Below are 72,089 nucleotides of genomic sequence, written 5' to 3' on the forward strand. Positions count from 1 at the left end.
TCGGATGGATCTGAACCTCCTCCTTTTCATCATAAATTAAAGCAGGAGGTTTCTCGGTTATGGTGTGTACCTCGATCCGTGGAGCCTTTCGCGCGACGCTGGATTCGGCTCGGACCATTTCCACATAGCATTTCCGAGCGGCTAACTGATCTCCTCGTACTTCACTGATTTTGTCCTCGACCGGGAATTTGATCTTCTGATAGAACGTCGACACAGCAGCTTGGCCGGTCGCCCCAGTATCACGTTGTAGGATGAAGGGGAGTCGACCACCACAAAGTTTGTTGTCCTCGTTCTCCGGAGCGGTTCTTCCCCTAAGGAGATAGCCAGTCTTACCTGTCCGACCGGAAGAACCTCATTGCCTGTAAACCCGTAGAGGGGGGTTGTCATGGGTAGCAGCTCGGCTTGATCGATTTGTAGTTGATCAAAGGCCTTTCTGAAGATGATGTTGACCGAGCTGCCAGTGTCAATGAAGATACGGTGGATGGTGTAGTTGGCTATCACTGCTTTGATGATAAGGGCATCATCATGCGGCACTTCAACTCCCTCAAGATCCTTGGGCCCGAAACTGATCTCGGGTCCGCTCGCCTTTTCTTGGCTGCAACCCACCTCATGGATTCTGAGCTGTCGGGCGCTTGCCTTTCTCGCCCTGTGTGAATCTCCTCCGGTCGGCCCACCCGCAATAATATTGATTTCTCCCTGGGAGGTGTTGTTTCTATTCTCCTCTTCCCGAGCGGACTGCCTAGGTCACTCATTGGACCTTCGAGAGCGATCTTCATGCCTTGGAGGGAAACGCTGTTCGGGAGATCTTCTATATGTTCGCCGATCGGACTCTTGATGCCGCTGCCAGCGGTCGGGTGAAGGCGATCGACGAGGGCCACCCCGTCGTACGAGATGGGTGATTGAAGGCAGGCCCCGACAATCGCGGGTGTTGTTGGAGTCAGTATTATGGAAAGAGCAAAACATTGTGGTCCATACCCTCTTTTTCTTCATCTTTGACCGCTCGGCCGCTACCTCTTGGACCACCGGGGACTTCGCATGATGTGCCCGGGATGCCTCAACTCTTGGTCCTCTTGGTGGCTGATGGGCAGCGGGCTGCTTCCGTTCGGCTTGGGCCGGACGTTCGGCATGAGTTCCCTTCCGTCGGGCAGCCTCCGCCTCTTCCACATTTATATACTCATTCGCCCGGTGTAGCATGTGGTCGTAGTCTCTGGGCGGTTTGCGAATGAGCGCGCGAAAGAAGTCCCCTTCTGCGAGGCCTTGCGTGAAGGCGTTTACCATTGTCTCCGAGGTGGCTGTGGGGATGTCCATCGCTACCTGATTAAATCGCTGTATATACGCCTGGAGAGATTCTCTTGGTTCTTGTTTGATGGTGAATAGGCTGACGCTTGTCCTTTGATAACGTCGGCTGCTCGCAAAGTGATGAAGAAATGCCTTTCGAAACTCCTGGAAACTAGTGATAGAGCCGTCTGGCAGCCTCTGAAACCACCTATGTGCAGATTCCGATAGAGTGGTGAGAAATACCCGGCACTTTACGCCATCGGAGTACTGATGCAAGGTGGCGATGCTGTCGAACTTCCCCAAATGATCGTCGGGGTCGGTCGTCCCATTGTAAGCTCCGATCGGCGGTGGTGTATAGTATTTTGGTAACGGATCCCGATGTATGGCTTCAGAGAACTGTCGGTGAACCTGCTCGGGTGGTGCGTTCGCTCGGGGAGCTTTGCCCTTCCTATGATCCCGAACGGGAGGCTCATCGGATGAAGATCCTTGCTCCCCGTGAGCGGGCGCGATTTCTGGGGGAGTACGGAAGAGTGCCTGAGGGAACCCTCCTGTTGAAACATATTCCGGGTGGTCTGCTTGCGCCGCCCGGCCTGCTGAAGCCGAGGTTGTTTGCTGTTGCGCTCGCTCAGCCTGTGCTTTCTCCTTTTGCTGCGCCACTGTCTTGGCTGCCCTCGCCTCGACTATAGCGTCAAACTCTTCTTGTGAGAGTGCCACGGTATGTAGTCTTCCAGCCTCGTCCATTGCCTCTGCTCGGATGCAGGTGCGTTCCCACAGACGGCGCCAAATTGATCCTGTCCGAACCAGGAGTCAACGGACGCTGGGGATGTGGCGCTCCCTGCTGGATCCTCGAGTGCTCCGGCGAACCTGCAACAAAACCGAGCCGGGGGGGGGGGTGTCCCGGCGACGGCCCTCCGACGCTCAAGTTAGGCGAAGGAATAAGAAAGTGGCTTAGAAAATGTAGACTTGTGTACCTCTGCTTGAAGAAGTGGAGGCCTTATATAGACCTCTCGAAGGAGCCTGGGCACACCAATCGAAGCGATCACCTGCTTTCGACCATGCCTAGGTGTGGGCCTGTCAGAAGGGCATCCATAAGACCATACTGTTGATACAATCACCTGCTTTCGACCATGCCTAGGTGTGGGCCTGTCAGAAGGGCATCCATAAGACCATACTGCTACTGTATCAACCTTTACGTGACGTGATGGTGGGGCCTTTAATAGTGCCATCTTGCGTACAGTCTAATCATCATGTCTTTGCTGACATACCATATCCCGAGCAGAGCGAATAGGCCGCTCGGCTAACCACTGTTCCCTCGCCACGATTCCGGCCGAGCGGACACCTCCGCTCGGTCATTCTGCCCTCGGCCGAGCAGACACCTCCGCTCGGCCACTCGGTTCCGGTTCTCCTGCTTTGGCGTCGGAAACCCAAACCTTTGGCTGGGTAATCTCTAGTTCCGCTCGGACGGGACCCCATCTGTGGGTCCCCCATTCTTACCGCCGGATCAAATAAGATTATGCCCCTTCCGTTGGGGAAGATCACACGCTCTTAATTAACTTCCTATAGTCATCCAAAAATGGAAGTATGTTCTAGTGATCCACAAACAAGCTCATCCGTTATGGAGGAAGGCACTCAGAGCCAACGCGCAAGCTTGTTTGCATCACTTACAAACCAGTAATGGAGACCATAGGATTTTCTTAAAAATCTCTCTCCCACTTAGTTATTTATAAATGAGGAATTTTAACTATGCTAGCCTACTAAATATGTAAACTAACATGCACACATAGCACAATATAAAAGCAATAAATAGAAAATCTAATTTTCAACTATTATGGCTTTTATCTCTTGTTGTCCTCCGTGTGTTGTCAACCCTAGCTGCTGCCATCTTTGGCCACCGCCACAAGGTCTAGTTGTCGCATCCATCTTGCTCCTTGTTCCGCTGCGCCTCTGATCCTCAAAAGGTTCCACGCCTTGCAAGATTCGATCCGCGACATAAATAGAATTTTACATTTTTCGATCCTATATTCCTCGAAGGAATGTACATGTAAACTAGATCGAACATAAAATAAAATTTACATCCATCGATCCTATATTCCATAAAAGGAATGTACATGTAACTAGATCAAAAAATAAAATCCTAATAAAACTAAATACAGCTCCTGCTATATTTTATAATACAATCATGCACACATTATAAAATGCCCTTGACATGTCCAAGGGTCCAATCACACACATAATAACTATAAGCCATAATAGTTGGATCCTGCATCCACAAAGTTAGCACATCCTACTATTAACCTGCCTAAATTATGTATGACATGTGCACAATTAAACTAATACCAAATACACAGAGGCAAAACCCTAGCTCTGATACCAATTGTTGGTTGCTACTCGGAAAACCTAGAGGTTCCACTGTACAAAATTTTTGTACAAATGTCTGAACATTTTCCTAGCTACCATGTGTTCTTTTAAATTAAATTTTGGATCACCTGCGGAACTTAACACGTTTGATCCAAAACTTAATCTATTTGTTCTTTTAGGTTTTGACTTGGATCTCCTGCGGAACTTAACACGTTCGACCCAAGTCACCTTAAGTTATTAATTCCATTAAATATTAATTTCCATAATTGGTTCCCAGTGTTGGGATCGATGATTGCGGCTAGAGAGGGGGGTGTGAATAGCCTGTTGGTTGCTACTCGGAAAACCTAGAGCTTCCACTGTACAAAAATTTTGTACAAATGTCTGAACCTTTTCCTAGCTACCATGTGTTCTTTTAAATTAAATTTTGGATCGCCTGCGGAACTTAACACGTTTGATCCAAAACTTAATCTATTTGTTCTTTTAGGTTTTGACTTGGATCTCCTGCGGAACTTAACACGTTCGACCCAAATCACCTTAAGTTATTAATTCCATTAAATATTAATTTCCATAATTGGTTCCCAGTACTGACGTGGCGAGGCACACGGCCTTCTTGGATATGGGAGCAACCACCACCGACTAGACAAAACCTTTTATAGAAATCTAATATTTAATTTCCTAAAATAACTTTAGGTTAACCAAAAAGAACAATCAAATCACAAGGAAAAGAAAAAACAAAAGAACACAACATCGAAAAACATATTCGAAATTCTAGAACGTAAGCCTCTTGTATTTGGTATTATTTCCATAAATAACTAGCATGATGCGGAAAGAAAAATTACTAGTTATACCTTGTAGAAAAAACCTCTTGATCTTCTACGTATTCCTCTTCTAATCTCGGACATTGTGTGGGCAATGATCTTAGAGGCGAGAACCACCTAGCACCTTCTTCTTCTTCCTTCAAGTTTCGGCCAAGCAAAAACTTCCAAAGGATGAAGAACTTTTTCCACCAATCAAGCTCCAAGGGATGCAAACTTTCTCTCCTTCTTCTCCAAGCTAGAATCTGGCCACCAATTAAAACTCCAAGAGCATGAAGAGGTTCGGCCACAAGATGGAGAAGAAAAGAAAGGGAAGGGCCGGCCACACCTAGGAAGAAAAGAGAGAAAGAAAAAGAATAGAGTTGTTCCCTTGAAGGCACCTCTACCCCCTCTTTTATAATCCTTGGTCTCGGCAAATAAGGAAATTTAATTAAAAAATTTCCTTAATTCTTTTGCCATGTAAAGAAAAATTATTTTAATTAAAACAATTTTTCTTCTTTTAAAAACAATGGCCGGCCACTTTAAAAAACAAAACAAGGAGAGTTTTAATTAATTAAAACTTCCTAATTTGTCTCCAGAAATTTTATAAAAAAATTTCTCCAATAATTTTTATCCCTTTTATGATTGGTTTATAAAAGAAATTTCTATAATTTTAATTTTTCAATATGTGAATAATTTATAAAGAAGAGAAATAAAATATCCTTTCCAATCTACAAATAAGGAAAGAGATTTAATCTCTTTCTTTAATCTTTTGTAGAGACTTATAAAAGAGATAATTTAATTTTTAATCTCTTCAATAAATTATATCTTTCAGATAAGAAAATTTTAAAATTAAAATTCCTTTTAAATTAAATAGGGTCGGCCACCTAAGCTTGGGTTCAAGCTAGGGCCGGCCACCCATGAACCAATGGTTTGGCCGGCCCTAGCTTGATCCACAAGCTAGCTTGGCCGACCCCTATAACATGGGTATGAAGGTGGGTATAGGTGGGTATAGTACTCTATAAATAAGAGGCTACGATAGGGACCGAGAGGAGGAATTGGTTTTGGTCTCCCGATAAAATTAAGCATCCCGTGTTCGCCCCGAACACACAACTTAATTTTATCAATAATAATTCATTCCACTAGAGAACTATTATTGAACTACCGCACCAATCCCAAATTACATTTTGGGCTCCTTCTTATTATGAGTATGTTAGTCTCCCTGTGTTTAAGATATCAAATGTCCACTAATTAAGTAAGTCACTGACAACTCACTTAATTAATATCTAGCTCCAAGAGTAGTACCACTCAACTTCATCATCATGTCGGACTAAGTCCACCTGTAGGGTTTAACATGACAATCCTTATGAGTTCCTCTTGGGGACATTCTCAACCTAGATTACTAGGACACCGTTTCCTTCTATAATCAACAACACACACTATAAGTGATATCATTTCCCAACTTATCGGGCTTATTGATTTATCGAACTAAATCTCACCCATTGATAAATTAAATAAATAAATGTCAAATATATGTGCTTGTTATTATATTAGGATTAAGAGCACACACTTCCATAATAACTGAGGTCTTTGTTCCTTCATAACGTCAGTATAAAAGGAACGACCTCAAATGGTCCTACTCAATACACTCTAAGTGTACTAGTGTAATTATATAGTTAAGATAAACTAATACCTAATTACACTACGACCTTCCAATGGTTTGTTTCTTTCCATTATGGTCGTGAGTTACTGTTTATAATTTATAAGGTACTGATAACATGATCCTCTGTGTGTGACACCACACACCATGTTATCTACAATATAAATTAATTGAACAACTACATTTATCATAAATGTAGACATTTGACCAATGTGATTCTTATTTCTAGATAAATGTTTATACCAAAAGCTAGGCTTTTAGTATACACTCTAACATATCCGACCCCAAATCTTCGCGTTTCTTTCTACAAGTCGAGTTAGCGCAGCGGAAAATAAAACAAAGAAACAAAGACAAGAAGATCAAACCTCAACACGCAGCGATGTAACGAGGTTCGGAGATAAACTCCTACTCCTCGGCGTGTCCGTAAGGTGGACGAAGCCTATCAATCCGTCGGTGGATGAGTCCCCGGAAAATCGGCTAATAACAACTCCTTCTGGGTGGAGAAACCTTGCCACAATAACTTGCAACAACAAGATAGAAATACAGCAAGAACTACAAACAATATGAATGTAAAACACCTTGCTTGCCTTCGACTGGTTTCCGTTGTCGAAGCAGCAACTTCATGGAAGAACAGCAGCTGCTGACCAGCCGGGGAAGCTCACACGAAGCTTCACGAATCAGAGAGCTCAGCAAAGCTCAAGTGCAGCAAGAAGCAGGGGTAAGAAGGAAGAAGTAACTACTGGAACAGTAGCTCCTCAACACCTTTTATAACCTGCGAAGAAGACACAGAAGAAACTAGCCGTTGCTACGCAACGGCTAGGATGTGGACCGATCAGGCTTCATCCTGATCGGTCCACAAGGGTCCTGATCGGTCTTGGGGACCGATCAGGCTAAGCCTGGACCGATCAGGCTATGTCCTGATCGGTCCAGGAGGAGTTTGATCGGTCCCTGGACTTCTTCTTCTTCTGTTTGCTTTCTGATCGGTCTCCAGACCGATCAGATAACCCACAGAAGCATTCTGTTTGGTTATTGATCGGTCACCAGACCGATCAGCCGAGCTACCGAGCTACCGAGCTACCGAGCTACCGAGCTACCGAGCTGCCGAGCTACCGAGCTACCGGGCTACCGAGCTACCGAGCTGCCGAGCTGCCGAGCTGCCGAGCTACCGAGCTACCGAGCTACCGAGCTCTCTCCGACTTCGTCCGGAGAGTGAGCTAACGAGCCCTCTCTGACTCCATCCGGTCCAGAGAACGAGCTACTGAGCCCTTTCCGACTTCACATGCTAAGCTTCCATACTTGGACTTCTCCCGTGCCAAGCTCCCTGCTTGGACTTCTCCGTGCCAAGTCTCCATACCTGGACTTTTCCCGTGCCAAGCTCCCTGCTTGGACTTTTCCGTGCCAAGTCTCCATACTTGGACTTTTCTCGTGCCAAGCTCCCTGCTTGGACTTTTCACCAGATGTCTGGTCAACCTTGACCTATCTGGATTTCCCTTGCCTGGCTTCACTCACCAGGACTTTCCAACTGCCTGGCTTCACTTACCAGGACTTTCCAACTGCCTGGCTTCACTTACCAGGACTTCCAAACTGCCTAGCTTCACTCACTAGGTCTTTCCCCTGCCTGGCTTTACTCACCAGGACTTTCACTTTCACCTAGCTTCACTCACTAGAATTTTCACCTGGCTTTACTCACTAGGATTTCCCGACTGCCTGGCTTCACTCACCAGGACTTTCCGAACTGCCTAACATCCCAGTTAGGACTTCCCAGTCAAGTATCCGGTCAACCTTGACCTACTTGACTCTTCTTCATCCAACCTGATCAGACCCTGATCAGTATCTCTCCGCATGGACAACTGCACCTGCATTGTCCATGTCTACATGTCTTTCTGTATTGTCAAACATCGAAACCATGACCAAGGTTTACGCTTGGTCAACTAGGTCAACATTGACCTACTGGAAATTGCACCAACAATCTCCCCCTTTTTGATGTTTGACAATACCTTTAAGTTAGGCTAATCCAATAGCCTCAACTTTCTTCATGCCACTAGGTAATGAAACATAAGTTACAACCTTGCATTCTCCTTCTAAGAAGACAACCTCCTTCTTAGATAATGAAGGCCTAACTTAAACCCTTCATTCTCCCCCTATTGGCACACATCAACAAACTCTCCCCCTGAAGAGTAAGTTATCGTTGTTCACAACTTCACTCGTTGTGATCAACAAACTCTCCCACTAACTCCAATGTTCTTCCTTGAACATTCTCTAGACATTCTCCATTCTCCCCCTTTTTGACACACATCAAAAAGAGTGAATCAAGGTCAAGAGTTTCTTCCTAATGAAAGTCCCATACCTTTCATTGAAACCCTTAATTTCCCCCTTGATACTAATGTCAATAGTCAATTTAGTGATAATCCCATATCACTCATGACAACTCCCCCTAAAGGTCAACTCCCCCTTGACCATTGCACCAACAATGTCTTGGAGAGTTTCAAACCTTCAAAATACCAACTCCCATAGCTGAAATTTCAGTCAACAATCGAAAAATCAGCATTTGGCACGCTCTGATTGGTCACCAGACCGATCAGCCTTCACTGGATCGGTCCCTCATCCAGCATCCCCTGGATCGGTCCTAGTGACCGATCCACTCTTTCCTGGACCGATCAGAATCCTCTCTGATCGGTCCACAAGTCTGATATCAGAATTTCTGATTTTCCTCCCGAAATTCAGAAACTCCTAGAAAATTCCAGAAAATTCCAAAAATTGTAAAACTTTGAGGATACATTCCTCATAACATATACTATCATGGAAAAATAGTTTTCTACGAAAATAACGTCCATTTTCAAAACTTGATACAAAGTTCAAAAGTCTTTGAAATAGCTCAAAGTTAACTCATCTTTGTATCAACTTGTTCAATGATGAATGATATCACTAGAAAAGCTTCATCAAGGTTTTTCAAATCAATTTTAAAATGATTTTAAACCATTTAATTTAGGACCACAATCTTTGGGCTAAATGTACATGACTTGTACATAAGCTTTCCCTATGATCCCCAATTTTGAATTAGACTCATCTAGGTACAAGAACCATGCACTTTGATCCTAACTCATCATCCTAATATCTCACACACATCTAAGGTGTATCAAACACATTCAAGTCAATTTTGATGTGAGATATGAGTTTAAGTTATCTTATTCTAAGGTCTCATGCATTTTCTAAACATCAATTTGATCTCCATATCAAATTGTGTTTTTATCCTTAAATCAATTTCATTGATTATAAATGCAAGAGAAGAGATGATGACATGGCATATAATGATATCATACATAATAACATGTGCCAATGTCATGATGTCATGGCATAAAGTATGAAACTTAAATAAAGCATGACATATAAATAACCTAAGCATTATCATGACATTTCAAATGATCATAGATTAAATATGATGTCATGACATGGCATATGGCAAACAATATATGTCAAATAACATGTAAAGGTATAGAAAATACCTAATTCTAGCCTTAGTTGCCATTTTTGATAATTTCGACCATTTTGCCATAAATTCTATATTCCTAAGTGTATTAGACCTAAAATCATATCCTCAAGGCTTTTAGATCACTATGTGCCAACTAGATTGACTCTAGAAAATTCCTCAAATTTGATTGGCACATCCTAATCACCTTAGGAATAATTCTTAATTTCATTTTCAAGGCTTGATCACACCTTGAAAATTCCTAAAGTGCCACCTTTTGCCATGATTAGGTTAACTACCTAGCCAAGTAAGGTTGGCACACCCTAACTCATCTAGCGTGATGAAATCACGCTCCTAGGAACCCAATACCTATTTGAGCTCATTGGGTTCACTAAATATTCACTAGGGATGACTTCCCTAGCAACCCTTCTAATGACCCTCCTAGGCTTTAAAGCCTTGGTCATTTGGGACTCATCAAGATCAACTCTAGGGGTGACTCCCCTTGTGACCTTGGTGATGGTCTTCCTAGCCCTAGATTTTGTTCCATAATCGAATGGAACATTGTGATAAGTGGGCTTGACCACTTGGGACTTGGGTTTGTGACACAAACCTTTCTTGTCCTTGGACATTGGTTTTTGACCCTTAAACCCTAGAGATGACTTCTCCAAGTTCTTAAGAGCCTTTTCCAAAGTGTCAAGTCTTGACCTCAAGACTTGATTCTCCTTTTCTAATACCTCAAGTTTTAATTTGTCATTTGTCTTTGAGGTATTCCTAGGCATGTGTCTAGTTGATTTGGGATTCCTTCCTAGGTTATCCTTAACCTTAGATGAGTTGATCCTAGGGTTGACTTTCCTAGTGTTATCCTTATCTAGGCTCACATGTTTGGCACCTAAGTATGTGTATCGATTTCTAATGTTATCATGCTTACTATTATTAACAATAGCAATAAGGCTACTAGCATGTGTTCTATTTGAATTGCAAAAATGAGCCTTAGAGTTTACCTTAGGGTTTGCCTTAACTCCCCCTATCGATGTGCTCGTCTTCTTGTCCTTGTGAGGTTGCCTCCCCCTCGGACATTGGCTCCTATAATGTCCCCTTCGCTTGCATTGGAAACACACCACGTGCTCCTTGCTCTTGCGTTTCGGGACTCCGGCTTCCTTGACCTTTGGTGCCAGTGGAGTCTTCCTAATCCTCTTTGGACATTTACTCTTGTAATGTCCATATTCCCTACACTCAAAGCACATTATATGTAATTTACTTGAAAGCAAATTGCTTGAGTTACCTAGGGTTGAGGATGGTTGTATGCTTTCTTCTTCATCCCTTCCGGAAGTAGAGACTTCTTCTTCTTGCTCCAATCTTGAAGAAGAACTCTCCTCCTCTTCTTCCTTAGATGTTGAGTAGCCCTCAACTTCTAATTCCTTTCCTCCCTGATGTGAGCTACTTGGCTCACTTGACTCCTCTTCATGACTTGAAGTGGAGCTCTCCTCATGGAGCTTAGCCAAGTTGTTCCACAACTCCTTGGCATCGTTGTATCCACCTATCTTACGCAAGACATCACTAGGTAATGAAAATTCAAAGATCTTCGTTACCTCCTCGTTGATTGAGGATTGGTGGATTTGTTCTTTCGTCCACTTCTTTTTCTTGAGAAGTTCTCCCTTTCTATCCACCGGAGGAATAAAACCTACTTGTACACAATTCCAATTTGCTAGGTTAGTCATAAGAAAATACTTCATTCTTACCTTCCAATCCGCGAAGTCGTAGCACTCGTAGAAGGGTGGAATCGTGATGTCTTCTCCGAGTCGATCCATTCTCTAGCTTGTGCTCCCCTGGGTGTTAATCCGACGAAGAGCAACCTTGCTCTGATACCACTTGTTGGGATCGATGATCGCGGCTAGAGAGGGGGGTGTGAATAGCCGACCCCAAATCTTCGCGTTTCTTTCAACAAGTCGAGTTAGCGCAGCGGAAAATAAAACAAAGAAACAAAGACAAGAAGATCAAACCTCAACACGCAGCGATGTAACGAGGTTCGGAGATAAACTCCTACTTCTTGGCGTGTCCGTAAGGTGGACGAAGCCTATCAATCCGTCGGTGGATGAGTCCCCGGAAAACCGGCTAATAACAACTCCTTCTGGGTGGAGAAACCTCGCCACAATAACTTGCAACAACAAGATAGAAATACAGCAAGAACTACAAACAATATGAATGTAAAACACCTTGCTTGCCTTGGTGGTTTCGGTTGTCGGCGGCAACTTCACGGAAGAACGGTGGCGACCGGAAGCTCACGAAGCTTCACGAATCGAGAGCTCGGAAAGCTCAAGTGCGGCAAGCGGGGGCAGAAGGAAGAAGTAACTCTGGAGCGAGTGGCTCCTCAACACCTTTATAACTGCGAAGAAGACACGGAAGAAACTAGCCGTTGCTACGCAGGACCGATCAGGCTTCATCCTGATCGGTCCACAGATCTGATCGGTCATGGGGACCGATCAGGCTAAGCCCTCCTGGACTTAAGCTGTGGACCGATCAGGCCTTCTCCTTCTTCTTCTTCTATTTGCTTTATGACCGATCAGATAACCCACAGAAGCATTCTGTTTGGTTACTGATCGGTCACCAGACCGATCAGCCGAGCTACCAAGCTACCGAGCTACCGGGCTACCGAGCTACCGAGCTGCCGAGCTACCGAGCTACCGGGCTACCGAGCTACCGAGCTGCCGAGCTGCCGAGCTACCGAGCTACCGAGCTACCGAGCTCTCTCCGACTTCGTCCGGAGAGTGAGCTAACGAGCCCTCTCTGACTCCATCCGGTCCAGAGAATGAGCTACTGAGCCCTTTCCGACTTCACATGCTAAGCTTCCATACTTGGACTTCTCCCGTGCCAAGCTCCCTGCTTGGACTTCTCCGTGCCAAGTCTCCATACCTGGACTTTTCCCTTGCCAAGCTCCCTGCTTGGACTTTTCCGTGCCAAGTCTCCATACTTGGACTTTTCTCGTGCCAAGCTCCCTGCTTGGACTTTTCACCAGATGTCTGGTCAACCTTGACCTATCTGGATTTCCCTTGCCTGGCTTCACTCACCAGGACTTTCCAACTGCCTGGCTTCACTTACCAGGACTTTCCAACTGCCTGGCTTCACTCACCAGGACTTCCAAACTGCCTAGCTTCACTCACTAGGTCTTTCCCCTGCCTGGCTTTACTCACCAGGACTTTCACTTTCACCTAGCTTCACTCACTAGAATTTTCACCTGGCTTTACTCACCAGGATTTCCCGACTGCTTCACTCACCAGGACTTTCTGAACTGCCTAACATCCCAGTTAGGACTTCCCAGTAAAGTATCCGGTCAACCTTGACATACTTGACTCTTCTTCATCCAACCTGATCAGACCCTGATCAGTATCTCTCCGCATGGACAACTGCACCTGCATTGTCCATGTCTACATGTCTTTCTGTATTGTCAAACATCGAAACCATGACCAAGGTTTACGCTTGGTCAACTAGGTCAACCTTGACCTACTGGAAATTGCACCAACACCCAGTACTGACGTGGCGAGGCACATGACCTTCTTGGATATGGGAGCAACCACCACCGACTAGACAAAACCTTTTATGGAAAGCTAATATTTAATTTCCTAAAATAACTTTAGGTTAACCGAAAAGAAAAATCAAATCACAAGGAAAAGAAAAACAAAAGAACACTATATCGAAAACAAATTCGAAACTCTAGAATCATATGCCTCTTGTATTTAGTATTATTTCCAAAAATAACTAGTATGATGCGGAAAGAAAAAATACTAGTTATACCTTTTAGAAAAACCTCTTGATCTTCTACCGTATTCCTCTTCTAACCTCGGACGTTGTGTGGGCAACGATCTTCCGAGATGAGAAACCACCAATCACCTTCTTCTTCCTTGCAAGTTTCGGCCATCAAAACTTCTTCTAGGATGAAGAGGTTCGGCCACCACCACCATCCTCCAAGGGATGCTAGAAACTAGGCTTGCTTTCTCTCCTTCTTCTCCTTCCTTGATCCTGCCACTAACAAAAGCTCCACCAAGAGATAAGTTTCGGCCAACAAGAGGAGAGAAGAGAAATAGGGCCGGCCACCAAAACCAAAGAGGAGAGGAAGGAAAAGAATAGAGATTATTAACCATGAAGCCTTCTCTACCCCCTCTTTTATAATCCTTGGTCTTGGCAAATAAGGAAAATTTAATAAAAATTTCCTTAATTCTTTTTCCATTGAAAAGGAAAAATTATTTAATTAAAAATAATTTTCTTTTTCAAATACAATGGCCGGCCACCTCAAGCCCCAAATCAAGGAAAGTTTTAATTAAAACAAGAATTAAAACTTCCTAATTTATTTTCGGAAATTTATAAAATTTCTCCAATAATTTAATCCCTTCATGATTGGTTTATAAAAAGGAAATTTAATAAATTAAAATCTTTCTTTTAAACATGTGGATAAAAAGAAAGTTATCTCTAAAAATTAAAATCTCTTTTAATCTACGAATAAGGAAAGATATCAAATCTTTTCTTAATCTCTTGTAGAAACTTATAAAAGAGAATATTTAATTTTTAAACTTTCTTTTAAATCATGAACATGATTAAAAAGGAAAGTTTTCTTAAAATTTAAAATCCACCTTGTAATCAACAAATAAGGAAAGATTTCAAATTTTAAACTCTATTTTAAACATGTAAATGATTTACAAATAAGAAAAGTTTTAACCAAAAATTAAAACCATCCTTTTAATCTACAAATAAGGAAAGAGATTAATCTCTTCTCTTAATCTTTTGTAGAAAGCTATAAAAGGAAATTTTTAATTTTTAAACCATGATATCCACATAAGAAATAATTTTAATAAAAATCCTTTTTAATAGTCTAGTGGCCGGCCACCTAAGCTTGGGACCCAAGCTTTGGCCGGCCACCTACATGGCTCATCCACTTGGTCTTGGCCGGCCCTAGCTTGGGTTCCAAGCTAGCTTGGCCGGCCCCATTGGATGGGTAAGAAGGTGGGTATGCGGTGGGTATAAATCTCTATATACTAGAGGCTACGATAGGGACCGAGAGGAGGAATTAGTTTTGGTCTCCCGATGAAATTAAGCATCCCGTGTTCACCCCGAACACACAACTTAATTTCATCAATAATAATTTATTCCACTAAAGAACTATTATTGAACTACCGCACCAATCCCAAATTATATTTTGGGCTCCTTCTTATTATGAATGTGTTAGTCTCTCTGTGTTTAAGATAACAAATGTCCACTAATTAAGTAAGTTACTGACAACTCACTTAATTAATATCTAGCTCCAAGAGTAGTACCACTCAACTTCATCGTCATGTCGGACTAAGTCCACCTGCAGGGTTTAACATGACAATCCTTATGAGCTCCTCTTGGGGACATTCTCAACCTAGATCACTAGGACACAGTTTCCTTCTATAATCAACAACACACACTATAAGTGATATCATTTCCCAACTTATCGGGCTTATTGATTTATCGAACTAAATCTCACCCATTGATAAATTAAAGAAATAAATATCAAATATATGTGCTTGTTATTATATTGGGATTAAGAGCACACACTTCCATAATAACTGATGTATTTGTTCCTTTAAAAAGTCATTATAAAAGAAACGACCTCTAATGGTCCTACTCAATACACTCTAAGTGTACTAGTGTAATTATATAGTTAAGATAAACTAATACCTAATTACACTACGACCTTCTAATGGTTTGTTCCTTTCCATCTTGGTCGTGAGCTACTGTTTATAATTTATAAGGTACTGATAACATGATCTTCTGTGTGTGACACCACACACCATGTTATCTACAATATAAATTAATTGAACAACTATATTTATCATAAATGTAGACATTTGACCAATGTGATTCTTATTTCTAGATAAATATTTATACCAAAAGCTAGGCTTTTAGTATACATTCTAACACATCCGTCTTGGATTCTTCTGATGGTGGTTCGGTGTCCATCGAGGAGTTGGATTCGACTTCAAGTGGTTCTTCGTAGAGCTTCAAGAATTTTTCCCAAAGTTCTTTTGCGCTTTTGTATTTTTCGATTCTGTCGAGATCCTTGGCAGGTAGTACGCTTAAAAAACTAGACTCCGTCTTACTATTTGTTATGAATTCGTCGTGCTGCTCATCAGTCCATTGATGCTTCTCAAGTCCTTCTCCTTTTGCGTCCTTTGGAGCTTTATAACTAAATTCCATTATTAATAACATATTAAAATTAGTTTTAAAGTAAACCTGCATTCGTCGCTTCTAAAAACCAAACTCCCCCTCGAACGTTGGTGGGTAGATGTTCATTCCGGTCATCTCGTTGCTTCAGTCGGTGGTTAGTCCTTCTGAGGCGCCTTGACTCTGATACCACTTGTTGTACCGCGGTGGCCGGCTATAAGGGGGGTTGAATAGTCTGCAAAAATAAAAAACACAACCCTTCTCGAACTCTTAAATTAATACATGCATAAATTAGCTAAAAAGAAAGTAATCAGAAAAGACGAGGCACACCGGGATTGACTTGGTTACAACTGGGGAGGTTGTTAATCTAAGGAAGATGATCACACTAAAAACTCCTTCAGGCGGAGAAGCCTCGTACAACGATGAAGCACAAAAAGAAAGAAGCTAATCTAGAATTTTAGCGTACAAGTGTTGGAATTACAATTTCTGAGTTGGTTGAAAGCTTCTGGACCAAGGCTATATTTATAGCCTTGGTCGAGGCACCCCGAAGGGGTTCTGGACGCCCTGGGGGGATAAAACTTTATCCCCCAACGTTCAGATCGCGATTGACGGGATCTGGTCAAAAAGTCAACTCGGGGCACCCGGAAGGGTTTCGGGCACCCCGGAGGGGTCCGGGCGCCCTACCTGGGAAAGTCAACCCCATTGACTTTTTTCAGCCCAGGTCTTCTGCTCCGGCTCCGTTCGCCTCAAATCGAGTCTTCCGCTCGCTTGGGTGATATCTGCCATCCAGAATAGGGCTCACCCGAACCCAACTTCCGGTTTTCTCGAGCAGGCTTCCGCTCTGGCTTCTCCTCCCTCGAAATCGTCGCGTGCTTCCTTCTCGTCCGCTAGCATACTCATCCGTAGTCTTCGTCCCTCAGTCTCACCCTGTGCCGACCTTCTTGCTAGCTGCGTCTCTTGCTCCTCGAGCAGTCTTCCGCTCCGACTTCTCGTCCCTCAGAACCACCGCACGCTTCTTTCTCGTCCGTCGGTGTACTCTTCCACAGCGCCTCATCCCTCGGACACACCGCGTGTTGTCCTTCTCGCTAGCTGCGTCTTTCGCTCGACTACCTGTACTCCTAAGTTCCTGCACACTTAGACACAAGGTTAGAAACACACAAGACCTAACTTAACTTGTTGATCATATCAAAACAACCTTGGGGTTCCAACATAAACAACTCGCAGTTTCGCTTGGGTTTGCACGACAACACGTGAACGAAAAAAATACAAGTCAAATCGAAAAGATGTGGAATGGCAATGAGGGGATGAACGAACAAGAAAAGATCATCGGACGAGCGATCATTCATTAACACCTGCATGAGGATTACAGACATGCATAAAGGGCAATACAAAATCATTCACTTGAGCAAGATCACTCTAGATAATCCAATGCATCGTTAGGAAGCGATTCAGTTAGCTTTTCCCGACTGATAACCTTGCTTGTCAGAGCAGCGGAGAGGTAGCCGCCTTCCTTGAGTTGGAAGAGCGTCCGTCGATCGCAAGGTCGAACAAACGAAGTGACCAATCTATGGTCTTCTCATTAAAAGCATTCGAGCGGATGTAGGATCGCTTCATGAGCTCGAACCTACTTGACTCGACCTCCTGATAAGTCTCTAAGGTCGTTCGGAGGCTTCCAACTCTGCCTTCAGTGCCGTTAGCTCCTCATCTTTTGTAGCGAGTTGGGTTTTCATGGCAATCTACTCGACCGACCGTTCATCCAACTCTGCCTTCAGGGTAGCCTCAGCTTTCTTCAAGTTCTGGGCAACACCCTAAATTCTTTATTTTTGATCTCCAGATCTTTAATAGCCCGAAGTTTCCTAATGTTGGCCGAATGGATTTTCGATTCAAAGATGCAGACCTATTTATTAAGCCGAGCTAATTGGGTGGCCTGCTCGGCGTTTTTTCCCTTCTCCACCTCTAGCTGCTCGGTACTCTTAGCTAGATGACTCTTAGTTGAGCTATCTCATCATTCTTCTACTCCAGTTATGCCTGAGAAGCAGATGATTGGATGCTCGGCGCACTCAGCTGCTTAACTTCCTGCTCTAAAAAAGCAAGCATTTGACAAATGACCAGACTCTTTACCCAATACTGCAAGGAACTAGGAAAATAGAAAAGTCGATCAGAGATAAATTAAGAACATACAAAAACTTACCCCAATGGACATCTGGGTATGGTTGTCCGCGAGCGCCCCTGGAAGCATAACCGCTACACGGGCTTGGGCGTCAACCTATATTTGTGCAAGTGGCCTCTGAATGAGTATCTGGTGCTCGGGGGCTTGGGATTCAGCGCAATCCTACTCACGCCATTCCTCAGTCGGAAGATGGATAACCGCCGCTATGTGGTGCCGACCGCTCGAGGCTGATTGGACCAAGGTCGCTCTGCCGGATGACCGAGATGTTGACGCCGACCGGATGTAGACTTTTGAATCTTCGGTGGTGGCGGAATGAAAGCAACTAGCGGCACGTAAATAGTTCTCTGTGGTAGACCGGATAGGGATGATGTCCGATCAGATGATGTAGGGGAAACGGTCACTGTGGTAGGAGCTGACGTCGAGGTTTCAACTCGCTCAGCAGAAGGAAGGCGCGGGCTAGTTCTAGTGGGGGTCCGCACCATGGAGGAAGCGGATCGTGATGTAGTCTCGGCCCGGTTCCTCTTGCGGCTTATCAGTGGTTCCTCAGAAGATGCCAAGTCTGACGCCCCCTCAACTAGAATCACCGCAGTCGTGTAGAGGGAGGATTTGATGCACTAACCGCTCCACCGCTGGGCGTTCGGCTGGCTATCCCTTCACTCACTAGGGCTGGCACTCCCTCACTCTCTCCAAGTGGATCTTCTTATGAGCCGATCTGATGCACACGGCGGTTCTCCAACTCAGCCACGGTCGCAGCATTAATCTTTGTGTCCGCGAGTTTGGCTTTGTTGCTAGACGTGCCCGTAGCATTATGTGAGCTGCAAAAATGGAGAAACAATCAGTTAGATTCAATGAGAAGGACGACAAAGAGCATACCTAAGCTGGTCGGGAGCTTCGTGTGGATCGGGTTCAAGCCGAACACGTAGAGGACTCCCTCGTGCAGCAATTTGTGGATGTGGTATTTTTGCCAGGCCAATTGTGAAGCTGCGTGGAGGTAGTTCGATCGACTCTTATACTTCTTGAGTTCTGATGAGTTTGCCACTTCCAGCTGCCAGCAAGTCGGGAAATCGGGATGCACGGGAAGATGGACGAAAAAATAGTAGTCCCTCTAATGTTTATTGGAGGACGACATTTTGTCAAAGAAGACTAGGACAACTCGGTCTTGGAAGAGAAAAGTCCCCGGCTCCAACATTTGGGGTAATAAAAATAGTGGAAGAGTCAAGGAGTAAGGGAAATGCTGTGTAGGCGGAACAGAACGATGACCTCGCATAGCAGTTGAAATGAGTTTTGCGCTAGTTGGTGGAGAGAAATATAGAAATATTTACAAACAGCAAAAAAGAAAGGGTGGATAGGGAACCGCAGATCAGCGGTAAATTGGTCCCTAAAAAATGTTATGAAACCGGACGGTGGTTTGTTCGGACGGTCAAAGGCAGAGGGAAGACCAATTTGATAGTTAGGTGGAATTTCATATGCAGCTCTCAAACTCTTCACATCGCCTGCGTCGAACTTAGACTCAATGGAAGTATACCAGAATCCAAGGACGACGACGGGTGGTTGAGATGAGCTTGCCATTGAGAGAACGAAAGAACAAGATCGAAGATGAACGATAAACGAACACTAAACTGAATTGATCGAAGAACCTTATAAGGAAGATCACACAGAATCGATCAAAGAAGCTTACAGGGAGACCACTGGTGAAGAAGCGGAATGTCATAGCGGCAAAGCTTGAAGACGAAGGCACGAAGTGGAGAAGATGACGGCACACGCGAGGCTTATACACCTCACGACCGGTTGCTCTCAATCATTTGATCCAAGGTTTCAAAAACCTAGAAGAAGATCTGACCGTGAAATTAGAAAAAGGGACATGTGGCATACGGTTACTGGACAACATTTAATGAACTTAATTAAAAAGGATGGCCGCATGCTCGACTATAATTGTCAAGGATTTGCACAGACTTCGAGAAATATGGATGACATCGGTGACGTCTGCGCTTGCTCGAAGAAGCTCATTTGGAGAATTCTCAAAGTATTGCTGCTCATCATCCCGCTCTGTATAGAGAACGGTTCACCGGACCGATCGTCCATTTGCCATGGTTAGACAATGATTGAGCGATGTTGGTTGATGCGCCGATTAGATACTAGGGACTGAACACTCCGATCAGACATAGAAATCGCCAAGGAAACCAGTTGTCCAATCAGTCGGACCTGTAGCCTCCTTCGACTAGACTTGAGGGGGGAGACTTGTGATGCGGCGATAAGGGAGAGCCCACTTGTCACGGGTCAGTTTACACAATGTCGATTAAAGTCAAGGTGGTCAATGTCAAGGCTTATGGAAAGAGCCTCGACCAAAGGTGGCTATCTGGTTATCTCGATCGGCAAAGGAGTGGTTGAGCGGAACACCCGGTCGGTCAGACGAATGAACTTCATGGACCAGTCGGACGAATGGACAAACTCGTAGCTTGTTGTTTCGGTCGGCAGGAAAACAAGCCGCTCGGATCACCCGTCCGGCGCAAGGAATGACATTACACAAGAAGGGACGAGAAAACAAAAGAGAACACCCAGTCTATCATTAAATATCCTCAGTCTATCATTAAATATGAAGAAGTCAAGGCAAAACACTCCATCTATCATTAATGCACGAAAGTCAAGACAAAGAAGTCTTCCTCTGACAATTAATATCAATAAATAAGGGTAGATGAACGATTACAAAGAAAGGTATAAAATGGTACGCTAGGTATGAGGAAAGACAAGATTTATCTATTTTTGGATTACTCATTTTCTTTTCCTGATTCTAACTTGAGCGTCGGAGGGCCAACGCCAGGGATCCCTTCCTTGGTTTGGTTTTGTTTTGTAGGATTGAGTGTCTTCATCCCGTCAATAGTCACCCCATTCCCAGCTTTCCAGCTTCCTTTATTCGGACATGATCAATATCCTTCGGTATAAATTCTTATAAAATTCATACATGCATTAGCATAAATAATAGAAAACAACAACTCTGAAAGGAATAACTAGCTAAAAACTCATTCCACCATCTTCACTAAACTAAAAAAAACCAGAATTCTAAATTAATGAATCAAAACCAAATGAAAATAGAACAAAGTTCATCAATAAAAATATCTTCCTCGTCATCAAATGTGATGTACAATGAATTAGAAGTAATTTTGGTTCATCAATTTTGAATTTTGACTCCTTTTTTGTTCGATAAGGGTGATGGAATGAGTTTTTGGTTTGTTATCCTTTTCAGAGTTATTACTTTTTTGTTGTTTATGTAAGTGTAGGTATAAATTTTATGAAATTTTTTACCAAAAGATATAATAGTTAATTCAATGTACTTTTTTTCTTTGAGATTATTATCAAAAATAATAGAAAAAATGACATAATTTCTTTTATTCATTTTTATTCATTGTATGTTATATTTGACGGTAAGAAAGAGATTTTTAATCATGAATTTTATTTTATTTTCATTTCATTTTGGTTCATTAATTAAAATTATGATTTATTTTTCAGATAGTGAAAATGATAGAATAAGTTTAACGAATTATTATTTGCTATTATTTATATGGGTGCATATATAAATTTCATAAGAATTTTTATTGAAGAGTATAATGATCAATTAATATATTTTTTTTCTTTAAAATTATTATTGAAAAATAAAATAAATAAAGGGCATAATTATCTTTTGCAAAATGTCTTATATTTAACTTTTGGTCGGAATTAAATTTTACTTTTTAAATAAGGGTAAGGGAGATAAAATACTATCGGATAGAAAGTATAGAGGTTAAAGGTATTTTAGTCTTATTTATTATAATTTATTTTCTGAAATCATACTATGTTTTTACGCTGTTATAGCTCAGAGCTGTTACGATATAAACATTTTAATTCAGATTAATACAAATAAATTGTGCGGCAGGAAGTACAGCCCATAAACTAATATTTCATCTCTATTCAACCATTATATTATACATTATAATAATTGATCCGGTAGAAAAGTCGAAAAAATGGATCTATCAATGTGATGTATCTGGAAGATTGGTCGTATCTCCATGACCCGGTGATGAACTGTCTTCCATATTGATCGAGTCGTACGAAGTCCTCTTGGTCAACATTACCTGTAGTCAGCAACCGAGATGTCCCAGTCCCTGGTACCCCGATACTCGAGGTAAATCCCACGAATATTTAAGTAGTCGAATGATAATAACAATGGAATAGTGTAATAAATACAAGATGAGTACAGTGGCATATCCTGACCCCCGGGGGGTGCCCTCGGATGGATGGATGAGCTGGTTGCGACGTTGATCGAGTTGTCGCAGCTGTGAGGAGTAGATCGACGTCCACCAGATGAGTAACTGGCTCCTGTGGCTCCAAGCCGGACGCGATATGGATCCGTATGACGACGAGCGGTCTAATCACAGCATCGACTCGCAGGCCGAAATAGGGGCACGAAGGTCGAAGTACAATAGCGGCACGAAGGTCGAACACCCTCTCGGCTTGCAGGCCGACACACGACACACAGGTCGGACAATACCATTAATTCAACGGCTCGATGGCTGGAACATAACACAACAAGCACAATAAAAATCATGGAGGTCGTGGGTCGGCCGGCGGTGGAAGTGGCATCGGCGGGCGGCAGCGATCACTGACGACGGCGGCAATAGCCACTGTACAGCACCAGACGCGGGAAGAGGTGGTTGTTAGTGACCGTGATGGGTCCTGGATGCAGCGGCGGTGGTCGTGGGAGGCTGAGGCGGCTGCCGGCGACTGTGTCGGCCACTGGAGGCGGAGCCGGCCGCCGGAAGCAACGATGATGCTCCCCACTAGAGCCATCGTAGGCGAGGGGAGGAGGTAGCGGAGAGGGGAAGCAGGGAAGGGAGTGGTAGCTTGCTGGCGACCAGAAGAAAACGGCGTCGGCTGTTAGGTTGCGGCGGTGTGAGGCTAGGAGCGATGGCGCGGCGGCAGGGATCTTCCAGCCTGTGTATCTCCTCGGAGAGGGTCGTGTGCTGGCGGAAATCGACGTGGGCGAGGCTCTCACGGCCAGGTGGGAAGCTGACGGCGAGGAACGGGAAAGGGATGAGGCGGAGGTTGACGGAGACGCCGTCGACGAGGAGGATCAGAGGAGGAGCTGGCCTCGAGGAGTTCGTCGCCGGCAGAACTCCTTGGTGGTGCCGGTGAGGGATGAAGGAACCACTGGTTCCTAGCGGCGACTGACCATGGCACCGGCGAGGCGCCGGAGAGGATGAGGAAGAGAGCTGCTTCCTGTGTGCGGCGGCGGGACCACGAAAAACTCCCCCTCCCGTTTGTGAACAGTGTCCACTTATAACCAAAAACCCTAGTAATGCCGAATGGCAAAAATGCCCTTCCCTTCCTCTCTAATTCCTCCTATGTCCTAAGCTATATCTGCATCACAAGCCTCCCCTTCAAGTATAGTCGAAGGAGGTGTTGGAGTAATCTGGGTACCCTAGATTTTGATGTTTGGGCAAAGGTTTAAGTTAGGTTTATTGTTGTATTTGATATGCATTGTGAGTGTGCAGGATACAGGTACAACAAGGAAAGTCCAATGATGAGTCTTGGTGGTGTAAGTCCAAGCATGTAGTCTTGGCAACGTAAGTCCAAGTGTGATATTAGCAAAGGAGGAAAGTCCAAGGATGAGTCTTGGCGGTGTAAGTCCAAGCATGTAGTCTTGGCAACGTAAGTCCAAGTGTGACTTGGCAATGGATGAAGTCCCGGAGGCGCGACCTCTTGGCAAAGGAAGACCCGACAACAATGACAAGGCCGATGGAAGCTCCAGAAGGCAAGACGTGAAGGATGGGGAGGCATCTGAGGGACGCAAGACTGATGGAGGAGGCTAGAAGGCTAGGTATAGGTTGGTCGGGCGAGAACGAGTGCTGAGTGAATGTACTCGGGGCAAAATCCCAAAATAAGGGTTTACTGTAGCAGCACTGTAGCGTTACTGCAGCAGCACTGTAGCGTTACTGTAGCAGTACTGTAGCAGTCGACTGGTGGTTTCATCAGTCGACTGGTGCAGTCGACTGGTAGCGAACAGAGGGTTGGTATCGAGCCGTTGGGTTGCAACGGTCGAATTTCAGTCGACTGCATGTTTTGGCAGTCGACTGGTAGGCGGGATTTTCTAACCCGTGACCTATATAACCAAGTATTGGAAGCTTGGTTGAAGTTGACGAAATTAGTGGTGGTTAACCCTAATTAGAGTCTCCAAGTGCCCAATTAAGTGATTTAGCGTGCTTGTACGAGGTTGTGGTGAGGTTTCTCCACCCACAAGGAGCTACGCGAGATAGCCGAAAGTTCTCCGGGGAATCATCCACCGACGGATCGGGATCGTCCACCTTACGGACAGCCGTGGAGTAGGAGCTTTATCTCCGAACCACGTTAAATCAACGTGTTAGGTTTGCTTTCTATTGTTAGTGTTTATCTTGTATTTCCGCTGTGCACACTAACCATTGTAGGAAGCGACGATTTGGGTGAGACGCTATTCACCCCCCCTCTAGCGGACGTCAAGGTCCCAACAGGAGGCGCAAGTCCGACTAACTGGACCAAGCCCTAAACGGAATCGCGTCCGAACACGAAATCACTGGGCTCGTCTTATCATGTTGAACAAGTAGCTATGGCGATGTCGAGCAAGTGACTCAAGTAGCATCGGGTGAGCGACGAGAAATATTGTGGTCCAGGCAACGAAGATAATGTTGATCAGGTAGAAAGACAAGCGATCGAGCCGAGCGCACGATCACGAAGATGTCGATCAGGCGATCAAAAAAAATGCGAACCGAGTAATCGAGAGAGTGTCGCGCGAGAGCTGATAGCGATGCCGAGTGTACTACGAGAAATACTACCAAGCCGATAATCAGGCAGATGTCGAGCGAGATACCGGGCAAATGTCGAGTGAGCAACGAAAACATCTTTGTGAGCGATGACGATGCCGGGCGCATGACGAAAATAATGTCGAACGAGTAACAAGTAAAATGATAGTAGATCAAGCGGCACGCGGGATAGCGAGTAGACCGAGTAGACGAAAGCTACCGAGCGCACGACCGAGAAGATGTCGACCGGGCAATCGAAAGAATGTCAATCGAGTGGAAAGATGTCGGGCGGACAATGGCGAGCGCGCCACCGCGAAGATGCTATCCGGGCGATCGGGAGGATGTCAATCGGGTGGATAGATGTCGGGCGAATAACGTTGAGCACGCGATCGAGAAAGGGTCAGCCAGTCGACCATAAGATGCTAACTAGACCATTTCGAGAATGTCAAACGCTGGACCAAATAACTTAAGGGTGGTCGAATGGACGGCTGAGCGATACTGGTCGGATAACTATGAGAGTGCTGATGAATGAGCGGCCCAAAGAATGCCGACCGAGCGGTCATCAACTGCCGATCGGATTGCTGTAAAATGCGATCGGGAGACTGAGCGAGAGGCAAAGCAGAGCTGGGCAGGCGTGGAGCCTGAAAACTGAGCGGGAGCATAACCCGTGAAATTGAGTGCGTAAAGATGAAACTCGTGAGCCGAACGGGAGCATCGCACGTGAACCAAAATGTAGCTCATGTGAGTCGAAGGTGCATGGAAGCGAAGGTCGTGAGACGAACGGGGGAAATAAATGCTCGTGAAGACTGTGTGACCCCGAACGGGGGAGATTGATGCTCATGAAGACTGTGCGACCCTAAACGAGAGGGATAGAATATCCGAAAACTGGTCCGAGACTAGTGACGAATGCTCGACCCCGAATGGGGGAGATAAAATATCTGAAGCGGGTCCGAGACCAATGAAGAACGCTCGACCCCGAATGGGGGAGATAAAATATTTGAAGCTGGTCCGGGACCAGTGAAGACACTCGACCCCGAATGGGGGAGATAAAATATCTGAAGCTGGTCGGGGACCAGTGAAGACACTCGACCCCGAACGAGGGAGTTAGAAGATCCGATAAGCTGGTCCGAGACCAGTGAAGACACTCGACCCCGAACGGGGGAGTTAGAAGATCCGATAAGCTGGTCGGAGACTAATGAAGACACTCGACCCTGAACGGGGGAGTTAGAAGATCCGATAAGCTGGTCCGAGAAAACGGTCTTCAGGCCGGGGGGTTTATAGTCGCCGGTTCGACTCTAGAGTTTAACGTCGCCGCTCGACGGTATTCAAGCCGGGGTTTTTATAGTCGCCGGTTCGACTCTAGAGTTTAACGTCGCCGCTCGACGGTCTTTAAGCCGAGATTTTTATAGTCGCCAGTTCGACTCTAGAGTTTAACGTCGCCGCTCGACGATCTTCAAGCCGGGGTTTTATAGTCGCCGGTTAGACTCTAGAGTTTAACGTCACCGCTCGACGGTCGTCAAGCCGGGGTTTTTATAATCGCAGGTTCGACTCTAGAGTTTAACGTCGCCGCTCGACGGTCTTCAAGCCGGGGGTTTATAGTTGCCGGTTCGACTCTAGAGTTTAACATCGCCGTTCGACGGTTTTCAAGCCGGGGTTTTTATAGTCGCCGGTTCGTCTCTAGAGTTTAACGTTGCCGCTCGACGGTCTTCAATAATGAGCTCGCAGCTCGGATAATATACGCCCGGTCGATCGGCACAGGGTTTTCGACATCGAGCCTGTGGCTCGGATAATATACGCCCGGCCGATCGGCACGGAGTCTTCGACATCGAGCCCGTGGCTCGGATAATATACGCCCGGCCGATCGGCACGGGGTCTTCGACATCGAGCCTGGGGATCGGATAATATATGTCCGGCCGATCGGTACGGGGTCTTCGATATCGAGCCTGTGGATCAGATAATATATGATCGGCATGTTGCTCGGATATGATGGAAACCCGGTCGATCGGTACGAGAGTCCTTACTCGAGAAACTATGATAAATTCTATGACTGAAAGAGAATGTAACTGAAAAATTGACCTGCCGACCAGCAGAGGATCTAACTAAATTTCTTGACTCCCGAATACCCGTGGAGTGAGGAGGATACGATATACTCGTCGAAACCCATCATGACCATGAGGATTGAGAAACTTTCCAGGTCGTCCGTCTTCACGTTCCAGACCAGGTGCGTTCCCACAGACGGCGCCAAATTGATCCTTTCGGGAAGCTGAGAAGACGTCTGCCGGTGTGACGTGTCTGGAAGGTTGATCGCATCCCCATGACCCGGTGGTGAGCTGTCCTCCATATTGACCGAGTCGTCCGAAGTCCTCCTGGTCAACGTTACCTGTAGCTAGTGACCGGGATGACCCGGTCCCTGGTACCTCGATGCTCGAGGCAAATCCCACAGATATATAAGTAGTCGAATGATAATAATAATGGAATAGTGCAATAAATACAAGACGGGTACGGTGACATACCTTGGCCTCGTGGGCGCCCTCGGATGGATGGATGAGCTGGTTGCGACGCTGATCGAGTCGTCATAGCTGTGAGGAGTAGATCGACGTCCACCAGATGAGTAACTAGCTCCTGTGGCTCCAAGCCGGACGCGATATGGATCTGTATGTTGACAAGCGGTCTAATCACAGCATCGGCTCGTAGGCCAGAATAGGGGCACGAAGGCCGGAGTACAATAGCGGTACGAAGGCCGAACACCCTCTTGGCTTGCAGGCTGACACACGGCACACAAGCCGGACAATACCAATAACTCAACGGCTTGATGGCCAGAACACAACACAACAAGCACAATACAAATCATGGAGGTCATGGGTCGGCGGCGGTGGAAGTGGCATCGGCGGGCAGCAACGATCACTGGCGCCGGCGGCAATATCCACTGTATAGTACCATACGCGGGAAGAGGTGGCTGTTGGCAACCGTGATGGCTCCTGGATGCAGCGGTGATGGCCGTGGGAGGCTGAGGCGGCTGTGTCGGCCACTGGAGGAGAAGCCGACCGCCGGAAGCAGCGATGATGCTCCCCACTAGAGCCATCGTAGGCGATGGGAGGAGGTAGCGGAGAGGGGAAGCAGAGAAGGGAGTGGTAGCTTACCGGCGACCAGAAGAAAACGACGGCGGCTGCTAGGTCACGGCGGTGCGGGGCTGGGAGTGATGGCGCGGCAGCAGGGATCTTCCAGCCTGTGTATCTCCTCGAAGAGGGTCGTGTGCTGGCGGAAATCGACGTGGGCGAGGCTCTCACGGCCAGGTGGGAAGCTGACGGCGAGGAACGGGAAAGGGATGAGGCGGAGGTTGACGGAGGCACCGTCGACAAGGAGGATCAGAGGAGGAGCTGGCCTCGAGGAGTTCGTCGCCGGCGAAACTCCTTGGTGGTGTCGGTGAGGGATGGAGGAACCACTGGTTCCTAGTGGCGACTGGCGATGGCACCGGCGAGGTGCCTGAGAGGATGAGGAAGAGAGCTGCTTCCTGTGTGCGGCGGCGGAATCACAACCCCCCCCCTTTTCCGTTTGTGAACAGTGTCCACTTATAACCAAAAACCCTAGTAATGTCGAATGACAAAAATGCCCTTCCCTTCCTCTGTAATTCCTCCTATATCCTAAGTTATATCCGCATCAATAATATTTTGACTATAATGAATACTAATAATATTTTATTTTAATAATTATAATTCATAATTCCTACAACATAGGTCTTTCAGTCTTTGGAACATGACGTAATGATAAATGATAGGACATATTGTTGAAGATTTGAATTTCACCCATGATATATTATTCTTTCAAATTATTTACACTATTAAATTATTCACTCGGCTGTCTCTCCTACATATTTTTATTATTGACAAAAAAAAGTTAAATGAATAACGAATAGCGAATCATTCCTTATTATTACGTTACAAATGCCACTGATGAATAATTTTATAGGAAAAATTCCTTTTAAATCAAATAAAAATTTTTATTTCTCAATTAAAATTTTGCTCATTTACTATCCCATAGATATAATACAAATTATTGAATCATTCTATATATTTTTATATTTAAATTGTATGACATTAATGTTATGCAAACAACAAGTAAAATCGAAATATTAGAATCTATTTAGGCTTTCCGATATATTTAAATTTTCTTTATAGGATCAATTATTTTCAAAATTAATAGGCCGGGATAGTAATAACTACATACCTACATTTTTTTTTTTTTTTTAAACGCTTACTTCATCTCTAATATCTATGCATATCAATATCATGTTATAGCTAGCCTTTTAATTTTTATCCATTAAAAAACTTTCTTGACAATAGGGTTCAAACCCAAGCTTTAAATTGGTCTGAATCAGATAAACAATTGTCAAATCCTGTCTATTAAATATATTGATTTTATCCTTCTCACTCTACAATTCCATCCTTATCCTCGCCAGCCATTAAAATGAAAGCTATGGAAAATAAAATAAAATAAAATAAAATAATAGATAAATAAAGATTATTCGGTGTTCGCATGGATGTCTCTTCAGCACCATGTACGTTAACCGACACCGTCTGTACTGATCAACCTCAAGGCTTTTGCCTCGATCCTTCCACCCACTTTCATTGGTGGAAGTTGGCCTACCAAAACGTCTCGCGACGACATCTTAACCCTCGATTCGGTGAGCTCAAGCGCCACCCTACCTTCACCGCCTCACGGTCTACGGCTTGCGGTCTGCGCCTCGGCGTCGTCGCCTGCTCATAAACCTACTTGCTGCCGAAGGCAAGCAACTGCCTTCCTCATCTCCTTCCTCTCCTCTCTGTCCCGTGTCTCATGGCATCGGGTGGATCCTCTGGACGGCCAGCCGCATCGGGCTCTAGATCGTTCGATTTCGGCTCCGATGACATCCTGTGCTCCTACGACGATTTCGCCGCCCAGGACACTTCGATTGGGAAGCGATCGGATCCCCCTGGGAAGGTTAGTGTTGCTCTTCTTTTCATTTTCGTATTTCACTTCTCGATGTGACAGTTTTGATGTCGTGGTTTTGGTTAGTTTGGATGATCCTTAATTTGTCATACCTGCCAATAGAATTAAACGTTTAGAGTCTTGGAATGGATGGAGGATTCTATGTTTACCTGTAATTTGCATCTCGAGTCAAGTTTAATGCGATTGTTTGTTAAGGGAAAGGGAATAGGGTTTCGTTTTCCTTTTCATCATATTCACTATTTTCTCGGAATTTGATTGGTCTCCATTTCATGGTTAGCTGCAGATCACCTTTGGATATACATTATCACCATGGAATAATTTGGACATTATGATGTCTTTATCTCACCTTTTCCATGTAATTTTAGATGGTAATCTGCTATGTATGACTGTGTTTCGATGGATTGTCATGTTAACTCCTTGTGTAGGGCTTATGGTGATAATAGAAGTTATTATATTTCATTTTGTTCTAGTCCTTAATCTTCCAACATACCCCTTTTTTTTAAAAAAAAATTCCATCATCATCGCTGAACAGGATCTCCATGAGAATAGCATGGGAAGACCATTACTCAGTATCTATGAACAAGACGAGTATTCCAGGGAAGGTGTATTATCTTCTGTCGAGAAATGCATGAAAAAATATGCTGATAATATACTCCGATCTCTTGATGGTGTTAGCGGGCGTTTGTCACAATTGGAGATAGTTTGCTACAAACTTGAACGATCTGTCAGTGAGCTTCGAGCTGATTTTATTCATGATCAGAGTGAAAAAGATGTGAAATTCAAGTCTCTGGAGAAGCATCTTCAAGAAGTAAGTTAGAGCTGAAATCAAATATTGTTCATTACTATGTACCCCTTAGTTTGTTTGTGGGTACATTTATTCCTTTTTCAATTCCCAAAAGAAGTGGTTCAATCATGACAATCAAATTAACTTTTTTCAATAAAAATAAATGACATGATAAATGCTGTATTTTTTTTTTTGAAAAAAAAATTAATCAGGCATGAAAACAAGAAATTTTTTCTTTGTTTTATTTTCTATTCTCTCTTAAATTTTCCACATGGGGTCAACAAAGGGATTTAGGTTGCAGCCTTTGGAATTTAAGAAGGCACATAGAATATTCCTAAACTCCAATAGGTATTTATAATTTAGCCTTATCAGGATCATGTAGAGTCTTTCATAAACTCAACTGGATAATGATTTTTCTTCTTGAAAATTTTCTCTTACTGAAATCTGTAACGAACTGCCCATTATGATACTGTAGAACTTTCAAATTCTTGTTGGATCATATTGACGTATCTTGGCATTATTTGGCATGATAATTTCTTAAGTCAGTATGTCTATCTGCCTCATTGCTGAAGTATATTTATGTACAACAATAGGGATCCACTTGGTTCTCTGCCTTCCTCATAATATCTCTTTGGTTGATATAACAGTCCAGCTTATTCAGCTATGATTATTTTTAGGCTTTACTTCCACAATAATTAATGAGCATATGATACATCTTTTATACAAGCCATTGAACTATAGTTGGAAAGCCTCAACTAAGCATTTAATACATTTTATCAGCTCTACAGTGTGGGAAATCTACTTTCTAGGATAGCTATGTAGCGTCTGCGTTTATTCATAATGCACCAGTTTTTCTATTTGATATATTCTAGATTTCTGTTCTAATCTAAAGCTTTTCATTAATATTGCACTATTCTTTGAGTAATATGAACACATTCTTTGATTCCATTGGGTTTTCTACTACTTCAATTACTAAATTGAATCAAAATGCCCTTCCATTTCAGATTTTTCATCCATAGTTCAATTGTGCTTTTAACATGGTTATATCAGTCAGCTTTGAGCTTATATCAATAACTGATGAGACAGACAAATTATAGAAAAGCTTGATTTGTTACCAATCAATAGTATAATGACTAAATTGATACAAGATAAGAGATTTATAACTAGCTGGACAATGACATCTTGAGTTGATGGGTGAGCAAACTAATATTTTGTGATTGTCACCATCATCGTCATTACAACAATATTTAGGTTTGCAAACAAATTGTATGTATTTTATTGAGCTCTATGCAAAGCTATGCCATTAGTTTTCAAATTATTTAAATTCTTTAGCACATTCACTAGAGTTTGTTGAATATTAATCTCTCTATTTCTAAAGGGATTGAGAGAGATGTTTTACATAGATACAAGTATGATGATTGAAATGTGGAGAAGATCGTAAAATACTTTTAAAACTTAAAGGAAAGTTCTACAAAATGACGGTTATACTTGCTATGTTATATAAAGATGAATGTTGGACTATAACTCAAGCACATGTAAAAGCACTAAAAATAGGAAGAAACTCAGAACTAAACTATATATCTTATTATCTAATGAATTACTAGAACAAATGTTTATAGCTATATGTTTACAAGAGATAAAGATAAGCTAGAGATAAAATAGGAAGATAAGATAAGATATTTTACACTCCCCCTCAAGCTGGATGGTATATGTTATACATCCCAAGCTTGTATATTAACCGATCAAACATAGGCTTAAAGAGAGCCTTTGTAAGTGTATGCAACCTGTTGTGTGGTAGGTACGTAGGAGACTTTGTTAATGCCTTCATCAATCTTCTCCTTAATGAAATGTTGGCCAATCTCAACATGTTTCGTTCTATCATGATGGACAGGGTTGTGTGAAATTGAGATTACAGCTTTGTTGTCGCACCAAATAATAATGGAGCTTTGCTTCGGTATGTGTAGTTCTTCAAGGAGTTGTTTCAGCCAAAGGGCTCCACATATACCAAGAGCAGTGGAATGAAGCTCAGCCTCGACACTACTTCTTGCTACAACAAACTGTTTCTTACTTCGCCAAGTGACTAGATTTCCTAACACAAAAGAATAATAAACCGAAGTGGATCTCCGATCATTCGGACACCCTACCCCATCAGCATCAACAAATACTTCAACATTTCTTGTGACATTCTTTTTGAACATCAACCCTTTGCCAGTGGTTCCCTTTAGATTCTTTAAAATTTTGTTTGGAACATTCAAGTGACATTGATATGGTGAGTGCATAAATTGACTAATACAACTCACCGGAAATGCGATGTTAGGTCTGGCTTGCGCAAGATAAATCAATCTGCTAACAAGTCATTGAAACATGCCTTGGTCTATTGGTGAATCTTCTGGATGAGTCGCAAGTTTTACATTTGGATCTATGGGAGTATCAACATGTTTACATCCGGGTTAACGGTGTCTCTTAGCAAGTCAAGAATGTATTTTCGTTGTGAGACAAATATTCCATCCTTGCTTCGAGCAACTTCCATTCCAAGGAAAAATCGAAGTTTCCCAAGATCCTTCATTTCAAATATTGCTGCAAGATGTTTCTTGATTCTTTCCATTTCTCTAAGGTTATTACCAGTGATTATAATGTCGTCTATATAAATCATCAGTATGACAATCTTATCCTTTACTCTATGGTGAAATAGAGTATGGTCGGTGTGAGCTTGCTTGTAACCAAGCTGCTGAACTTGGCAAACCTGTCAAACCAAGCCTTAGGAGATTACTTTATACCGTAGAGAGCCTTCTTTAGACGACAAACTGAGGTTTCTTTATTCTTGTTGAACCAGGTGGCAGATCCATGTACACCTCTTCTGGTAGATCACCGTTGAGAAAGACATTCTTGACGTCTAGTTGGTGAAGTGGTCAATCTAAGTTTGCTACAAGAGATAATAATACTCGAATAGTGTTGATCTTTGCCACATGAGCGAAAGTCTCTTGGTAGACAATTTGTAAGTTTGTGTGTACCCCTTGGGCACGAGACGAGCTTTGTATCTTTCAACCAAACCATCGCTTTTGCACTTAATCGTGAAGACCCACCTGCAACCAACCGGGTTCTTTCGTCGATTAACTATGCCCCTTGTATCATTGTTTTCCAAGGCTTTGATCTCTTCATAGACTGTTGTACGCCAATGTTTGTGTTTAAGAGCCTCATCAATATTGGTTGGTACTGCTATTTCTGAAGATTTGTTACCAAAACACACATATGTCTAGATATATGAGAGTATCTAAAAAAATCTGAGATTGGATGTTGAGTACACAAACGAATACCTTTACGAAGTGTGATTGGCATATCCAATTGTGGCAGCTTAGTATCATCAAGACCATAACTTGAGCCAGACGAGTGAGGTGCTAGAGATACAAATCAGACTTGTTTTGTACGTGCTTTCTTCTTCTGTAAGTCATTGGAAAAAATTCAACGGGTCTAGAAATTTTGGGTATGGAGTGATACGAGGAGATATTTAAGGTAATTGTGGATTTTCTTGACTTGAAATTTCTTGATCTGCAGAAGGAGGGTGATCTTGAATTTTGAATTTCTGGGTCTTGTGAAAGTAAAATAGATTCCAGATTTTGTGGAGTTAAGATCTCCCTTGTGCTCGATTAGGAGGTGCATTTGTTTCCCAAAAATATTCCCAATTAGTTAGAGAAATATGCGATAGGGCCAAATTTTTAATCAGAGACTCCCCTCGTGTCGAAAGCTTCGAATAAAAGGATTGATGTTAAAAAAAGGTGACATCTCTAGAGATAAAATATTTTCTCTTCGAAAGAGAATAACATCTATAACCTTTTTTTTGGTGGAAGAGTACCCAACAAAAATGCACTTGTGACTTCTAGGATCTAACTTAGACTTAAGATGATTATGAATATGAACGAAAACTGAGCATCCAAATATGCGTAAAGGAAGATCTGAAAAAATATAAGATTTTAGAAAATATTCTTGAAGAGTGAAAACATTTTTAAAATATTCAGTTCCATTATCAATTCAAAGAATTTGGATACGAGAGTTAAATTGTGTGAGAATCATATTATAAAATTGCTCAAATATATGCGCAACTTCAGATTTTTCACGTAAAAGAAATATCTAACAAACTCGAGAATGGTCATCAATAAAGGAAATAAACCACCTTTTATTTGAAATTGAAGAAATTCGTGAGGGACCCCATAGGTCACTATGAACCAGGGAAAAGTTTCGAAGCATGATATGAAAAAGGAACCCTAGTGTGTTTAGCTAATTGATAGATTTCACACACAAAGTGATCTGAAGAAAGAAATAACGAAGGAAATGAGCGATGTATATAAGAGACGCTAGGATGGCCAAGGCGGTGATGGAGTGGCTTTATTTGGTGGTGGCGGTGAGAAGAGATTGAACTAAGAACAACTTACTTCACAACAAAAAGCATGAGAGTTAGCACATAGAGAGTAGTACAATCCAACCATCTCAGCAAGACGCCCAATCGTCCTCCCTGAGTTCCGATCCTGAAAAACACACGAGTTTTGGGAAAAATTAGCCACACAATCTGAATCTTGAGTTAGTTTGCTAATTGAGAGTAAGTTATATGATAACTTTGGAACAAATAAAACTTTTTGCAGCAAAAGTTTGGGACAAGAGTCACAGTTCCAATTCTCACTATTGGTGAAACATATCCATCCGGTAAAGTAACAATACGAGTACTAGAATATGGACTGTATGAAGAAAAATAGTACGAGTACCCTACATATGCTCAGAAGCATCATAATCAATAATCCAAGACTCGCCCGACGTGGCTGACTCATTCATAGTAGAGGAGGAAATATCATGAGTCATCAAGGATGTAGAGGACGAGAACATTTGACCAATCTGATCGAGTTGGGCTTGGGTGAAGGTCAAAGATGATGAGGATGCTGCATCGGATTTGGCTGCAACCAGAGGCTTGGATCTGTCTTTCTTGCTTTGGTTGCGTTGGACTTAATCTATGAGTTTACCGTGAAGTTTCCAGCATGTTTCTTTGGTGTGATGGGGACGGTTACAATGATCACACCAAAGAGGTTTGCGAGAGTTGCGAGAGTTGGGGTATTGAGCAACCATGACAGATGCATCGAAATTAATGGACGAAGCAGAGGGCATGGAGGAGCCACCAAGCATGATGCGGCGGGGTTGTTCTTCACGACGGGCCTCTGAAAAAATAACATCAAGACTCGGGAGCGGTTTAATGCTTAGGACGTGACCACGAACATCATCGAGAATAGGATTGAATCCGGTCAAAAAATCGTAGTAATTTACGATAGATCTCGTTGTTGGCAATGTTAGTCTAGGCCGGCAGTCTAGGCCGACAGTCCAGGCCGACCGAGTAAAGCGATCAAGTTCTTGCTAGAGTTTGGTGAGAGAATTGAAATATTGAGTGACTGTACAATCATCTTGATGCAGATTTATGGAACGATGTCGTAGATCGAACATTTGTGAAGAGTCCTCCAAATCCAAATAGACTAAGTTGATTGCGTCTCATGTTGCTTTCGCCATCAAATAGAGGAGATGAATTTCAGTAATGGTCTCATCCATCGAGTGTAGGAGTCATGCCATTACCATGGAGTTCTGGATGTTCCAATTAGCAAAGGAAGGGTCGGTTGAAGATGACTTGGGAATAGAACCATTGAGATAACCGAAACGACCCTTCTCTCGAATGATAAGTTGGACGGATTTGGACCATTGTAGATAATTCCGGATAGAGAACTTAAAGCTAGTGATTTGGAAGAATAAAGAATTATCAGAAGTAATGAGAGCAATTATGGGGTTTGATTGACCAACGCCCGAAGACACATCCTGCTCACTCTTATAAAACACGAGTTTCCTCAAAAAAATGCTTTTATTGCTCTAATACCATAAAAGCACTAAAAACAAGGAGAAACTCAGAACTAAATTATATATCTTATTATCTAATGAATTACAAGAACATATATTTATAGTTATATGTTTACAAGAAATAAAGATAAGCTAGAGATAAAATAGGAAGATACGCTAGAGATAAAATAGGAAGATAAGCTGGAGATAAAACAGGAAGATAAGATATTCTACAACATGAGAGTTGCAGAGATGAGAATGTTACGGTGGATGTGTGGACATACAAGGATGGACATGATAAGAAATGAGAACATTAGAGAGAAAGTCGGGTTGCATCTATTCAGGGAAAACTCTGACACATTTAAGAAAGTATAGACATGTACTTAGACGATCAATAAACGTTCCAGTTAGGCAATGTGAAACTATGACAAATATGCACATTAAACGAGGAAGAGGAAGGTCAAAAAAGACTTAGTTAGAAACAATAAAATAAGATAAAATGTACTTAAATTTAGATGATGATATAAGTAGAGGATAGAGTCCAATGACGTAGAAGGATCCATATAGCCGCCCCCATAAAGCTTGATTGTTGTTGTTAATCTCTCTATTTCTTGTACTCTAATTGATGGTTTAACAATAGAATATAATTCTTACATTTAAACATGTACATCAGAATCTATTTTTTGCCATTTTATCATAGATTGGAGCTACATGTGATTGCTCCAAGATGTAATACGTTTGCATTCTATCCATTTTGATAAAACCTCAAATATCCATTTTAACATTGTCATATCTATTTACTTAAATTTTTTTTATATGTATTATTTTATATTAATAACACTCTAATCAGTAGAGCAGGTCTTACAACAATCCTATAAAACTCTCTTTTAACCCTAAATGCTACACGTTGATTACATAAGACTCTAGGAACTCCATTACAAACATACTCTTTATCCTGATTAATGATACATTCATTAATATATCCTTAATAATAAATCAAAAGATATTTGCAACTCTTATAGAACTTAATGCTTGTTTATCTTAGTTACTCCCTCAATTTTTTTTTTCTGTTTATTAACATTTGATTTCATACATTTAATTTCAATTCCACATTACTAAAACCTCTACTTTCTAATTTTTTTTTCCATAAAGGTTCAAGTTTGGTTTATTTACACTCCCATAAATTAGAAGGGATATTTATGCTAATAAAATACACTAATTATCTTAAATGTTATTAGTGAGATCATTTTGTACATACACAAAAAGATATAAATTTAGAGCTAACCCTTGATGTTCAACCAACAATTACAGAAAGTTATTTTGCAACATTACTAAAAGTTCTAACACGCAAGGAGCCTATTATCATACATATCCTTTATCATATTAATATTATTATAGATATTCTTTTTTTTTTCCTTTATAAAACCCACCGCAATAATTATGTAGGGAATTGGGACTAACATATTATTTTTCTAGATAAACATTCATTGTATGCAATTTTTTCTTCTTTTCAATATTTTTTTCATTAACTGTCTTATTAAAGAGGTAGCATCTGGGCTGATTCATCTGAGTATAAACTAAATTATTTTCTGAAATGTTTGTTTCCATCTCCTATCCTTCTCTTAATAAATCTTTCCTAAAGTTTGATGGTATAACTCAACTCCATCCCTTTAGAATTAGAGCAATGTTTATATATGACATTTTTTAATAAATTGATACTAAACTTTTCCTCCATTTCTTTGTCATTTTCTTCATTCTTAAAACAATAACTTAGTTATCCAATATTTTGTGATAACTCTTTATCCTGGTTGCATGATATTCTTTGCCATTCTGCCCCATAAGAATGATATTTTTGTAAAGGAAGAGGGATTCTTGGAAAGCAGTAGAGACCATTTATTTGCTCTTTGATGAGGCTTATTACTATTAATACATCCAAAAGTCATAAGCCCCATGTTATTTGGGATTGACTAGATGGAATTAAGCTGAAAAGTCCATTTATATGGTCTTTGATGAAGTTCACTACAATAAACAGAGCCAAAAAACATGAATCTCATATTATTCTGGGTTGACTACATGGATTGCTTAGTCTACCGAGCCATTGACCATCTCATCATTTGTATCAAGGTAATGCAAACTCCTTTCCCCTATCCTTGAACATCTCTGGCCTTGACTATAACTCCTTGCCCAACTAAGCTTGGTTGATAAACTGGGGGAACTGAAGCCTCAGCCTCTTGAACTCCACACTTGACATACTTTCTCTATCGAAGATAATAAATGTGAAAAATGATGCTTTTCTGTGGACAAGTCTAACATTGTATGCAGAATTTGCCATATTTTTTTATGTGCCTAAGATGGTCTTAAATTTACTTTCAAGATATTAAGTGATTAACATGCATGTCCTATGAATATCCTTGAAATTCGTTAATTTCTATCTCATTCCATGCAGTGGAGCATAGCATGATACTTGATTCCTGTACCTGTTTAATCCATTTTTACAATGCTTTCTACCATGTTCACGGAGAAATATTAAGTGTTTAATTCTGAGAATGCTCTTTAGTTCTTTTCATTCTTTCATCTGTTGTTTCATTTTCTGGAAGTTAGCAGATTTGGTTTCTTTGTACTTTCCTGTTCAGGTGCATAGATCTGTTCAAATTCTGAGAGATAAGCAAGAACTTGTTGAAACTCAAAAGGAATTAGCCAAACTTCAATTAGTGCAGAAAGAATCTACAGAGAAGAATGAGAATGCTAATGCTCGAGCAGCATCAGAGCCAAAAAGCCAGAATGACAAACCTGACACTGGAAACCAACAACTGGCACTTACTTTACCTCGTCAAACTGTTCCAACAGTCCTTCCCGCTGGAAATTCTCAGCCAGTCCAGCAATACAAAGAACTAGCTATACCCCAGCAAGCACCTGTGCCCCCCAATGTTCAACAAGACCAAATTATGACTAGCCAAGCTGCCAATTACTATGGTCAGCATCTAACAGTTCTTCAAGACCAACGCAGTCAACCTGTCCAGCCTGAGCAGCAGTACATGCAGCCGAGATCCCAGCTTCAGGACAGACCCATTCAGGCACCGCCACAGCTGCCAGTAAATCAGAACCAACCTCCATCTTTTCCTCAATACTTCCAACAACTGCCTCCACAGACAGATCAGCAGCTGCCACAACAAACTGCTGCACAGGCTCAAATCAGACCACCTCCACCATCATATACCCCTTACCCATCTCAACCTGTGAATCCCGCTCCTGAAATGTTTCCTAGCAGCATGCCTATGCAGGCTCCTAATCCAGCAATTCCACAGCCTGGAGGGATACGCCCCGAAGCTTTTGCATATGGTTATGGAGGGACAGGCAATTCGGTGTCACAGCCATCTCCACCTTTGCATCATGGCATGCAACAGTCAATGCAGCCTCCGGTCAGCCAGAGCTCCTTTGGGCCACAGCTAGGCAAGGGTGGTGGGTACATGGGCAATGCACCTTATCCACTGCCATCGCACAATATACAAGGCTACAACACAGCCTACAGCTATCCACCAAGCAACCTTCCATCTGCTAGGAACCAGTACGACTCCCAGTTCATCCGCAATCACCCCTATGGAGAAATGATTGAGAAAGCTATCAGCATGGGATTCGATAAGATTCAGGTTGTAAGCGTTGTCCAGCGGATGAGCGACAGTGGGCAGCCGATGGATTTTAATGCTCTGCTCGATAGATTGAATGGACAATCTGGTGGGATTTCTGCAAGAGCATGGTGAGAATAAATGGTAGGCGCTTGCTTCTCTTTTTTTTTTAAATCAATGTCGCCTGTACATTAATAATCTCACTGAGTTCATGGCGTTGTAGATACGATTTCTATTCTTAATGTCTGAACCTTTATCAATTTGTTACGTGAAATGTCGAGAGTTAAACATCCTATCGTGTGATTTGCTGGAGCTTGAGTTAAATTTGTAAAGGGCGGGGATAGAGTTTTATTCTGGGCGGACTTGGCTGTCCGAATTGGCATGGAGCAGCAGGAAGTTGTACATGGCTCCTACAATCCGTCTTCTTACTCGAGTTGAAATCTTTTCCTTCTCATGGGTTGATGATTCTTCTCTTTAAATGCCCTTTTATATATAGGAATGCCTTACCCGCGGCGCCCGAGTCCCAGGGCCTTTATATTAACTCTGGTAAGAGAGAGTCCACGGTCAATTTAGACATGGGTACGCAAGAATCTTTATATATATTCTGATTTAAGTCGGATATAATCCAAAACATAAATTTAAATGGATTTAGTCATTTAGATAAGGAAAATTGGGTTATGCATGACTTTGACTATGAATACTAGCGAAAACATGATTATCCGATCCACTGCAATGTAAACCTGCTAGCTCTATTGAATGCCAATGGTCTCGCTTCCTTTTCCCGAAAATAAAAAGAAAAAAAAAAAGATGTTAGTTCTACTTCAAAAGGATAATATTAAAAGGTCAGAATCTGACCCGTTAAAATTATTTTAATAATATCATATGTATATATTAATTATATGTATATACATATATGTATTATGATTGAATAATAGAAAATTTTAGCTGGTCAGATTCTATGGGTTAATTGTGCACCGTGATCACTGATCAACATCAAGAGAGTTTTTCGAAAACCAGTAGTTCAGAAAACAACGATCTCGCAACACGCGTTTACCTCCCATTTAATGCACGACATGTAATCAGAGAACCAGGTGCTCCAAGTCTTAAACAAAAGCAAATTGCTCGCAATTATACAGCAGCAAAGTATGTTGTTGAAAGCATCGACTGATGGAGAAATGAAATGCATCTGCAGATATTCAGGAGCTATCGTCGAGCAGACTGCATCTGTTCAGATGATAATCTCGCGGGTAGAACAAGTGACTCAGCAATGGTTTTGACTTCCGCGATCATGGCGACCACGTCGTTAAGCCGATTCACAGCAGAACCCACGCCCTGCGATCCATTCAGATAATCAAGAACACAAAAGAATCTGAAAGAGTCTATATTTCTTTCACTAGTAGCAGATAATGATTAGATTAGAAAGCAAAAGAACGCATACCACACCAGCTGCTCCTGCTGTTAAAGCCATAGGTGCAGTAACAGCGCTTAATCCAGATGAGCACATAACTGGAATCTGAACTGCTCGGGAAATGGAGTATGCAGCTGCTAGCGTTGGTGTGGCCTACATTTTAAAGAGGAAAAATATCACATTTTTCATCACAAGTGTGCTAAGATTTCTTATTCGTACTGTTGTTACCTTCTCGATCAAACCAAGGACACCAGGTTTTGATGGGCTTGAGTATTTCCCTCCTTCAGTTTGGATTATATCAGCACCTTCCTGTTCCAGCAACTCTGCTAGCTTCACCTTTTTAAATTGGAAAAAAACAACGAGAGATTGTGTTAGCGACAAATCTCAGTTTACGAGGATATAAATGAGCTACCTGATCAGGGAGACTAAGCATGTGTGGCACGGTTACAGACAGTGTAATGGATGGAAGAATCCTTCTAGTTTCTCTAGTGAGCTTTAGAATCTGACAATGGCACCACAGAATAGTGACGAGATAGAAATAGCTGAAAATACTCGAGGAACTGCAAGGAAAAATACGATCATGATTCATATACCTGTTCAGGGGAAAACTGAATTCCCATCTCGTAGAAAGAATCATAATTTCCAATTTCCACCTGCATTTAGCACAAGGATTTTAATGTTTGGTATGGCAGACAATCCGATCGAAACCAGTCAAGTTCATCGCATCCTAACCATTTGGGCACCTGCTTCCACTGCAGAAGGAAATGCCAAAGGGTCCACAGAGGAAACACAAATCTGCAAGACCAAGATCATCATAAGAAAGAAGAGCTGTGGTATCTGCACAAATCAGTTTGTTTGACAAACTGATGCACTAAAAATGCTATAATGAAGACCCTGAAAATAAGATTACACGCAAGAATTACCGGTAGAGACGTCAAATCCAGAGCAAGCTCTACCAATTCCCGGTCACAAGCTATATCGACATGTGTTGCACCTCCCTGTCATTTACGCAACACAATGAAGCATCTCAATAGCCATTAAAAGGCAAATAGTCATGAAAGAGGGCACACCTTCTCTGCAGCTATGACTACGGAGGCAACCTTATCCTTGTCGAAATTTTGAAGCCCTGATATGATCTGCAAAATGGCATGACCAATGAACGCAAATTGCTAAGCTCAGCGAACTTAACGGAGAACTTAACCTTGAGTGCTCTCCTCTCGCGGAAGTCGCTGAGAACGGATTCCTTGGTGGTCGAAAGCGAGGCTCTCGGGACCGCAGAAGGCCGACGCTTCGGTGGGCGGCCGCCGCCAGTCGCCTGCCGAAGGTGGCGGACGGTAGTTTCGGCGCTTCCGTGGGGGAGATGAGAGGCAGCCTTAGGCAAGGATCGAACTGGGAGGACGACTGCCATCGCGGCTGCGTGAGCCATTTCTACCGGCACTTCTCTCCTCTGTTCTGCGTCACTTGGGGTACGTGAAACGAGATAAGATTGAGCCACTGTTTTTTAAAAAAGGATTTTCAAAAATTTTAAAATGACTCTAAACAGAATTAATTGAGCAATATTTGAATACATTGGGCCATCATGGGCCAAACTAATTGGGCTTGAAAAGGATAAAAAAACATGAAGAAAATACTATTAACGATACTTTACTGAACTAACTTGTCAAACTACATACGCAAGTTTAAGGTTTCTCATTTGGAAATATATCTGACTTTCATAATATTCAAGTCATAAAAGATATTCTTTTCTTTCTTTCGTTCTGTCTTTCTTTAGTAAAATAATCACAAGATTTTTTTATATTTTTATTATACTCATTTAAAAATTTACTGTTCTCAATTTATTATTTATCTTATAGAATTAAGATCTTAGAATATAAATATATTAAGAAGAATTGAAAGAGTACATTAATTTTGATTTAAAATGTCTCTAGTTTTATTAGTTAGTTTTCAATAGTTTCTCAATGTATTTATCGCCTTTGGATCTGAATTCAATAGCGTAAAGTGAAAATAGTGAATTTTTTAATTTGCAAAGACTAAATAAAATTTATCATAAAACTCGTTGTAAAATATAGAACAATAATACTCACTAACTAACACTACTAATTTGAAAAATATCAAAATTTTGAATTTTGAATTTTAAAATTTAAATTTTGAATGAATAGAAGTTTAAATCAAAATTAATATATTTTTGGAAGTCTCTTTAATGTATTTATGTCTTTAGATTTGAATTCGATAGTGTAAATTGAGAGTAATACATTACAAATGTTTGGACTCCTGTTTCAAAAAATATTAAACTTTAAAATTTTTGAATACTAAAATTAATTGATAGACCTAGAAAATTACAAACCATTTCAAACCAAAATTAATATATTCTTATAAGCTTTTTTTCAATGAATTTATACTTTCGGATAATAATGAATTTTGAATAGATATAGTAAAAATATAAAGAAATCTCATCTTTATTTAGTATTTAGTGAAAGAAATAGAAGAGCAAAGGCATATTTTGGGAATATGTTACCTGATTTAGATGTATATTATTCCTCTAATCATTGGAGCGGTGGATTCAATGTGAAATGAGTTGGCGCATCTAAAGAAAATCTAGTTGTGGATCACATTCGTACCACAAGAATAAGAGGGAGCTAGGAGATTTAGCAAAGTCAAAAGCATTTATCACGGGGATGGAGGAGCCACCTGCTACGCTTCTATTGTTTATGCCTTAACGTTCTTTGACTTGTATTGTGCCAGTTTGTGAAAACACTTGGATGGGTACCTTCATAAGAAATTGAATCCATCATATCACTTTTTAATATTAATTTTTCACATGGGGGCAAATTGTTGATTGACATCGATCGATCGATCGATCGTCTGTCTGGCTGAGGAACGCTTGACTTGGAAGGAAAGATACGAAACACAATCAGACAAACTGACCTTAATTTGCACTCTTGTTTACCACTCAAACTAGCTATCTAAAATGTAATTTTAAGCCTTTTTTTCATCATTATATATATATATATATATATATATATATATATATATATATATATATAATTAAAATTTTATGATAATTGTAAAGGTCTTAGACTGTTGCATTAATTATTAGGGTTCTAAAAAAAATTCTAAGTTTATATGGTAGCAAAAGGTAGTACCATGGTACTCTAAGGGGGCTTTGAATTTGTCCATATTTGGTTCTCTTGATTTTTAATCATACATGATATATGATTCTAATATATTGGTCGTTGTCAAGCATCTTTGACCAAAAATGTTTGGCAATCGATTGATCATGGTCAAACATTCTTAAAATTGTTAAATATTTTTAACCCACCCAAAGTGTTTATTGATTCTAAAGCCCTCATATTCATGCCAAATAAACATCTAGTTAGTATCACTTTCAGTCAATTAGTTGATCAACTATTAGTTTGGACTATAGTAACAAAGTGGGTTTGGCAAAGGATGAATTTAAGAGATAGGTGTAGGGTAATGTTGTTGGATGCTCCCTTTAGATAAGAGAAAAGTGTTGTTATTCCAATTAATAAAAATAATTTAGATTCTTTTTCTTTTGGCATCCGGTCAAGCGGCAATGCATTCTTCATGCCACTTTCTGTGGCCGATCAAGAGGCAGAAGAAACTAGCTAGGAATTAAGCCATTTCTCCATCTCCCTCATGCTGAATCATCAGCTTAATTCAGTCATTAATGGTGAAGAAGAGCCACTAACTAGGGCTTGGGCGTCAAAGACACCAACCGCCCTCCATCTACCAAGCATCTATCGATCGTCGTCTCGTATACCCGATCGATGCTTAGGCCTCACTTAGTCACTTCTGACGTCGACAACACCGTGAAACTAAACGTAAAATCCAACTCCCTTCCGTGGTTTCCTTTAGTAACCAGTCAACAATGTCAGGCCCGCCCCCCTCTCCTTGTCTGCTCATTTCCTTTTCATGTCTGCTTTCAGAAAAAAGTTTGTGTCAGAAAGCATATATATTTCAGCAAAGGGTAGCCGTCATCTTCGCGGCTCATTCAGAACACCCCACGTTTTCTAAAGAGAATAAATTATCATTTATCTTTATCTTAATACGGCGGTCCTTTACTTAAAGAGGTTTGACACCCAGTGAAGAGAAAGAATACATACAGTACACGAGATATATAGCTTGATATAGGCTAACCAACATTTAATATACGTATAGAATAGAAATACATGCACCAAATTCTCGTCCGTTGTCTTCCTTGCCGTCATATTTACCGGTTGTAGGATGATACGGTGAATACGGAGGGGCTTTTGAGTCGGATCAAAATTCAGAAGATCAACTGATATAACAATTAAAGTTAAAAAAGAGTCAATACTTAGGATCAACATAGTTGATCATCTTAGTCGAGAGGTTATTTGACCAGACCCTTGGATTGATCGAATTCCGAGTCCCTCACTACTAATGACATCCAAGTTAGTACCATCTAGATCGAGCTAGGTCCTCTGCATCACTCGAAGATAACACAGTTAACTATTTTGATTGAGTAATTTAGTCGATCGGACCTATAATCCAATCGGACAAATTAGACACTTAGTTCGACCGAACTCTAGGCCAAACGGAGACGCCGAGTGAAGAACGAGTCCTCGATAACATTCCTCAACTCCAACTTGGTTGTCCTTGCAAACGAAAGCTCATTGGGCTATAGAAAGGACTTAGTCAGTTTACCAGCTAATCATACTAAGGGTCCCTCAACCCAACGACCTCTTATTCCTTTTTTGATATTTTGTACAACGGATGAATGATAATAGTCCATATGCAAGTTGTACACTAGAAGCTTCCACTCTGCCAAATAAAGGGATAACGGGTCCATTTTGGGAAAGGTTAAAGCATCTTTATAGCTTGTCTTTTTTTTTATAAATATCTTGAGATTTTTTAACAAATAAATAGTAACACTTTAAAAGGGAGCCTCCATGTCTCCAGAGCGTAACGCAGATGATGGACGCATGAGATCTCTGGCGTAATGACCAGTGATCGATTCTTAGGAACTGATGACCTGGGATTTACCCCATGATGCGCCTATGGCCTGTGTACTTACATGTACCTCCCTCCATATCCTTGGGGCCGATACTAGGGGGCCGCTAAGATAGCGGATCTACCTTTTTCAAAAGGGGGTCTCCATCTATAAGTGCAGATACGCTACACATACACGATGCTATGCAATTTTACACACCCATAACCACTGTTCATTACCTTCGGCGAGATCACTGACTTGAGTGTCGGAGTGCCTGCGCTGGGACCTCTCCCTAGCCCGATTATTGAAGTTCCTTTTGACACGTAGGACCATGCAGAATCACTTTTTTCAACTACGAGTCTTCCCCCAATCAACATTAGAGCCATTTGCTAGTGCGTCATCTCCCCGCTTTTGAATAGGTTTAAATTTGACGTTGTCAGTAGGAATCTTTGCCTGCATCTTAAACGTGAAATGGACGAGACTAGACGACTCACCATAGTAACTTTGTCGATCGAAAGAATATTTGGAACTGCTAATAGCCGCCCGAGCTACTAGATTGGTGCAATAATAACAACCAACATTGAGGTGTCCTCTTCCCAACAACCCAGCTATATCTGCGACCGACCCTCAGGCTGAGCACAGGATTTGAGTAGAAGGCCCGACCAGGTTCCAATTGATCCTTCCTCCCCCGGTCACCTTCCCGCAAGTACCAGTGCATCTGACTAGCCTCCCGCCTATGCCCCCATCGCCGATCGCATATCACCAGACACTATTTCTCACACCCCTTGATTATATGGGCCAAATGGAAAAGCCACAAGGATTGTCTTATGAAAATGCACCTATTCATGACCTTCAGAAAGGTAAAGCTCTGATAGCCAGCGGCTCTCCCGAGCAGGCAAGCATGTCGTTCTCCCAAGAAATTTTGGAAGATAAATTGCCAAGTCATTTCCTACCCCTGTCGATCGGAGAATATGGAGGAGCGACTGACTCGGAGAACCACTTGCTTAAATTAAAAAATGTAGCTATTCTCCATCAGCACATGGACGAAGTCAAGTGTTGAGTGTTCCTCACTATCCTCTTTAGTTTGACACGGAAATGGTTCAACCGACTCCCGACCAAGTCCATCTATTGCTTCAAGGATTTCCACAAGGAATTCCTTCATCATTTCGCCAATAGCCACCGCTACTATAATACGACATTGAGCCTATTCTACCTCAAACAAGGGCCCAAAGAGACGCCGAGGGCTTACATGAGGTGGTCATGGATGTCCCTTTGGCTACCCTAGAAATTCTAGTGAGCGCCTTCTCCCAAGGGCTCATAGATGGTAACTTCTTCCGATCTCTCATTAAGAAACCTTCGAAGGACTTCGACCATCTGCTTAGGCAGGCCACCACGTACATCAATGTGGCATAAGCTCAATCCACTCAGAAGAAGGAGGTTGCCCCCCTTCCACTCCTGCCTCTGTTCCTGAGTGTGAGCTCCTCCTCTTACTCTGCCGCCTAAAGGACCCCGATTGGGTCACACGTCATATCACCATGAGTAGAGGTAGAATGCAATCCATCATGTAGAGGTCTAGTAGATGCAATTTCCTAAGTCTTGTCATGGACTCTGATGTTTTGTACATACTATCGGTTGAGAACGCATAACACTGAAGATTGCTATCAGTATAATCAAGAAATACAGTGAGTGACCAATCAGGGGTTTCACCAACAATCACCTTTCCCTAACCGTCAATGTCATTACCGACCGAATGGACCCCCAAGGTGAAGCTTTGAGAAGGCCGATCGAAACCAATAGTGATCCCAACAAAGAGATAACCAAGGGTTGGATCGGGCCTCTATAGAATAGCCCAGCTAGCTGACTCGAGGAGAAGAAAATTGTAGCAATGTCACTCAAGGCAACATTGGTATGATAACGGGCAGTTCGACCGATAGTGATTCCAATTGGGTCAGGAAGTAGCACGCTCACCGCCTGAAGATTCATACAATCAAGTGCAGTCAGGAGAAAGCACAAGGACCAGAGATCAATTTGGTCCCAAGGACCTGGGGGCATGGAGATACCCCATGATGACACTGTAATTATTAAGGATATTATAGCCAATTATGATATACACCGTACTTTTATTGATATAGGAAGCTCTGTAAATATTATCTTTAAAAATGCATTTGAGTAGCGACAGATAGATAAAAGCGAGCTATAGTCGATGATGACACCTCTTTATGGGTTCACTGGCAATGAATTACAACTGATTAGATAAATCCTATTGGCTATCTCTCTCTGGGAGGACCCCCCTAATGGGACCTACCAGTCAAACTTTATTATGGTAGATGCACCTTCAGCTTATAATGTAATTTTGGGCCAATCGACACTGAATGAGTTCCGAGATGTCGTCTCTATATTCTGCTAGATGATCAAATTCCCGGTTGATGACTCGGTCGGCCAGGTAAAAAAAGATCAACTGGTGACACGTAAATGCTCGTGGATGTAGTAAAAATCAAAACTCATGTTGCTCGAAAATCTCAGCGAGTTAAAGTTAACGCTAGTCAAGAAGCTCCCCGACTTTGGTTCATGAAGAATAGGAGGAAGTGCAAATTCATCCCAACTGACAGAAGGCCACCACTCAAGTAGTAGTCGATTTGAACTCGGAGCACAAAGCTGAGTTGATCACGTGTTTAACGCGCAGTAATGATATCTTTGCCTAGATGCCTCAGGAACTCACAGGTATCTCGCCAACAGTAATAGAGAATGTGCTTCACATCCGCCCAGATTCTCGGCTGGTTAAACAAAGGAAGTGAGATTTTGGAGTCGAGCAGAACCAAATCATTCGAGCGGAGGTGGACAAGCTGCTTGAAGTCGGTCATATCTGTGAAGTATAATTCCCGAGCTGGTTAGCAAACGTGGTGCTGGTGTTTATGCCCGAGAACAAGTGGCTAGTCTACGTGGATTTCAAAGATCTAAATAAGGCTTGTCTAAAAAATTATTACACTTTATCATGCATTAACCATATAGTAGACTCAATTGCTAATTGCGAGTTAATATGCATGTTGGATGCATATCAGGGTTGTCATCAAGTTCCTCTGGCTAAAGAAGACCAAGAGAAGATTAGCTTCATCACTGCAAAAGGAACTTATTGTTATAATATTATACCATTCGGATTATAGAATGCAAGAGTAACATATCAATGACTTATGAATAAGATGTTCCTAAGGTAGATTGGCTGAAACATAAAGGTATATGTGAATGATATACTAATCAAGTCCTTCTGAGCTGTTGATCTATGTGCAGACATAAAGGAGACGTGACAAACCCTGAGGAAGTATGGACTCAAATTGAAACCCAATAAATTCTTATTTGGAGACAAGAGTGGATGCTTTCTTGGTTACATCATGACAGAGTGGGGAATTGAAGCAACCCGAGTAAAGTGAAAGAAAGCTCTCTAAGACATGAACCCACCACTCAATTTGAAGGAGGCATAACACCTGACCGGATGAATCATGACCTTATCCTGATTCATCTCAAAGTTGTCCGATTGGAGTCTATCATTCTTCAAAATACTCAGTCGAGCCACCAAGTTCCAGTGGGATAGCGAGTGTGATAAGGCGCTGGAGGAGCTTAAAAAATATTTGTCTGCTTTACTTGTACTCGTAAAACCCATAGCCGGTGAGCCACTCTGGGTGTACCTATCTGCCACTAAAAATGTCGTCGGGTTAGTGTTGGTGCGTTAGGATGGCAAGGAGCAATAACTCGTATATTTTTTTAAGTCATTTATTAAAAAACACTGAATGCCGCTACACTACTCTCGAAAAATTGACACATGGGCTTTTCTTAGCTGCTCGGAGGTTACACCCTTACTTTCTTTCTCATCCCATAGTTGTATTGACTAATACCGTCTTGAGCTGAGTGCTCATCAACCTAGAGGCTTTTGGAAGATTGATCAAGTGAATAACAGAGCTAAGTGAATATAATATGTAGTATTAACCCTGAGCGGCTATCAAAGCTTAAACCTTGGCCGATTTTGTGATGGGTATATAAAGCCCCGAGCCAGAAGGAACTTGGAGAATTTATGTGGACGGATCGTCCACTCGGCAAGAAAATGAAGACAAGATCCTTATGATATTCCCGCGCGAAGATAGAATGCAATTGCCCATTTGGCTAGAGTATCGAGCCACCAACAATGCAGTGGAATATGAGGCAATAATAACTGGTCTGCAAACAACAAAGCATTTGGGGGCTTCTCGAGTCTTGATCTATTCAGACTCTTAGTTAGTAGCTCAACAATTATCAAACAATTTTGAAATAAACAATGATCGGTTAAGATTATATGCAGAAATGTTCAAGAAGTTAAAAGTAGGGTTTCAGGAGATTGTGCTACAAAAAATCTCCCGATCAAAAAATCAGTATACGAATGAGTTAGCTAAGTTGCTAGCTCTCTGAGCCCATAAACTTTGGTTAAGTCAGTCAAGCAAACATTATTGATAGCTCACATTGAGTGACAAGTTGAAGTAGAGATAAAAAGTGATTGGCGAGTGCTTATAATTTCATTTCTTTAACAAGGAATTTTACCGGCTGATCGGGAACAAGCGCATATGATAAAAAAGAGGGCAGATTAGTTCACATTGATTGGTGATCATTTATATAAGAGGGGTTTTTCTCGTCCTCTGCTCAAGTTCGTTGGATCGGATCATATACAATATATTTTACAAGAAGTGCATCAAGTTTCATGTGGAAGCAATCCGTACAATCGGTCACTCGCTAGAAGGGTTCTACTAGCCAGGTATTTCTAGCCCACTTTGCAAGCAAACTTGGCTCGGCTAGTACCAACTTGTCTATCATGTAAAAAACACCAAATTATTCCACAATGACCCATGGAACTATTAAAGACCTCAGTTGTCTCCTGCCCATTCGACTAATGGAGTATGAACATTGTAGGACCCTTTCCAATGGTGGCCAGTCAGAGAAAAGTCCTCTTAGTAGCTGTGAATTATTTTCCAAATGGGTGGAAGTCGAGGGACTGGCCAAGATAATCGAGCGGATGATCATCAAGCTTCTATGAAAAAACATCGTATGTCAGTTTGGTATTCATTATACGCTTGTCTCAGATAATGAAAGATAATTCCAAGGATGAAAGATCCAGGATTGATGCTCAAGTTATGACATTCCACATGCTTTTACTTCTATGGTTTATCCTCAAAGCAATGGCCAAGCGGAAGTCACCAATAGAAAAATCATTAGAAGATCTAAAATCAAACTCGATCATCTTAGAGGGAGTTGGGTCGATGAGTTGCTCATTGTGTTGTGGACTCACTGCACTACACCCCGAGAGGCCATGGGTATAACCTCTTTTCATCTGGTGTATGGTGGAGAAGCGGTTGTACTAGGGGAAGTTGAAATAGAGTCCAATTAGAGGCAATTATACGATGAGGATAATTCTAATCGACACCTTATGGAGCTCAATCTTATAGACAAAATCAGAGATAGATAAAGTTCCTAGGGATGTTATCTAAAATCTTCTAGCGACGTACAAAGTTCCTAGGGAGGTCGGCCGTCAGATTGCCACTCTCTCTTAGCTGCTTAATGACCCCTTCTGCTCCATAGCCGAACATCTTAGTAGTTCGATCGGTGAGCATTTGATTAAAAGCTTGGGAGTGAAGATATTCTACCCTAAAAGTTTCTAGCCACTTGGGCTCTCCCACCTTATAATTTGCCATCTCTACCTTTGAAGTTTCTAACTCGGCCTTTAGGTCCTCCAGCTCGATGTCCTTAGAGGTGAGTGTCTATTGCTTTTCTTCAAACTAAAGGTCCTTTATAATTTGTTAAGGTCATTCAGCTAGTCTGCTCTGAGATAAGCGCAACCTCTACTTCTTCATGTTTTTGGGAAAGAGCTCAAGCTTCCTTGTTCTTTAGATCGAGGTCTTCTATAGCACTGATTTTCCTAGTGTTCTCTGAGTGGAGGCAGGCATCGGAAGTGTTCAATTACTTCTTAAGCCTCTCAATCTTGACCTCACGGTCGTGGCCCTTATCCTTCTCAACTATAAGAGCCCACTCGGCTGTTAGTAGTGTTGGTGCAATTTGTACTAATGATTTAACTCAAACTTTGATGAATGATAAGTGGATTAAAGTTAGAGTGTTTATGATCTAATTGCTTTACCAAGTATGTAGGAGTTGATGGGTTTGGAGGATTTGACACCAATTGAAATCCAACTAGATCCACGGGACCCGATAGCTGGTGTATGTTGGAACCCCAAGGTTATTTTGGTATGATCAACAAGTTAAGTTAGGTCCTGTGTATTTAACCTTGTGTCTAAGTGTGCAGGAGCTTAGGAACACAGGTACTCGAGTGGAAGACGCAGCTAGCGAGAAGGACGGCACGCTGTGCGTCCGAGGGACGAGGCGCTGCGGAAGAGTACACCGGCGGACGAGAAGGAAGCGCGCGGTGGTTCCGAGGGACGAAAGCCGGAGCGGAAGATTGCTCGGGGAGCAAGAGACGCAGCTAGCGAGAAGGTCGACGACCGAGGGACGAAGACTGCGGATGAGTACGCTGGCGGACGAGAAGGAAACACGCGACAATGGGACGAGAAGCCGGAGGGAAGCACGCTTGAGAAGACCGGAAGTTGGGTTGGGTGAGCCCTTTTCGGGCGAGATCACCCAAACGAGCGGATCCGGGCGGAAGAACCGGACCGAGCGGGACTGAACAGAGAGCCCGGATGAAAAAGTCAATTGTTGACTTTGGTCCGGGCGCCCAGACCAGAAACCTTACGAACTTGAACGGTAATGTTGACCAGATCGAGAATTATCTCGATCTGAACGTTGGGGATAAAATTTATCCCCTCGCCTGGAACCTTTCAGGCGCCCGACCAAGGCTATAAATATGTCCAGAAGCTTTCATCGATTCGAAATTGTAACAACACTTGTGTGCTTCCATTGCTTTGATTAGCTTCTTTCTTTTGTGCCTACTGCTGTAAGCGAGGCTTCTCCGCTTGAAGGAGTTTTAGTGCAACAATCTTCCTTGGATTAACAACCTCCCGGTTGTAACCAAGTCAAAACCGTGCCTCGTTTTTATGCTTTACTTTCGATTAATCTATTATTTTTTCAAGTGTTAGCTTAATTGTCCGGAAAGGGTTGTGTTTTACTCGGGCTATTCAACCCTCCTTCTAGCCGCCGCATCGGTCTTACAAGTGGTATCAGAGCCGAGGCGCTCAGGACTAACCGTCGAGCGAAGCAACAAGATGGCGGATCCAACATCCACGCACCAAAATTCGAAGGGGACTTCGCGTGGAAAAAGCGAATGGAGGTATTTCTTGAAACAGTTATGATTTATTACTAACAATGGAATTTGGCTATGAAGCACCAGAGGGCAAAGCAAGAAATCAATGGTCAAAGAAGGAGCGGGTGACCACGTGGCAAACAAGAGAATTTCATCCGCTAAGTGTACTTCAACACAAGAAGTCAATCGAGTCGGTACCTACAACTCGGCAAAGGAGCTTTGGGATAAATTCCTTGAGTTACACGAAGGAACATCCGAAGCCAAACTTGCAAGACGGGATTTAACCAACTTACAAACCTCCGATTTGAAGAAGGTGAAACAATTGCACATCTACACTCGAGGATTCAGGAACTCATCACCAGACTTACGAATCTCGGAGAAGAGGTAAGTAACCGAGATTCGCTAAGGTATGCCCTAAATTCCTTTCCTAGAAACTCAAAATGGGCATCACTAGTAGATGCCTTTTACATTTCAAAAGATCTAGAAAAAATTTCATTAGACGAATTCTTTTCAACTTTTGAAGTGCATGAGTCAAGATGTGCAGGTTCGAAGGAGCCCAAGAATAATGTCGCCCTTAAAGCTTCGAGAGACGAACCTGAGTCAGAATCTTCTCTCGACGACGAGGAAATGGTAATGATGGTAAGACGATTTAAAAATATTTGTAAATCTAGGAAATCTAACCATCCGCAGGGAAGAAAGAAAAGAACCATCCGCTGCTACCATTGCGATGAAGAAGGGCACGTCAAGGACAATTGCCCTAAACTGAAGAACAACGGGAAGGACAAGGGTAAGAAGCCTATCCAAAATCGCAAGGCCCTAAAAGCGACGTGGGACGATACGTCGTCGGAATCAGAAGTCAAGGAGTTCTCCGGGCTCACGTTAATGGCGAGTCATCAAGACGACGACTGCGAATCAAGCTCTTCCGAAATGAGCATCGAAAGCATTAATGAAGGGGGAGCCACGTCCGAAGAGAGCAGCAGTTCAGGGGGAGAAACCGACAACGAGATCGACAAGGTAAGTGAGGTACGATCTCTTCCTCCTAATAAAATGTTTAAATTCATTAAAATTTTAACAAAAGATTGCTGCAAATTAGAAAATGAAAATAAAGATTTAAAAGCAATATTAGCTACATCTTGTCCGTTAGAAATGCTAGATAAATCAAATTTAGAAAATGAAAAATTAAAATTAGAAATTCAAAATTTAATTTTTCAAGTAGAAAATTTGAAAAACTCTGCTTGCTCATCTAAAACCAATTTTAGAAGGTTCAATAATTTGAATTTGTATTATAGATATCACCAGGGACAAATTAAAAATATCTCTAGAAAATATGTCCCTAAAAACTTTTTAGTTAATCCAGTAGGTTGGAACCTATATTGGGTTCCTAAATCATGCTTAAATTAATTTTAAAAGTAAAATCAGCGCTTTAAGTGAGAAAATTAAATAAAGAATTTCTTTATGAGGCTTTGTCTAAGGAAGTGGTTGTTGCTCCAATAACCAAGAAGGCCTAGTGCCTCGCCACGACCTGGAAGCCAAAATATTGAAATAAATGTTTAATTAACTTACTAATGAAGCATTAATACAAGAATTAATTAGTGCTTGAAAAAGGTTATTCAAAACATTTTATTTCAATTTACCTACTTAGAATTTTTTTTACTTAGAAATATTCTCAAAAATTATTTTTCCTAAGTTAAGAACTTTTTTCTTGAAACTAGAAATCTCAGCTTTAATTACTTAGAAAAATTTTCTAAATTTCTTAAAAACTTAGATTTTTTTAGAAATATTTTTCTAAGTCTTTAACCCTTAGATTATTTTCTTGGAACCCCATTTTTTGTGATCAAAGGGGAGAAGGAAAGTATAAGTCTAGGGGAGGTAGATAGAATTTAATTTTTTTCTATCTTTTGCAATTTAAGTTAATTTACTTAATTCAATTTTATGTCTATTTTAACCCTAGTTAACTTGGGTTGATCACACCAAAAGGGGAGATTGTTGGAACCACAAGGTTGTTTGGTGTGATCAACAAGTTAAGTTAGGTCTGTATTTAACCTTGTGTCTAAGTGTGCAGGAGCTTAGGAACACGGTACTCGAGTGGAAGACGCAGCTAGCGAGAAGGATGACTGCGTCCGAGGCAATGACGGAAGAGTACACCAGACAAGAAGGAAGCGGTGGTTCCGAGGGACAGCCGAGGCGGAAGATTGCTCGGGGAGCAAGAGGCGCTAGCGAGAAGGTCGGCGATCGAGGGACGAAGACTGGGATGAGTATGTTGGCGGACGAGAAGGAAACACGCGGCAATTCCGAGAAGCCGGGAGGAAGCACGCTCGAGAAGGCCGGAAGTTGGGTTGGGTGAGCCCTTTTCCGGCAGAGATCACCCAAGCAGCGGATCCGGAGCGGAAGAACCGGACCAAGGCGGGACTGAAAAGAGGTTCCGGATGAAAAAGTCAATGTGTTGACTTTGGGCTCCGGGGCGCCGATCCCACTCCAGGCGCCGGAACCCTTCCGGCGCCGGGCGATAATGTTGACCAGATCGAATTATCTCGATCTCGAGCGTTAGGGATAAATTTATCCCCAGGCGCCGGAACCTTTCAGCGCCCACCAAGGCTATCTGACCTTGGTCCGAAGCTTTCATCGATTCGAAATTGTAACAACACTTGTGTGCTTCCATTGCTTTGATTAGCTTCTTTCTTTTTGTGCCTACACTGCTGTAAACGAGGCTTCTTCGCCTGAAGGAGTTTTTAGTGCAACAATCTTCCTTGGATTAACAACCTCCCCGGTTGTAACCAAGTCAAAACCGGTGCCTCGTTTTTATGCTTTACTTTCTGATTAATCTATTTTTTTTTCAAGTGTTAGCTTAATTGTCCGGGAAAGGGTTGTGTTTTACTCAGGGCTATTCAACCCCTCCCTTCTAGCCGGCCGCATCGGTCTTACAGTGTAAAGTCCAGATAGATCAAGGAGTGACTCGATATGTGGCGAGAAGTCAGATTGGGTCCGCAAGACCTAACAACCAGTCAGGATGCGTTTCTAGTTGAGGGAATAGTAGGTGTCGGTCCAGTTTAGGTCCATTTGGGAAATCTAAGTTGAGACCTCGATTAGATCCTAGTCTTGAAGTGACAAGATCTAATAACTACTACTGCCTTATTGTATTGTGATAACTTTATTTTACAGGATAAATAAATTGTGGTTGCCTTAACTAACTTTTTTTTATAGGAAAGAAAAGGTTGAAAAAAAATTGTCTGGGCCCCAGAAGGGATCCGGGCATCCGGACTCTAGGCGCCCAGAGTTGATCCGGGTGTCCGTAAGGGATCAGGGCGCTCGGAGTTGATTTGGGTGCCCAGACCAGCTTCGCCTAGATGGGGTGCTTAGCCAGGCACCCAAGTGGTTCGAGCGCTCGGAGTTGCTCCAAGCGCCTATGTTGGATCGAGAAGCGCTAGAGGGGGGGTGAATAACGCTCGTGGCTATTTCGTTCGATTATCGGAATCGTAAAACGTTCGTAGAGTAATTAAAGCAGCGGAATAAAGGAAACAAACACAAGAACACGGTCGTTTACTTCGTTCGGAGCCTAGGTCGACTCCTACTCGAAGGCCCGCGATCCTTGATCGCTTTCCGTGGGCAACAACTATAAGCTCGTATGAATATTACAAACTAATTACAAATGTAACTGCAATTAAAATTATACCGACAACAGTAGTAGAAAAGAAATCTGAGCTCCGGGTCGTCGGAATGTTGCAACAGCACTTCGGAAGCAGTACTTGAGCAGAACACAGCAGAATGGAAGCTTGGAAGTTGTTGATCTTCACTGCTGCTCGAAGACCCCTTATAAAGGGCATCCAAGGCGCCTTGAAAGCCTCCGAAGGCGCCTCCATAGCTCCGAGTCCACCGTGCAGATGAGCGCTGACCATTCTGTGCCTTATCACCTTGAAGGCGCCTTCATAGGTCTTCAAGGCTCCTTCCAAGGCGCCTCCATAGCCAACCGAGGCGCCTTCAGCCCTGCTTCGCGGTCAGGTCAGCTTTTGCACCCGAGGCGCCTCCAAGCTCCATGGAGGCGCCTCGGACACTGTTCATCCGAGGTTAATCTTTACAATTTGGTCCCTGCAAGATACATTAGTCCCAAATATACCCTGCATCACAAAGTTAGCACATAAAACATAATAGATGTGATAATGACAGTCTTCGGACTGTCCGAGTCTGACTTCGGGGTTCCGACCGGAAACTCTAGGTCGACCCGACGCCTATTGTTCCCTCTACGGGGAATGCGTCCTCACCTACTCCACTCAGGAGATTTACCTGTTGCCAGTGCGATCCTCCAGATCGACTGGACTTTTGCTCAGCACTCGACGCTTCCGGACTTTCTGCTGGACATCCGCTTCCCGGCTAGTCCAGTCTTTCACCTGGTTCGCGACACCAGGACTTTCCACCTAGGGTTACCACCCCCTAGGAATTTTGCCTGAAGCCATCGACCTGCCAAGACTTTCCGCATAGGGTTACCACCCCCTATGACCTAGGGTTACCACCCCCTAGGGTTTTCCCTTTGCCTAACCGCAGCTAGGACTTTTCTCCACCTAGGGTTACCACCCCCTAGGGTTTTCACCTGCCTAACCGCAGTTAGGACTTTCCTGAAACACTCATTCAACATATTAGATAACAGAGAATCTTAACTTTGAATCCCTTTGCCATTATCAAAACTTAGGTTCGATCGTCGGATGCTTCCTGCACCAACAGCCTAGACTAGAAAACTCATCCAAAAGCTGAGTTGAAGCTTGATGACTGGCCAAACTCATATCAACGGTCCATGTACCCGGAGGTGGATAAACTTCAAGGATGAAGTTTCAACAAGAGCTCGCAACTGTTGGGATCTTAACGTCCGCTAAAGGGAGAGTGAATAACCGACCACCAAAATTGTCGCTTCCTACAATATTAGTACATAGTGGAATACAAAACAAACTAACAAATAGAAAGCTAAACTAAAACAAGAAGAATGAAGAAAAGTAAACCACAAAGGCATGCTCGTTTACGTGGTTCGAAGATAAAGTTCCTACTCCACGACTATCCGTAAGGTGGACGATCTTGATATGTCGATAGATGATTCCCCGGAAAACTTTTGGTTAGCTCACATAGCTCCTTGTGGATAGAGAAATCTCACCACAACTCTCACAAGACCACACTAGATCACTTAATCACTTGGAGACTCTAATTAGTGTTAACCACTACTAATTTCGTCAACCATCGCAAGCACCCTGAGCTCTATTAAATAGAGCTCGGGAGAAAAACACCAAGCTATTTTCCTGCCAGCAATTGATTGATACAATCACCAGTCAACTGGTCCTCTATGAAATTCGACTGTAACATGTCAACGGCTCGATACCAGTCGGCTGATGAAAACATGAGTCGATTGCTATAGTACTGCTACAATAATACTATAGTAACTGTTACAACATAGCCATTGGGCAATAAACTTTTGGTTAGCTCACATAGCTCCTTGTGGATAGAGAAATCTCACCACAACTCTCACAAGACCACACTAGATCACTTAATCACTTGGAAACTCTAATTAGTGTTAATCACTACTAATTTCGTCAACCATCGCAAGCACCTTGAGCTCTATTAAATAGAGCTCGGGAGAAAAACACCAAGCTATTTTCCTGCCAGCAATCGATTGATACAATTACCAGTCAACTGGTCCTCTATGAAATTCGACTGTAACATGTCAACGGCTCGATACCAGTCGGCTGATGAAAACATGAGTCGATTGCTATAGTACTGCTACAATAATACTACAGTAACTGCTACAACATAGCCATCGGACATAGAAATATTCTGTGCCCTGGCCCAGTCAACTGGTCAAACTCAAACCCTAGGATTTGACCATAGAGTACATTCACTCAACACTTGTCCTCGCCTAACCAATCTAGAGCTAGCCTTCTAGCCTTCTCCATCAGCTTTGCATCCCTCGGATGCCTCCCCATCCTTCACGTCTTGCTTTCTAGAGCGTCCATCAACCTTGTCATTGTTGTCGGGTCTTCCTTTGCTAAAAGACCGCACCTCCGGAATTTCATCTATTGACAAGTCACACTTAAACTTACGTTGCGAAGACTACATTCTTGGACTTTCACCTTTGCCAAGATCGCACTTGGACTTTTCTTGTTGTACCTATATCTTGAACACTCACAATGCATATCAAATACAATAATAAACCTAATTTAAACCTTTGCCCAAACATCAAAATGTAGGGCGCCTAGATTACTCCAACAACAACGTCAACACAGTCCAGACTCCCGGGAGGGGATCCAGGTGCCTGGAAGGAACTATAAAAGCAGCATTCAACTAGCAGCTTTGATACAATAATTGCTACGACTTTTGTTCTTGTGCGTTGCTCCGAGAAAGCTCCGATGATCCTGAAAAGTTGCTCTGACAACCTACGATTAAGGAATTCTATTCCTACTTTCTTTTTGTGAGTAATCTTTCATTTTACAGTTCGTGTACAAAGTTTGTAACTCATTTTCAAACTAATAGTGATTGCCCAAAGTAAGCACTCGACGAGTGCGAGTCTTGGAGTAGGAGTCATCACAATCTCCAGACCAAGTAACACTACTTGTGTTAGCGTTTGTATTTTCATGTTTCTTTTTCGTTGCATAATCTCGACTTTTAAAAACGTAATGAAAATTATCACCTCCTCCCTCTTGCGTCTTTACAATCCAACTAGTAGTTCTCTGACTAGCTCTCCAGCTGGCTCTTCAGATGAGCTACTTCTGCTTCTAGTCGACCGGCTGAGCCTTGAGAGGTGCTTGCTACCTCGGTTGAGTTCTTTAGAAGCTAGTTTTCATGGTTTAGCCTCACCATTTTTTGCCAAAGGAACAAGTCATTCACCCAGAATTGATGAGGTAAAGAAAAATTTAAGGACACTTAAGAAAAATGAATGTGCAATAATGAGGAATGCTTACAGTAGTGACATCTTACGAAAATCAATCAGCTAGCTTCACGGGCAAGCTCTCAGCCATGCGTGCCTAGGCGTTAACCCAAGTTTGAGCTAATGAGTCTTTGATCTTGATAGTATGCTTAGGGGTGAGGGACTCTGAAGGATTGATGGAGAAATTCTTGTGAGGGCAGCCTTAATGTTATGATAATGTTCTTAGGCTTAGGTTGCCCGCTCGGTTCCTTTGTGGCAGATTTACTTTTGGGCTTGGATTTGGATGTGAAGGATATCTTGGAACATGGTTGCAATAATTCGGTTTGAGGAGGTAAGAGAAAGTAAATTGGTCGGGTAGGAATTGCCTGACCTGCAACTTAGAAAGTAGAGGTGTATGTTCGGACGAAGCTGGAGTAGTCCGATCGACACTAACTTCATGAAGAATAGAGGTGGAGCTCTCACCACGTTTAGAGGGCATACATATGACTGGTACTTCAGTTGAGATTTGTTGTAAGGGTGTGGTCGATCGACATCTCTTGCGCCATTAGCGAGGGCTTAGAGGCTCTCCAAAATTTGTGGACTCAGAAAGAACTGTTATTGGTAGCAAGGAGGGTCGGGGGGGCATCTCTTTAGTGTTTTAAGCCATGTCATTCCCCTCGACTCGATTGACTTCCTCTTCACTAGTCTGATCCTCAAAGGTGCTGATTGACAATAGTCCTTGGCTCTCTAGCTTTGCTTCCCTACGAGCACCCATCTCCTCATCTGCCAGCTTCGTGGATTTACTCAATAAGACTTTTCATATGGTTTTGGCTGCAAAATAGAAAAGAAAATCAGTTAAATTCAATAGTAAAATGAGACAGAATTTCTTACCGAAGATATTGGGCAATCATACTCGGATGGAACTCAGTCTAAATACATACAGTATGGCCTCATCTAGTAGCTTATAGATGTGGTATTTCAGACCAAACAACTGAGCGGGAGCTATGATGTAGACTGGCTCCCATCAATACATGCCCAATTTGGGAGGGTTGGATAATTTTATTTGCCAGCTGGCAGGGAAGGTCACTAGAGGGACCAGTCAAAGATAAAAGTAGTGAGGCTTCCATCCTTTATTGGATGAAGGCATCTTATCGAAAAACACCTCACCCTCTTGGGCATGGAAGATGAAGACCCTAGGCTCGGATTTCTTCAAATAATAAAAGTAGTGGAAGATCTGGGAGTGCAGTGGGACTTGGTATAGACAGAATAGTAATATAATCTTGCACAGTAACCTAATGGAGTTAGACACTAATTGTTAAAAGGGAATATGAAAGTAAGAATAAACTTTTGAGAAAAAGGGTGTAAGGGAAAATGAAGGTTGACAAAGAACTGGTCTTTGAAGAAAGTAAGATAGCCAACCAGAGGAAGATTGGGGCGGTTGTGGCCAGATGGGATGATGATGCAATGGTCGGGGGGGGGGGGGGGGGGGGGGGGGGGGGGAATATGATAGGTGAGACACATCTAGTCCACCTCCCCGCCATAGAAGTTAGAGGCGGTGGAGGTGTACTAGAGCCCATGGATAGCGACAGGGAAGCGGAAGCCATAGAAGAGGAAGAAAGTTGAACGAAGGATGGAAGAAAACAAACTTACAATGAAAACAAAAATCTTGGAGAATCGTCGGCGGCAGCAAAAAGGAGAAGGGGAAGAAGAAGATGATTGAGAAAACCTTAAAAGTGTGAACCTTAAAAACCCTAGTGACTGCCACTCACAACTGTTTGATCAAGGGATAAAGGAGAGAGGTTTAATCCAAATCATTGAATTTGAATTGTCAACAGTCACATCAAATCTCAACAGTCACCTGCCACATCGAATATTCTTTATCATAGGCGTATGACATGTGGCAATAAGACACGGACTGCATTTATGAGGGATGGGAGACAATACGCAAGCTTATGATAAAAAGCGTTCTCATTATACCGAGTATAAATTAGTAAGTGACATGACATGTCCTGTTTCCTAGGTGTTTGATTAGCATCAACTCAAGCCGAGCGATGGTACAAAGAATAAGCGTTCGATCGGGAAACAAGGTGTAGGATCAGTGCTGTAGAGGGGGGGGGGGGGGGGGGGGGGGAATCTCGATTCATCACTTACTTTTCGTTTCATCGTGTGTTTGTTCTATCAGAGTTATTAGTTTGCAGCATAATATAATAAATAGAACAAAAAGAAACGTGTGATTTACTTGGTTCCCAATCCCCAAGGGTCAGTACATCTAAGGTCTACGCACTCAAAGGTGAGTCCACTAGTGGTCTTCTTTCCGGAATTTTTCCAGAGGTAGAGAAACCTTTCTTATAGTTTATCAAGTATAAGCATAAAAGATTAATAAAATAAATACAACTTGTAATAGAAATATAAACAAATACTTTGCTGAGTTAATCCAGAAGTCATAAGTGCAACCCACCCTTCCTAAAGCTTCCCCAGTTGTAGAGCTTCACAACACATTTTTCTAATTGCCGATACGAACAGTAGGATGATAAAATTGGTTTGTTGAATGCTATGATCAAGTTTGCTTTTATAAAGTCATTCCAAGCTCTTGGAAGGCCTTCCAAGCGCCTCAACCTCAGCGTTATTTGATCCACATTCGCCGCACATTTTATCTTGACTCAATCCATTCTGGTCTAGGCACCTAGATTAATCCTAAGCACCTGAATTGTCCTGTCACTTGGAGCAATCCCAAGTGCCTAGAGCAATCTCAAGTGCCTAGACTGTCCAGGGCCTAGACCAGTCCCAAGCGTTTAGACCTGATTAGTCCAAAACCTAAATTGTTAAATACATCTTTTGTTCGACTAATGGTTCTTCGGGCTCAATTTACAATATACCATGATTGGATTTCTCTGATAAATGAGATTTAATATTTGAATTTCAACCGCGTATATTATCAAATATTTAAAAAAAATTAAAAGTGAGCATAATAAGGTTGATCTGACCGTTAAAGTTACAAATGAATTAAATATTTATGAATATGCTTGGTGTTCAACTTGATAAGAATTTATTTATGTTCGTTCAATATACATAAAATTGGCTAAATAAATAAGTTTGAACAACTCGTTAAATTAAACAAACAAGCTTGAACATATATGTATTCAGCTCATTAATGTTCGTGAACAACGTTCTAAACAATATTCACAAATCATGTTCATTAATAAAACTCTTATCAATATGCTAAATAAAAATAAAAAAAATAAATAAATATATAAATAAATTTAAATCATCAAACTCAATAACCAATCAAATAAGTAAAAGTTTCAAACAATAAAATAAACTTAAATTAAGAGCTTGATAACATATAAACGAATTATGCTTGAACCAAGCTCGAGCCAAGTTTGAATTGAGAGTTAGATAACATCTAAACAAACCAACCTTAAATCAAACTTGAATTGAGAGTTCGATAATATCTAAATAAACTAGGCTCAAGCCAAACTTCAAACAAGTTCAAGCTCATAAAAAATAAATCAAACCAAGCTTGAACAATCATTTCAAATGTTTGATTCATTTTAAACTCGGTTCAACTTGACTCGATTATCTTAGCAAACAAGATTGAACATCCCAAAGCTCAGTTTGTTTCCAGCAGATTGACTTCTATGAGCGCTTTCCACTTTATCTTAATGACCGATGAATTTTTTTTTATAGGACAGGACCGGTCATCCCGATGCCAACTAAAATAGAAAAAATAGATTAATCAATCAATTAAAAAAATTAATTCAGTTAATTTAAAATTTTAATTTTTTTCTAAAAAGATCAAGATGAAAATATCAAATTAGTTATTTTAATTTTCGAGTGAATTAATCTATATTTTATATTATAATTTTTATTAAAATGTTTAGTTCTATTAGATTACTCATCCCAGCTTTGTTTGAGTAGTTTTCTCCGTGCCAATTTTTGCACGATTTTGGCATTTTCTTTGACGACTGTATCTCAAGAGATCAGATCCTCTGGTCTAGAATCTTCTGGACCAGAGGCCCTGCATGTTCATTGGTGGGATGAACTAGACCCCATCTATTTAACAGGTGGGGTATAATCTACCCATCCAATGAACATGCAAGGGTTCAGGATTGGTCCAGGGATCCTGGACCAGAGGATCTCTGCTCGTATCTCAATGCATGTGCAACAAAATCTCCTCTGCTCGAAACACAACCCTATCCAAATACAAGCAATTCGGGTTTTAGACTAGTCAAGTCTAGACGATTGTGGAGAAAAGAAAAAAAGTTACTGTTAAATTTAATGCTCTGATAATATATTGATGATAAAATTTATATATTTTATTAATGATGATATATAATATATAAATATCATTGTAAATATATAATAGAAAAACACATAGAATAATAGGAAATAAATAAATATTCTCTAATAACACATAAAATATTAAAAATAAATAAATATTCTTTAATAATAAATATTTTCTTATAACACATAAAATACTATAAATAAATATTTTCTAATAATAATTAGTTTCTAATATTTCCTATAATGATGGGAATAGAAAAACAAAATCCTAAAGCATTTAGGAATTGATTTACCTAAGAATAAGTTTTTATTTTTTTTTAAATCCATTGTAATTATTTAATCTTTTTTTCTAATAAAAATTAAAAATCGAAAGAAAAAGAAAAAATGGGTTTTTCTTTTTTTGACACAATTCGTATTTTCGTGGAATGATCATAAAAAAATTAATGTATCTAAGGAATAGTGACTTCAAAGTCACTGTTCCTTAGATAGCTACATTATGGTATTTTAGGGTTGAATCAATTTAGAAAAGACCTAAACTTAGGGATTTATCAATAGGTAATATTGTTACGACTTTGTGTTGAGTGTAAATAATATAGAATTTATAACATATAAAAAATCAGTATCCTAAAAATCGATATGATCTCGATATGATTTTTATATATATCAAAATTTTTAATATAACATACTGATCATGTTTAGGATGTGAAGCTGGAAATCCGAAAAGGTGGTGGCTCTGCTGACTGGATGAGAATCTCGCTCCCACCTGCAAGACAAAACCAAACTAGGGAAAAGGTCCCTAGCATTAGCCCTCTGACGCTCAAGTCAAAGACAGGAAGAAAATGGAAAATGATATAGACGAAAACTTATTTTTCTTGCCCTTTCGTCTTACATGGCATGCCCTTTTATACCTTTTCTTAGTTACCTTCCATCTTCCCTTATTTAATGATTTGATTATCTTCAGAAGACATCTTTGTCTTGGCTTCTGTGCATTTAATGACAGATGAAGTTTTCTCCTTTGCTTTCTCTTCCTCAAGACATTCAGTCTTCTACTTTATTACTTCACATGACTGATGTCGGTGCCATATCCGACCAACCCGTGGTCTGCTCGGACTGATTTCCCGTCGACCGGGTAGCATCATTCCGATCAACTGATGTAGTAACTTCTGTTCAGATTAGCCTTGCTTGAACCCTGGTGTTAACCGCTTTGATTTTGACCTACACCGTGGATATTGACATGTGCCACGTAAGCTCTTATCTCGACATCACAAGTCTTCCCCTCAAGTCTAGTCGAAGAAGGCTGCAAGTCCAATTGACTGGATAGCTGGTGCCTTAGGTGATATTCATGCCCAATCGGGCTGTGCGCGGTCCATTAATTGCTGAGTGATCCCTGAACCAACGCCACTCGGCGTTACTTGGCCTTTGCCTATTAGGAAGATTGTGTGTCGATCGGGAAGATGGTCAGCAATACTTCGTAAAATTTCGACCTTCACTATATCCCTTCGGGCAAGTGTGATTGTGGTTGACATCATTTGAATTTTTTGAAATTTGTGTAAATCCTAGAAGATTATGGCTGAGCACGCGACCATACCTTTTAATTAAGGGCTTTAAATGTGACCTTTGACTGAAAGGCACGTGTCCTATACTACCGCCGCATGCCTGATGTGATAGGCGGACCTCCGCTTGATGGCGTGACGTGTATCGTCTTCAAATTCAGCAGTTGGATTTGTTTCTCGGTTTGTGTACCCTTGATCGGACGGTTGCTGTCGACCGGACGCAAGCTTTATAAGCCTTGTGTGTGTTGTCATCGTCTACTTTATTCTTTCATCTTCAGATTTTCCCACTGTGTGCTCTTCTCCGATGATTTTGCTGCTGCGTTCTCTTCTCCAGCGATCTATCCCCTTTCATGTAAGCTTTCCTTCTCATTTGGGTCTTTTGGTTATTCTTAGCGTCCTCTTTCTCTTTTTCAATCGAACTTGTTGTGTTCTTGCCGATCTTTGTTTCCAATGGCGAGTTCCTCTTAACTTCCTGTCGCTATTCTCCTCGTCATAGTGCTACACTCGATCGGACTCCACTCCGGCTTCAACCGGGACTAGTGCTTCACCGCCGTAAACCAGATGGAATGGCGTCATGCCAGTCACCTCCTTTGGGGTCGTACACAAGGCCCACAAGATACTAGGGAGTTCGTCGACCCAGCTGCCTCCTGCGTGGTCAAGCTGAGCTTGCAATCCTCTGAGAATCTTCCGATTGGCAACTTCCGCTTGGTCGTTGCTTTGGGGTAAGCCACTGAGGTGAAGGCCTGCTGGATACCATAACCTTCGCACTATTATTTGAGCCTCTGATCGGTGAATTACCTCTCGTTGTCTGAGACGAGCCATCGGGGGATGCCGAACCGACACAAGATACTTTGCCAGATGAACTTGATGACCATATGTTCACTTATCTTTGCCAATGGTTCGACCTCCACCCATTTTGATAAGTAGTTCACAACGACGAGCAGGAACTTCCGTTGAGCTGTCGCTGTCAGAAATGGGCTAACAATGTCCATGCCCCATTGATTGAACAGATAGGACACCATGAATGAGTTCATCTCTTTAGTTGGTCGGTGTGGGATGCTGTGATATTTCTGGCATGACAGGCAGGTGACCACTGTCCGAGCGACATCTTCTTGGAGCGTGGACTATAAATACCCAACGAGAAGGATCTTCTTGTCTAATGAATGGTTGCTCAGATGATTCCCACAGGAGCCTTGATGCATTTCTTGGAGGATGTACTATATGTCTTCCAATCCGCGCACTTGAGCAAGGGCCTGGAAAAGGCTCGCTTGCAGCGTTGATATCTGATCAACATAAATCGTCCGACCCTTTTCTTGAATAGACGATCGATCTCCTAATAGGAGAAATTCGATGAACGACGTCCTCCGATCGTTTGGGAAGGAGAGGCCTTCTTTTTGATCAATGTGCACCACCAGTAAAACCTGCTCGATCGGGCATTCAATCATGACCGACGTTAATGAGCTAGCCAATTTGGATAAGTCATATGCCGAATGGTTGTCTGATCGGGGGATCTTCTGTATAGTGACTTCTTGAAAACTTGTCCTCAGTTTTTTGAAGGCTTCTACGTAGAGCTTGAGCCGAAAGCTGTTTATTTCGAATGCCCCTGATAACTGTCGAGCGGCTAGCTGAGAATTTGATTGAATGAGAATCTTGGTGGCCCCAACGTGTCGTGCTGCCTGTAAGCCAGTAATTAACACTTCATACTCGGTTTCATTATTGGTGGCCCGATATTCCAACCGAATGAAGAGTTGTATTCAATCTTTCCTTGGTGAGATCAGTAGTATGCCGATCTCGCTCCCTTGCAGGGTAGAAGATCCATCCACATATATTCTCTAGGTTGCTTCAAGTTTTACGTTCTGGACTTTTGTGATGAAATCAGCCAAGGCCTGAGCCTTGATTGCCATTTAGGATTGATATTGAATATCAAACTCGTTTAATTCAGTTGTCCATTTGATTAGCCACTCGAACGTTTTTGAGTAGAGGAGGACTTTTCCCAGAGTACTGTTGGTCATGACGATGATCGGGTGACCAAGAAAGTATGGATGGAGTCTCCGAGCGGCAAGCACTAGAGCATAAGTTAACTTTTCCAGACCAGCGTAGCGAGATTCAGTATCTTTCAATATATGACTTAAAAAATACACGGGCTGCTGTTCATAACCGTTCTGCTTGACCAATGCCTATCCGACTGCATGCTCTGTGGACGACAAATAAATCCAGAGAGGCTCTCCGATGCTCGGCTTAACTACCATAGGCAAGGAGTTAAGATACTCCTTGAGCTCTTCCAAAGTCCGGTCGCACTCTGCGTCCCATTGGAATCTTGTAGCTCGACGCAGTACTTTGAAGAATGGCAAACTCTAATCGGACGTCTTAGAGATGAACCTTAAAAGCGCGGTGATCCGTTCGGTTAACCGTTGGACCTCCTTCAAATTGTGAGGTGGAGGCGTGTCTTGCAGAGCCTTTACCTTACTTGAATTTGCCTCAATCCCCCACCCGGTCACGATATACTCGAGAAAACAATCGCTCCTTGCGTCGAACAGACACTTACTGGGGTTCAGCTTAATTCCATAGGTTCTTAAAGTTTGGCACGTCTCCTCAACGTCCACACAGAGGTCGGCCGCTTGGAGGGATTTTATTAGTATGTCATCGATATAGACTTCCATGTTTCGATCGATCAACCTACGGAACACTTTATTCATCAGCCTTTGGTAGGTTGCTCTAACATTCTTCAGTCCGAATGACATGATGTTGCAGCAATAGGTTTCGTCGGCCGTGATGAAACTGACATTTTCTTGATCTTCTCGGGTGAGTGGCACTTGGTGGTAACCCTGGTAAGCATCAAGCATGCATATTAATTCGTAGCCCACAGTGGAGTCCACCATTTAGTCTATCTGAGGTAACGGATAGAAGTCCTTCGGATATACTTTATTTAAATCGTGGAAGTCGATGTAGACCTGCCATTTATTGCTTGGCTTGGAGACCAATACCATGTTAGCGAGCCAACTTGGGAATTAGACTTCCGACCCGTATATGGTCGACCTTCAGTAATTTTTCTATCTCCGCCTAGATGATCAAATTTTGCTCCGAACTGAAATCTCTCTTCTTCTGTTTAACCATCCGGGAATTCGGTCGGACACGTAGCTCGTGTTGGGCCACGTTCGGAGAAATGCATGACAATTCGTGCGTCGACCAGGCGAACATGTCATAGTTTCATCTGAGACAGGCGACCAGCTCTGCTTTTGTTTTTCACTTTCCAGATCAACGACAATAAAGGTTGTCGCCTCCGATCGGTTTGGATGGATCTGGACCTCCTCCTTCTCATCATAGACCAGAGCAGGAGGCTTCTCCATGATGGCGCTTACCTCCAAGCGCGGTGTCTTCCGAGCGGCTCGTGCTTCCACTCTAACCATCTAAACATAGCAACGTCGGGCAGCCAACTGATCGCCTCTAACCTCGCCCAACTTGTCCCCACCGGGAACTTGATCTTCTGGCAAAAGGTGGATACCACCGCTCGGAACTCATTCAGTGTCGGTCGGCCCAAAATGATGTTGTAGGCTGATGGTGCATCCACTGCGATGAAATTGGTCGTCCGTGTCCTCTTCAGCAGGTCTTCCCTGAGCGAGACGACCATGCGTAGTTGGCTGATCGACAACACTTAGTTGTCAGTGAACCTGTAGAGTGGAGTCGTCTTGGCCAGTAAATCACCTTGGTCGATTTGTAGCTGATCAAACACTTTCTTGAATATGATGTTCATCGAGCTTCCTGTGCCAACAAAGGTACGGTTAATCACATAATTAGCTATTACCACTCAGATAATCAGAGTGTCATCATGGGAGATCTCTACCCCCTCTAAATCATTTAGGCCGAAGCTGATCTCAGGTCCTTCGGCCTTCTCCTTGCTGCAGTTGACGTCATGAATTTCAAGCCGCCAAGCTTGCGACTTTCTCGCTCGATTGGAATCACCGTCAGTCTGCCCCCCCGATGATAATTGCTATCTCACCCCGAGCGACGTTGCTCCTATTTTCTTCCTCTTGAGCTAAGGGTTGTCTCCGTTCGGCTTGCTCCCGAATAGGATTTGGATTGTTCCGTTGTTGAGATTGGTTACACCGTGGTTCCACCGCTGTCCTTTCGTCTTCCCTTCACTTAGCTGATCGACGCCTGTGTCTCCAATCGGGCGATGGTTATTGACGATACTGCCTTCTTGGGGTCGGTCTACTTAGCCAGGTAGCAGTCTCAGGTATTATGAGTCATCGACTGATGAAAGGAGCAAAACATCGATGTTCATATTTTGCCTCTAGAGGTCTTTGGGCGTTCAGCCCCAACGTGCTGCATGGCATGCGTCCTAGGCCCGTGTTGTTATTGAGTTCCACCCGATCGGGGCCCTTTAGGGGATTGATGGTTGCTCGATTGACGCCTCTCGGGTGCCACCGCTGGTTCGACGGGTGTCTCTTTTTTTTGGCCGTCTGGGTTTCTTTTACATTGATGTATTCATTGGCCCTTTTCTATAGATGGTCAAAGTTCTTTGGCAGCTTCCGAATGAGTGACTGGAAGAATTCTTCTTCAGTGAGCCCCTGATTGAAAGTGTTTACCAATACATCCAAAGAGACCATCAGGATGTTCATCGCCACCTGATTGAAGCGTTGGATATATGCCCTTAAGGCCTCTCGGGACTCTTGCTTCAGTGAGAATAGATTCACGCTCATCTTCTGGTGGCGGCGACTGTTAGTAAAGTGATGCAGGAAGGTCGCTCGGAAGTTTTTAAAACTGTGGATCGAGCCGCTCGACAAACGTTTAAACCAGTGTTGTGTCGACCTAGATAACATGGTAATGAAGACTCGGCATTTTACCCCGTTCGTGTATTGGTGCAGCATGGCCGTGTTGTCAAACTTGGCCAGGTGATCATCGGGGTCGGTCATTCCATTATATTCCCCAATCGTTAGTAGGGTGTAATGCTTCGGCAGAGGGTCATTTAGAATCCCTTCTGAAAACTATTGATTGACCCGTTCGGGCGAGTCGTCCTCCCTGAGTTTCCTTTTTCTTGTGTCTCGAATGGGTGTCTCATCAAAAGATGATCCCCGATCTTTATCCATTCAGCCCCTCTCTGCTAGAGTCCATAATAGGGCCGACACATTAGGGGCTTCCCTATATGTGTCGATCGACATCTTGTTCAATTTCCGAGCGGAGAGTTATTCAGTTTGCCGCCCCACTATTGAGGCTACAGGTTCTTGCACTTAACGATCGGGGCAACTCTTGTTTTTGTTGTTGTTGCTCCACTATCTTTGCCGCTCGGGCTTGTATCAGCATGTCGAGCTCATCTTGCATCAGCATTACCGTTATGAATCGTCCAGCGTCTTCCATCTTCTTATTCGGATGCAGGAATGATTACCACAGGCGGTGCCAAAATGATCCTATTCGGGACGTGAAGTTGGAAAGCCGGGAAGGTGGCGGTTCTGCTGACTGGATGAGAATCTTGCTCATACCTGCAAGACAAAACCAAACTAGGGAAGGGATCCCTGGCGTTGAAGACTTATTTTTCTTGCCCTTGCCTTATACCCGACATGTCCTTTTATATCTTTTCTTAGTGACCTTCCATCTTCCCCTATTTAATGATATTAATTATCTATAGAAGACATTTTTGTCTTAGCTTCTGTGCATTTAATGACAGATTGAGTGTTCTCCTTTGCTTTTTCTTCTTCAAGACTTTTAGTTTTCTACTTTATTACTTCACATGACTAATATCGATGTCATATCCGACTAGACGGGTGGTCCGCTT

General features: G+C 42.3%; 2 protein-coding genes across 2 annotated transcripts; one reads left to right on the plus strand and one right to left on the minus strand.

The window, feature by feature from the left end:
- The first annotated feature begins 29,398 nt into the window (after positions 1 to 29,398).
- On the plus strand, positions 29,399 to 40,235 carry LOC121985785 (altered inheritance of mitochondria protein 3-like). The gene is made up of 3 exons (XM_042539425.1): positions 29,399 to 29,686; positions 30,228 to 30,503; positions 38,972 to 40,235. The coding sequence occupies exons 1-3, from the start codon at positions 29,543 to 29,545 to the stop codon at positions 40,094 to 40,096; spliced, it is 1,545 nt and encodes a 514-aa protein (XP_042395359.1). The 5' UTR covers positions 29,399 to 29,542; the 3' UTR covers positions 40,097 to 40,235.
- Positions 40,236 to 40,981: 746 nt separating this feature from the next.
- On the minus strand, positions 40,982 to 42,855 carry LOC121987832 (uncharacterized protein ycf23-like). The gene is made up of 9 exons (XM_042541554.1): positions 42,571 to 42,855; positions 42,440 to 42,505; positions 42,293 to 42,367; positions 42,102 to 42,164; positions 41,963 to 42,022; positions 41,782 to 41,871; positions 41,598 to 41,705; positions 41,400 to 41,522; positions 40,982 to 41,293 (listed from the first exon to the last, which is right to left on the minus strand). Exons 1-9 carry the CDS (start codon positions 42,793 to 42,795, stop codon positions 41,165 to 41,167), a joined length of 939 nt encoding a protein of 312 aa, XP_042397488.1. The 5' UTR covers positions 42,796 to 42,855; the 3' UTR covers positions 40,982 to 41,164.
- Between the last annotated feature and the right edge of the window lie 29,234 nt (positions 42,856 to 72,089).

This window comes from Zingiber officinale, chromosome 5B (assembly GCF_018446385.1).
Source record: "Zingiber officinale cultivar Zhangliang chromosome 5B, Zo_v1.1, whole genome shotgun sequence".
Taxonomy (NCBI): domain Eukaryota; kingdom Viridiplantae; phylum Streptophyta; class Magnoliopsida; order Zingiberales; family Zingiberaceae; genus Zingiber; species Zingiber officinale.

Coding starts and splice junctions, on each gene's coding strand:
- LOC121985785 (XM_042539425.1), top strand. CDS start 29,543: ATGGCATCGGGTGGATCCTCTGGACGGCCAGCCGCATCGGGCTCTAGA. Junction 29,687..30,227: donor GATCGGATCCCCCTGGGAAG/GTTAGTGTTGCT, acceptor ATCGCTGAACAG/GATCTCCATGAGAATAGCAT. Junction 30,504..38,971: donor TGGAGAAGCATCTTCAAGAA/GTAAGTTAGAGC, acceptor TTTCCTGTTCAG/GTGCATAGATCTGTTCAAAT.
- LOC121987832 (XM_042541554.1), bottom strand. CDS start 42,795: ATGGCTCACGCAGCCGCGATGGCAGTCGTCCTCCCAGTTCGATCCTTG. Junction 42,165..42,292: donor TGGATTTGACGTCTCTACCG/GTAATTCTTGCG, acceptor TTGGTCTTGCAG/ATTTGTGTTTCCTCTGTGGA. Junction 41,523..41,597: donor TCCTTGGTTTGATCGAGAAG/GTAACAACAGTA, acceptor TTTAAAATGTAG/GCCACACCAACGCTAGCAGC.